Source organism: Nelumbo nucifera, chromosome 3 (assembly GCF_055504915.1).
Source record: "Nelumbo nucifera cultivar China Antique chromosome 3, China Antique-T2T, whole genome shotgun sequence".
Lineage (NCBI taxonomy): Eukaryota > Viridiplantae > Streptophyta > Magnoliopsida > Proteales > Nelumbonaceae > Nelumbo > Nelumbo nucifera.
The window spans coordinates 59,162,680-59,225,658 of NC_142651.1; the positions used below are offsets into that span (position 1 = coordinate 59,162,680).

At 39.5% G+C, this 62,979-nt stretch overlaps 1 protein-coding gene and 1 pseudogene across 1 annotated transcript; both read left to right on the forward strand.

Moving 5' to 3' along the window:
• Positions 1-5,704: 5,704 nt before the first annotated feature.
• Positions 5,705-6,694, forward strand: LOC104602226 (chalcone synthase pseudogene; annotated as a pseudogene).
• Positions 6,695-34,688: 27,994 nt separating this feature from the next.
• LOC104602163 (uncharacterized) lies at positions 34,689-48,029 on the forward strand. Its single transcript, XM_010265756.3, has 2 exons — positions 34,689-37,115; positions 47,264-48,029. The coding sequence occupies exons 1-2, from the start codon at positions 35,496-35,498 to the stop codon at positions 47,600-47,602; spliced, it is 1,959 nt and encodes a 652-aa protein (XP_010264058.1). The 5' UTR covers positions 34,689-35,495; the 3' UTR covers positions 47,603-48,029.
• The last annotated feature ends 14,950 nt before the right edge of the window (positions 48,030-62,979 follow it).

The following is a 62,979-nucleotide window of genomic DNA, read 5'->3' on the forward strand; positions in this document are numbered from 1 at the left end:
TTTTCCCCCTAGCAGTGATGTAGAGTTTTATTCCCCTAGACCACTCAAGGTAGTTCAGACCATCAAAGGGAATAACAGCCATGGGAAAACTCATATCCATTCCTCCAGTCACTCCATTGTGGCTCACTGAAATTTCTGAAGTAGCAAAATTCTCAGGTGACATAGTCAAAACAGATAATTAGTCCCAAACACCGGACTTATGACCCCTCCTTACTCAACAAAAAAAATGCTCCACTCAGTCCACACCAACACACTTGGGTTTGACAATAGCTTGAGCACAAATAGTACTAATATCAGGACAAAACAGAGGCAATATTTGGCAGATTTCAGATCTGTACGGTTTAACAGTCCTAACCTACCAGCCTTCTAGAATGTCTAAAACCATTAATCAGCAGGAGAAATCCTTAACACTTATAATCAAGTCAAATAATTGAGATGACAGGTCATCCTTGACCTACAGTCGCCTTAACACATGAACAGGATCACACGATCACAAAAAAACAGAGGTATAAAAGTTTGACAACATTCAACAGCCCAGATTCATTGGGTTTTTCACTTGGTACACAACCAAGGATAGTAAAGAAAAAAAATGGAAGAACTGTACCAGTTCTAGATCTGTTTTCCACAGTCCAGATTTAGATCTCTATTCCGCTCAGATTCAGCAAGTCTATTCGATCTGTTCTCTCAGTGAAGTTTGTTCGATTTGTTCTCTTAGTCAGTATTCCTGCTCTGATACCATCTTGACAGTATGGCCGGCCAGAAATAGGAGGAAGAGAAGAGAAGAGAAGAAGAAGAAAGAAGAGAGAAGAGAAGAGAAGAAGAAGAAAGAAGAGAGAAGAGAAGAGAAGAAGAAGAAAGAAGAGAGAAGAGAAGAGAAGAGATTTGCAATGTAACAGGGCTGGTGGCGCCAGTTTTAATTATAATATATATAGGGCGGTAGAAATAACAAGAGAAAAAACCCTTGTGCCCCTGCTATAAGTAAGTACATTAACAGTCATAACAGAAGTAAAAAAATAGAAATAAAAAATGCTTTAACAATCCAAACAGACCCTAACACCAACAACTAAATTATTTCAACAAATACTTTACAAAATATTCATGGCATAGATAATTAATTAGGTAGGAATTTTCTTTTTCTTTTTGTAAGTTATATGTGTTCCTTTGTATGGCTCAGTTGAATGAGCCAAGATTCATGGCTTCTGGGTTTGTCTTTAAGGGTGAAGTCTGGGTGCTGGGTGGCAGGCGACTTGGAGGGGCAGGACTAAAGATTGTTTCTTCTGGGGCTAGTATTCATGCCCAAGCTACAGAAGTGGCATCTAGTGCTGGAGATGTGGCCGAAGCACCTGCAACGGACTAGGCCCTCTATGGAGAATGGTGTCAGAAGGAAAATTCTAGGAGTTGGGGAAAACAGTCTTTGGGCCTTGACTGAGGAGCCATTCATGATATTTGAGCTTGAAACCAGTGTAGAGATGGCTCTGAAATGGGCTAGGCCCTCTGAAGAAACTGTATTCAGAGCTTGGCTTGGATGGGTTTCAGCGACTAATAGACAGCACCTTAATACATTGTAGAGGAAAGAAAGTGGGTCCTTTTTTACTTCCCACTCCTGAAGCTAAGTTATTCCACTTTTGATCAGCTCAATTTCTAATTAGTTGAACAGATAGAGAGAAAGGAACTCATAGACTTATGAGTGTTGAGTCTGCTAATTGCTGACTGCTGATGTTTTGGGTACATCTATGGTGAAAAAGACTACTAAACATAGTAGTTATCGTTCATAATCCTAAAAAAAACAGTTAAAAAATGACAATTTACAAATAGGTCAGGAAGATAGACTAAACACTTCTTAGACTACTAAACATAGTGGTCCTATCATTCAAATATATCTTATAAAAACACTTGTGCAAGTTGAACACTCCGGTTCAACCAGAATGTTCTTTCATACCAGATGCTAGAAATATTGTTATCCTGCATTCCATATAACCTATTTCATGCATTCCCTAAACCTTGTTGCTCCACAGATTGGGCAAGGACTTACCCCTTCAAGATGACATGAAAATGATTACAGCATGGAGATTTGAAATTTCTTTTGATACTTGTGAGGATATGAAATTTTCACAAATTATAACTGTGCACCCCCTTCTTGTGCCTGTTTGGAGAATGCAAATATCCAATATAGTGCACTATACCATCAATTTTGGGTCTCTATAACCAACACTAATTGATTAGCACTGTACCATGGACAAAAAATAACAAAAAAGGGGAATTAATGAAATCTGGTTCCAACTATTATTGATCTTGCGAAGGGTGGACTGGTGGAGTTGGTATGGACCTAACCTCTGGCATTTCTTGAGCAAAGTGGCTTCTCTCAGACTCAAACCTGTGTTTCTCCAATTAATGATTCCTCTTTACAAGAACAGGAACATGGAGAGACAGAGTATACACAAAACTCAAATCTACTTGTTTGTTTGCCTAAATGCAACCTCTTTTATTGAACCAATGATCACCAAATGCCAGTAGTTCACTTTGATTTTTTTAGTAGAAGTAAAGTATCCATTCATTCAGTTTTGTTGACTTTTACTTAGTTGTTGTATTTTCATAGGCTCCAACTTGGGATCTACTTCAGCTAAAACCCACTCTAACCTGTTTACCATATTTCATTAGCAAATTTGTTAAATTTTCTATGAAATTCATGAATAATTTGGCCAGTTCCAAACTGGAAGAACTGGGGTACCAAGAGCCATACCAACTGATTTGTTCAAATGTGCACAAGAATGAATTTTTAAGTTAAGAAAATCAGATTGGCCATACTGAACCGACTAGCATTCTTAATAACTTGTCAGGAACAAGGCTGACCCAAATAGGTTGGTATAACAATCCAGGCTTAGTTGGTCAATTTTAAATTGTTAGTTTGGGTTTGATATAGAGAAACCTAGTTGGATTTATTTAATCCTCCAAAACTCCTCACCATGCCAGTTAGCATTTCCATAGCACTCCAATATCATATAGAGCATGTCCATAGCACATTTCATGGCATTCCAATATTAGAAAAGATAGCCAAAAGAATAAACAAATTAAACAATGAAGTTGTTACTTACATCCTTTTCCAAAGCAACCTAGACGTCACAAAACCCACACAAAATGCCTTATGAATATAATCAATCCTATAAATTCACAACAATCATTTAACGGAACCTAGGAGTAGATATCTTAATATCTCTAAATACCAATGCATTCCAGACATTCTAGGTCTGACCCAAATCTATTGAATATAGTTTGGCTTGAAAAAGTTTGAAGACTTGTGCCTTTAAAGCCCAAAAAGCACAAAACCTAGTTTTGAGGCTCTATACATTTGATACTTAAAAGTGTTGATACTTACAAAAGTATCAAGTCCTATCGCAGACCATACACTTACAAATGGCCCAAAAGTACTGTGTAGGCCTACTACCCTAACCTACAATTATCATATTAATAGAGTAGCAGCCCTATGAAACACTATATTTAGAGGACAAGTTAGATAAATGACTTATGTGTGGATGGAAATTAAATGGCCACGAATTTGACACATGAAACTTATGATGGTCTCCCAAATTTTAAAAGGACAAAAAAAATGCATAAATCATTGTTAAATTGTTACATATTTTGGCTCGTACTTCTATGAACATGGTTCTTCAAGGGATCTGCTGGAGAGATTTGAATCATCCACTGGGCCTCCTAATGCAGGTATGCGTTTGTTTCAATTTTCTTTTGAAGGTGGGGGTAGAGGAATGAAAGTAGGGAAGCTATGTTCATATTGGTTATAAATGGTTCTTTAAGGGATCTGTTAAAGAGATTGTTGGTTCTCAAGTCAACAACGCCTTTGTGAGTTGTATCCTTCCCTTTATGCAATTGCTTCAAACAAGGAAGGAGATATCTTTGAGCTCAATCCAGGGGCTGGAGAAATCTGAACAATTTGGAGGTTCCCCAATTATTGATCTATTGGGAAGGTTGCATGAGGCAGAGCTCAATCCAAGGGTTAAAGATGTTTGGTGGTATGCAGGGGAGAAGAATGGGATTTTTTTCAACCAAATCCTGATTTCATGCTTTGGTGGGTCCTTTTCTAAAAGGAAGATGGGGCTTCGTGCTGGACAATGGGTGTGGCCTTTGGAGATGGGATTTAAAGAGGATGCCAAAACTTGTTGCTGCTATTTGGAAAACCATTCCAGCTGCTGTAATCAGTACCATTTGGGCTGAAAGGAATAAAAAGATATTCCATAATATTGCTAGAAGTTAGGACGATCTAATTTCGTATTTAGTTGGAAAATTAATCTCTTGGGTGTCAGCAACAAAGGGATTCAGACTTCACATTTGGAGGCTAGATTGAATTCTAGTAACTTTTGGGAATTGTAATCTGGGGGTTGTAATGTTGGGACCCTATCAAGGTTTTTTCCTTGGGGGATCCCTTTGTATATTATTTCAATATCAATAAAATTTTACCCGACCTTTTCTAAAAAATTTGTTTAGGTCTTAACTTCTTAATTCCTACCAAAAAAAAGAACTTATAATTTTAATTTATCTTGTAAAAATATCTTTTATTAGAATGAATGAATGAACAACAGTAGCAAATAGGGGGTTTTGGAGCTTCAGTGAGTAAAACTAGCAAATCACTGCCAGCTTACCAAAGCTGGTCCACATACTGTTTGATGGGGCCGAACTAGGAAGTTCTTTACAGTAAAAAGTGAATTGGAAGATTTAACAGTTTCTCTTTCCTCCTTTTCTTTCTAGTAACTGACTAGATAAATTTGTTGAAACAATAGAAAAAGAGTACAAAAAATAAAGGAAAACTCAAACTGTAAAGAAACAACTGAGCTAGCCATGGATAATCTATCTCAACTCCCAAAACATAACCACATAAGAGATTAACCCAAGCCTAAAGAACTACCCCAATGAGACCCCAAAAACAAGTCAGATCCATATTCATAAGCCCTTTCTATCCAAAAAACCTACTAGAGTATTTGCTGATCTTTGAATCAGAGAAACTACATCATGATTCATAAGCCCCTTCTATCCAAAAAACTTACTACAGTATTTGCTGATCTTTGAACCTAAGCCTAGAGTTCACTTTAACACTTCCGAATGCAGAGTTGTAATCTGGTCAATCTCAATGTGCTTACCAGAGCACATACCCTGAATACTACTTCCGGATCACCAACAGCGAGCACAAGACAGAGCTTAAAGAGAAATTCAAGCGCATGTGTAAGTATCACTATATTTCTGTCGTGCCGGTGACCCGCAAATGGGTCCGACCGGTCGGAAGCCATTGTCCCTGTGCCATGGCATCTAGTGATGAGCTTGTTTCAACATTACATAACAAAACAATTTGTTGTATCCCAGCATGTCATTATTGGTCAGTTTCCTCCTCATTTTAATGAGTCTGTTGATCATCTTCCCTTACGATTTCACTCCATTATATTTTTGAATTTGACACCGAGGGTCTGGCAGAAAACACATTATAAATAGATTTGACCGTGTTTTCTATGAGTTTGACTGCTTTCAGAGAAGTTGGTCACTGCCAATATAATAGCTTAATCAGAGAGAATTGAATCTTGAAGCAGCAGACTCAATGATCCGGCTGAGTTTTGCACATTAAACTATCATTGTTACGTTTTTTCCCAAGACTCTAATTGTGAAGTGCACTACTGCAGGCGAGAAATCGAGGATCAAGAAGAGCTACATGCACTTGACGGAGGAGATCTCGAAGGAGAACCCGAACGTCTGTGCGTACATGGCGCCCTCGCTGGATGCTAGACAGGACATGGTGGTGGTTGAAGTGCCAAAGCTGGGCGAAGAGGCAGCCGTGAAGGCCATCAAGGAATGGGGACAGCCCAAGTCCAAGATCACCCACCTTGTCTTCTGCACCACCAGTGGCGTCGACATGCCTGGGGCTGACTACCAGCTCACCAAGCTCCTTGGCCTTCGCCCCTCCGTCAAGAGGCTCATGATGTACCAACAAGGATGCTATGGCGGAGGCATGGTGCTTCGCCTGGCTAAGGACCTTGCAGAGAACAACAGAGGCGCCCGTGTCCTTGTCGTCTGCTCAGAGATCACTGCTGTTACCTTCCGTGGCCCAAGTGACACTCACCTCGACAATCTTCTTGGCCAGGCACTCTTTGGGGATGGAGCAGCCGCAGTTATTGTGGGTGCAGACCCGGTGCCCGGTGTAGAAAAGCCTTTGTTTGAGTTGGTGTCGGCAGCCCAGACAATTCTCCCAGACAGCCATGGCGCCATTGACGGGCACCTGAGAGAGGTTGGACTTATCATCCACCTACTCAAGGATGTGCCCAGGCTCATCTCAAAGAACATCGAGAAGAGCCTGGTGGAGGCATTCCAGCCTCTGGGCATCTCCGACTGGAACTCAATTTTCTGGATCGCTCACCCTGGTGGTCCAGCCATCCTAGACCAAGTGGAAGAAAAGCTGGCCCTTAAGTCCGAGAAGCTGCGCGCCACACGACACATCCTGAGTGAGTATGGAAACATGTCAAGTGCTTGTGTTCTGTTCATATTGGATGAGATGCGGAAGAAGTCGATTGAGGACGGGCTCAAGACCACTGGAGAAGGGCTCGAATGGGGTGTGCTGTTTGGGTTTGGACCAGGGCTAACAGTTGAGACTGTGGTGCTTCACAGTATCGCTGTCTAGAGAGAGAGAGATGGAGGCTCCAAAATCTCTCTAACCGAATGAATAATTAAATTTGCATTTTGTACTTCTTTTCTTTCCCCTCTCAGCTCAAATAAGATGTGGGTTGTTTGTGTTTGATTTGGTTTTATAATTGTAGTGATGTTGCACAATCCGCCTACTTCCTGCTGGAGGTGATCTGGCTACCAACAACGATGGGCTTGATGGACCTGCAAAACATGAATCAGGGGACCCAGGGTGGCTTACCCGGCGAGGTCGCTCCGATGCTTAAGTTAGCGCTTGATTGAGAGCTAATAGTAGTCTTAGAATGCAAGAGAGCTAGAGAGCAGAGATTACGCGTACCCCTCACCCCCGGGGGTGGAGCCTTTATATACTAGTATCCTTGCGGGTTCCGTGGAGTAGTTTCGGGATTCTCACTGCAATAGGATCCGTTTCCGTGTTAATTAGGGATAACGCTACCAACCGGTAAGGTTAACCATTTCCGCCTGAATCGGGGAGTGGGGAGATAATATTAGCCGTTACAAGGTATGATCCCGTAAGACGCGAAGTATGGTGACGAGATCCTCGGGGTTGCCATGCAGTGGTCAGTCAGCGTTGCCTGAGCTCATGCTCTTTAGATCCGACCTGATATGAATGCCGAAGTGCCTTAGGACCGAGGTGGTCCTGATGTGACCTTGCACCGAGGTAGACTCGTCCTGAGGTGGATTCCTCTTGAGGTGGTCTGGTTGTACGAGCTCGACCCATCGCGGACATGGCGCATCGGGTTGAGCTGTTATCCTGCTAGTTAGGTGGTGTCCACGTGTCCCCCTATTACTAGATCGGGCCAAATTATCTTTAATTTATATTTATATAGATATACTTGGCTATGTCTCCATATCAAGTATAATCAATTTTAATTTGCATTTCAAATCTAGTCTAGTTCTATGCAAGATCGATTTCACAATTTCAAATTTCACAATCACTAGGAAATTTGTTCCCAAATTGGGTTAGAAAAAATTTAGAAATTTGACCATGTTTAATTTGATTTAAAACCCTTACAAGAGTGGTATCAGAGCACTAGGTTCAATTCTTGGAATGAATAAATCAGATTTGAAAGAAACATCAAATTGGCATGAACTAGTCTAGACAATTTGACCTAATTAGCATATTAACTGGGCCAATGGTCTAAAATTTAATCTTTATATTTTCTAATATTAATTTGAATGATTCTATGGTGAATTCTTGAATTATTAGGCTGAAGGTGTGTGGATATTGAATTCTTTTTTGGTGGCAAGTTCAGTGCACTTCATGCAATTTTGATATTAATGGTTTGTAATTAATTAACTTTTTTTTTAATTTTTCTAGATAAGATGTATTAGGGTTTTTCCTAATGTAATCATTAGGAATTAGGGTTTTCTAAGTTTGTTTACATTGGAGAACAGGTTAGAGATCGAAGAGAATGATAGAGAACAAGATCAAGGTAGAGATAGCAGATTGATGGTGTAAGTACATAGTGATCGGTAAGACCATCAAAGTACAAAGGGTGTCAAACCAACGCTACATGGACCCCTGCGATGAATCTAGAACCCATCGCACAGATTTATGATGAACCTGAACATGCGTAGAGTTGCGATGAACCCAACACCATTATAGAACTGCAGAATCACAATAGGTCGGGAATAAGATTCTCCAATAATGGAGAATCTTTAAATTGTGCATGTGGCTTAATACGCCCACCAAACGATGTCACTCATGCCACATCAATATAATAGGGTCGCATATGGAGAGAATCCAAAGGGGATAAGATTCTCCAATAATGACCCCATTAATAGTCAAACAAAAGGAAATATCTCCTTTCCAAACAGAAACGATTCTCTTTCCTAACAGGAAAGAACTTATTCCTAGATAACTTTAACTTTCTCTCTATAAAAGAGGGAGAACAATTCTTCCCCAGGGGAACACAAGAGAATGATAGCTCTAACTTAGGGTTTTTGAGAGGCAGCCAACTCCCTTCTCTTCTCTCTTCTCCTCTCTTTCCCGTTGCCATATCTGGACCTTCGGAGATTGACTAACCTCCTTCTCACCATGGTGATTACATTAGAATCTCTAGCTAATTGACTAAGTGTACCCTTACTGTTTAAAAATTGACTAACACTACCCCTACTATTTTTGACAATTGACTAATACTTCCCTTCTCGTTAGTTCCCGTTAATTGAAAGATGAAAAGACTATTTTACCCCTATTATTTCTAAGAACCAACGAATGAACCGTCACACCTTTCATCCTCTTTCATCTTCAACAATGGAGTGCTCTGTTGAAAATGCAGAGTGAACCAAATAGGGGTGGCAGTGACGGCAATGGCAACCCCTTGTGAAACCCCTCTCTCAGAATTGTATGCACATTGGGCCTAGGAAACCCGAAAACGGAAGCCCACAGACCGGAGGACCCTTCTCTTCTTCTTCAACAGAGCTTGTAAAACCCCTTATTCGGTTCAATTGTTCTCTCTCTTCATTGCCATTGGTTCACCAGGGGACCCTTCATTTCAATAGCGGCAATACCCAATGAAACCCCTCTCTCGAAACTATATGCATGTTGGGCCTTGGAAACCCAAAAATGAAAGCCCACAAACCAGAGGACCCTTCTTTGCTTCTTCAACAGAACTTGTGAAACCCCCTGTTCGGTTCGCTCATTCTCTCTCTTCATTGCCATTGATTCACCGGAGGACCCTTCATTGCGGCGGCGGCAACACTCTGAACAACAACGACAGGGGATCAATAACTAATTGTTTTTCTTTCCCTTCTTCTATTTTGTTTTAGTCCTGAAAGTGCTAAATCTGTTGATGGAGTAGTGATATTTCCATCCCACTATGGGGCAATAATCAGTTGTGAAAAATCATTATTATTTCTTTAATTAAGAAGTGGCCTTTAATGGTAGAACATTAATTCAAAGTGGTGCACACACATTACATGCAGATCTCTCTGAGATGGGTATACCAGCAAGGGGTGGGTTTGTTGGTGAAAAGTTGCAACAAGGGGAGGTTGAAGAAGAACCTTGATATATTCAATTGGGCATTGAGGGAGGAGGAATCTAAGAAGATTAGTCAGATCCCGCAGCATAGATTATGCACTGCAGATGTTTTTGTCTCGGAGGATGGGCTATTCAAGTCTGTGGAGGAGCTCTGGGATGGCGAGATGTAAGAAAACTAGAGATCAATGTGCGTACATGCATGGTATCGTCAATCTCTACTCAAACCAAAAACAACAATGGCAATCACCGCTGCCGCTGCAATTCATCTGAACATGGGGTAGCATACGAGAAGACTGGTTTTTCATTCAGACATTGAGACCAAAGATAGGAGCGGCAACTAGAGGAGCATTCACATGATAATGATAAGAGTGGTTTTCAGTTGAACACCGAGACCAAAGACGGGCGGAGGGGGAGGTCTGAGAGAGAAGTAGAGGCAGAAGGGGTGGTCTAAGAATGGAGAGAGAGAGAGAGAGAGAAAGTGGGGGTTCAAGGGACGAGGGTAATATTGGGTTTTGAAAAAATCTTATAAGTCACATGGGATTATATGTGTAGAGATCGTAATAGAGATTTAACGGATGTTAACGACAGGGGTATAGTCAGTCAATTGTTAGAAACAGTAAGGGTAGTGTTAATCAATTTCTAAATAGTAAGGGTACACTTAATCAATTAACTAACCATAAGGGTAGTTTAATAGATTTACCAAATCCAAAATCATATGTATGTGTATCCCATAAATCCAAATCCAATGATACCAAGATCACCCAAATTTGACACCATTTACCCCTTCATCCTAAGACACGAAAGCATTGTAATAATTATTCTTGTTAAAAAGCTCCAAATGATCAACACAAATATCAAACTTAAGTTAATTGTTTAAGTTCAAAGTTCAAGTCCTTAAACTATTCTTAGAAATTTTGCATCCACCAAATTTCAATGAGTAATGATGATCCATCTCAACGAATTCCTACAATAAAAAAGGAAATCCTTGGCTTAAAATTCAAATAAAAGTAAATATAAATAAATATAAGTTAATAACGCTACACTTACTAGATCAACTTGTTTTAATTCTAGATTCACATAATCTTTCATCCTTTATTTCTTCCTTAGCAACATTTAAAACATATAAACAAAAATCATTAATAACATGATAGTGTAAACAAGAATGTAAAGAAATCTTTAAATTTGTTTAAATTAACTTATTTACTTTAAAAAAATGTTCTAATCATCTTTTTCCACACATCAAAGCCTCTACAATTTATGGTTGTAAGAGTGCACGATATTTATGAATGAATTTACTAAAAGTACTAAAAGTTGCCTATGATGCCACAATAATCACTAGCTAGAACATCATGGACCATTACTACAAGTTTAAGATGTTTAGTTTGGTGTAACTTGCAATATCATAATATATCAAATTCTTTGAATCGAGGAAATAAGGATTCTTTCAAATATAAATCAAGTTTTAACTTTGTAGGAATTGTATCAGAAGTTAAACCCACATCCACACACCATTTGCAAAAATCGTCATCATCACCATCAATGTTATGAGCCTCAACCTCATTAATACTTGAACCAAGTTGCCACTACCTCTTTTTATGAGGGAAGCCTGTGACTGTGATGACACTAAACTACTTAATGCTCCTCCATTCTCCATGAAGATATCAAACAAATACATTCTAACTTTTAAAATGTATTTGAACGTTTCAAAACCAAAAATCTTATTATAGTAAAACTTAAGATTCTGCATCTAGAATTTAGGATTAAGTACAACTACAACTAGTAAAACCATATTGCAGTCTTTCCAATATTTGTTAAAATTTTTCTTCATTTTAGATGGCCTTGATCTTAAAAGCTAATCCCACTATTTTCCTATTTCCACAACATAAGATTGATTTTATAAACATTCTTGAAAAAAATATTAGCAATTGAGTAAAATGCATTAATAGTGTCATAAAAAATTAATTTTCAAACAATCATAAAGATCTTACCCTATCCTCCACTTCTCTAAGACAAACACATATTATAATCCCTATCAATATTAGGTAAATGAATAAATGCTTCTTTCAACCTAATACACAATCCAACATTTTACATGTAGAGTTTCATCTATGAACTATAAATATTTCATACCTAACACTCTTTCTTAACTTTGCAATGACACTAAAACCTATCCAAACCCCTATTACACAATGAAATTAAAAACATGTGCAATACAACAAACATAAAATAATTCACCAAAAAGAGGAAGAAAGTATTGATCATTAATATGCTTTTTTAAGTTCCCTAACCATAACATCATTATTGGAAACATTATCTATTGTTATGAAAACAACTTCTTATCAAGATTCCATTCTACAAGTGCATCCAAAGTGACTCCGAAAAGGGTCTTTCCATAATGAAGAGATTTCTTAACAATAAAAGAAAGAATCTTATGATTCAATACTCAATCATCATCAATATGATGAATGGTCACAACACAATAACACAACCTTTGAGTTGAAGTCAAGTTAGTAGTGATATTAAACTAACAAGAAAGTGTATCAAAATGCTTATACAAGTTTTCCTTTTCTTTTTGATACACTTTCAAACAACCATTTCTAATAGTGGTCCTTGAAATCATCTTGAAAAGATGGGTTAAGACCGGAAGTGAATGTTTAAAAAATAATTCTCAACAATATTGAAAGGGCAACCATAAGATGTTACAAATTTCACAATGTTCAATCTACTTTTTTCAAGATTGAATTTAAAACGTTCAACAAGAGGCTTCCCACTACATTTTTTGAAACTATCAACATTTATTGGAAGAAATCATTATATCTTTTCACATTACACCTTGAAAGATGGTTTTTCAAATGAGTTGTGCCACTTCTGTTACCCCAGACAAATGCTTGGCAACAATGCTTACAAATAACATCTTCAACACTAAATGATTTTTTTATTAAATCAAATTCCTTTCACACTATAGAAGTCACTTTTTGTTAGAACTTGAGGTAGATTTAGAGGCATCAATTGTATCATCAATATTCATATCCTCAATAGCTACAACAATTTATTCATTTTTAGAGGAAGTTAGCTTGGTCATATTTAGAGAAATCTTGGTGAACAGTTAACAATGGCATAAATAAAGAACCAAAGGTTAAACAAATTGTATATAAAAATCACTTAATATCTAAACACTCTTATAATTAACATGAGATTCAATATAAACACAAACATACCAAACTAGGACATTTTCCTTAAAAGAAAAGGATAAATATAATTTAATTATATAAACCATAATAATAATATCAAAAAATATGTGAGAATTAAATAGCAAATATATTCAATTTAATAGAAACCATAAATCCAAAAAAAATTAACTATCAAAATACTCTAGTTTATATTAATAAGAAAAAAATAACAATCAAGCATGTTTAGTTTTTTTGAGAAAATAGAAACATATTTGAGAAAATAGAGAATAAAAGCATATTCAGACTATAAAAGATGGAACATTAAACATCAAACATCAAAACATTAAGAAAAAAAAATATTAGATTAAAGTAGAACATTAACAAAAATATTAGACAAACTAGTCATTAAACATCAAAAGTATTCAATCTAATAAGAAACAAAACATAACAATAAAACTTAAAGATAGAGATTTAAAACTTTCATAGCAAAACACTATGTTCAACTTGAGAGTTGAGACCTTGTACATCATTTAAACAAGTTAAGAATTTAGGAATAATTTGATAAATGACAATGGTATTCTGTATGCAAACCAAACAATATATAAAATCATAACATATTAAAAATGAGATTGAGGTCTAAAATCTCAAATCTCATGTATCATGACTCTCACTTGACCTTGAACAACCAACAACGGCAAAGATGGGATTGATGTCAATAAGTGAAACACTATAAGTAGGGGAGAAAAATAGTTAGAACATTTGGGGTGATGATGCAAGGAGGACAATGACACCACCAGTGGCCAAAGATGAGTGATTCGATGAAAAGGGAAACAGGAGAGTAGGATAGGGGAGTTGGAGAAGAACAAACCAATGAGGCAATAAAAGATTCAATGAACTGTTGTTAATCAATAATTGTTGTTTCAACAATTCATCGATTGGTGGTGATCTACAATAGCTGGCAACTTGTGGCCAGGGTTTTGGTTGAAAAGAGTAGAAGAAGAAAACCAAAACCTAAGGGGGAGAACCTAAGAACCCTTTATTTTACCAATCTATTGGTTTTTTCTATATTCCAATTATAGGTTTATGCCATTAATTAAACTTACAACCATTTTATCATATATAATTTAAAACACACAGGGCAAGGAGCCCCATGACAATTGATCATTGCCTCTTTTCTTGGACCCCCCTTCTTATATAAACATCAATAACCGAGCCTCAGAGCTCGATTTAGTAGTTTTTTTATGTACAAACTCGCATTTTGAAGTACTGAAATACAACTCTTCTTTTGACCACCTCGCGTACGACAATTTTCCTCATAAAAATATTCCTAGTGTAGGTTCTCCCGAGTAGGGTTGTTCATAAGAAGACCCAACCCGACCAAACCGACCAACCCGGACCGACCCAACCCGAGTCGGCTGGGTTTTCTTCAGCACCGGTCGGTTTCAGGTTGTAAAAAATCATAAACCGACCCGAACCAAACCGACTTAGTAGTTAGTAGTTAGTTCTTAGTTAGTAGTTACAACCTACTTAGTTCCTACTAAACTAAGTTGTCTCTATCATATTTACAACCTAACCTAATTTCTAGTCTTCTAGTTAGGAATGACATTAATGGAAAGTATTGTAAGACAACTAGATAAGGAATTTTTTTGGAAAAGTTTAAAGAAAAGAATCAAAGGATCCTAATTTTTTTGGTCTTTTACACCAAATAAGCAACCAATTACAATTAGAATTAGGTGTCCTTTTTTACATAAATTAGAATGTTTCTTGAAATATACAAATTTCAATCTTCTTTCTCTAAAGAGTTTGACTTTCTATTTTCTTGATAATTTCTATTCTAACTTGGTCCGCCCCTACCAATTCTTTCTCTAATAGAATTAGGTGTCCTTTTTTACATCAAATTTCAGTCTTCTTTCTCCAATCTACCAATTTATTACCATGGTTGAACTTAGAGCCGAAACCGACCCAACCCGACTCAAACCGACTAGGTCAGTTTTGCTTAAAACAGGGTTGGTTTTGGTTTCAATTTCAGGTGACCCAACCAAGTCGGGTCGGTTGGAAAAATCTCAATAAACCAACCCAACCCAACCCGTGAACAACCCTACTCCCGAGGTGCCCAACTTCTAGAACAACTAGGCATGGTTTGGGGTAACCCGAGGCAACTGTGAGCCAAAGCAAACAAGCACAATAAGGTATATGATCCGAACTGCCTATGCGCCATTAAGGCATAAATAAGGTTTACCCGCGCTGCCTATATGCTTAGAAGCGATTGGGTCTTATTTTATCGTGGCACCGAGGTTGTTAATAGCTCGGCATCGTGGCCCTTAGGCTTAGAGTGACTCATCGTCCAATCTTCGATGTATCATTTAATTGACGTGTGGCTTGACCAATTCACCTAAGCGAGTGGTCACTTGTACTTAGAAAATTTTTTATGTGGCAGATGCCTAACTCCTGAGCTCATAAGTAGTACTTCCTTAGATTGTCAATGTTCTAAGCACGGGCACTTGCCACCCTTCCTATGACTTGAACTCGTACATCCCATCACCAAATACCTGTCGTACTTTATAGGGACCCTTCCAATTTGGTTCAAGCTTAACTACACCCGGCTTAGGTACCATTACTTTCCGAAGTATGAGGTCGCTAACTCGGAAGTGGTAGGCCGTAGTTCAGGTATAAGCAAGGTTTACATACTTCTTTGATCAGGTCAAGGTTGGTCCTTAACTCATCGTCAATCACCTCATCATCGTATGACTTTAGCAGCAAGGTCAGTACTTTGATATCAGTTGGGATGGTGGCCTCCGTACCATGCATTAGGTTGAACAAGGTTTCTCCAATTGTAATCTTGATGGTAGTTCAGTAGGCCCATAGGACACTAGGCATCTCGTCGACCCACAAACCCTTTGTTCATGAAAGTCGAGCTTTGAGTTCGTGGAGGATCGCCCTGTTCGTCACCTCGACCTGACCATTCCCTTGTCGATGCGCCACTGACATGAAGTTCTGCTAGATCACCATCTCAACACACCAATTCTAGAACTTGATGTCTTTGAACTGCTTCCCGTTATTGGGTATCAACACCTTCGGGAGTTTGAATCTGCATACAATGTTCCCCTATAAGAAATTCTATACATTCCAGGTTGTGATTTTCACCAATGGCTCAACTTCCACCCACTTCGTGAAATAGTCAACTGCTATGACCAAGAATCTTCTCTGCCCGATTGTAGATGGTAATGCACCGAAGATTTCTATCCCCCATTGTGCAAAGGGCCACGGGCTAGTCCGATACTTCATGTTAGTAGTGGGCTGATGATGGATGGCGTGCCTTTGGCAGTTGTCACACTTCTGAATGAGCACGAATGCATCCGCCTTCATTGTAGGCCAATAATATCCTTGCCTTAGCACTTTTTGGGCGAGCGCCCTATCCCCTATGTGTTCTCCATAGAGACCATCATGGATCTCGTGTAGCACCTAGCTTGTCTCTAAAGGTCACAAGCAGTGTAAGTAGGGGAGCAAAAAGGATCGCCTATATAGCCACCCACCAATGATGACATAGCGAGCTGACTGATGCTCTACCCTCCAAGCTGCACTCCATTCTGCAAGTAGGGTCCCATGGAGAAGATAATCAGCAGGCGGGTCAACCCAACTCGGTTATACTAGCAATACAGGTATGATTCTTTTGCTTTCCTGATAATGCTAGGTCATGGTAGGTCTTCGATGTACACCATCCACATGAAGATATAGCTCGTGCTGGCCAGCTTAGAAAGCGCATTGACCTCAACATTCTCCAATCTTGGTACTTGCTAAATAAACCAAGAGTGGAAGCCGAGCAAGAGTTCCCTTACATTGGCTAGATAAGCCATCATGGCAGGTTCTCGAGCCTCGTACTTACAATTCACCTAGTTCATGACTAATCAAGAGTCACTACATACCATGACATACTTCACACCGACCTCCTTCACCAACGTTAACCTAGCTATCAGTGCCTCGTACTCTGCTTCGTTGTTCGATGCTTCGAATCTAAGTCAGAGAGTGTACTCCAACTTCACCTTGCTCGGTCCATATAGTATAAGTCCAGCTCCACTTCCTCGCTGATTAGACGAGCTGTCGACATGGAGGATCCAGGGCTCCTCGTTCTAAGCTGAGGTTTTCTTGGCCAGAATGGGTGCCGCACTGGTTGACACCTCTGATGGATTGGTCGGCTCAGTCACCTCAAGGGCTGGTGCACTAAACATATATTCAGGGACAAAATCATCCAAGACCTATGCTTTGATCACTAGGTGCAGCTCAAACCAGATGTCATATTCACTTAGCTCAATGGCCCATTTTGTCAATCGCCCTAAGACCTCAGGCTTCTATAGGACGTGCCTCAGTAGTCTATCAATTAGTATGACAATAGTATGGGCTTGGAAGTAGGGGCGTAGCTTCCGAGCTGCAACGACTAGTGTGAAGACCAACTTCTCGATGTCGGGGTACCTAGTCTCAGCTGCCAATAAAACCTTACTGATATTGTAGGTTGCCTTTGGACCTAGTTTACTTCTCTTATTAATACCGAGTTGACTACCTTGTCACTCGCAGAGAGGTAGAGTTTTAGCTCATCTCAAGGTTTATGTCGGGTCAATACTAGGGGTGAACTTCGATACCTTTTGAGATCATCGAACGTGAGCTGGCACTCTTTGAACCACTCAAAGTCTTCATTCTTTTTTATAGCCTTGAGAAAGGGTAAACACCAACCAGTCGACTTAGACATAAATTGGTTTAGGGTAGCAATTCGGCCAATTAACCTTTGTACTTATTTTATAATTTGGGGTGGTCTCAAATCTAAAATAGCTTGAATTTTATCTGGATTGGCTTTGATGCCACGTTGGTTCACTATGTAACTAAGGAATTTGCCCAACCTGACCGTGAAGGCACACTTGTTCACTTTATGTTAAACTTTCTTAGAAATTGAAAAACACAATTTAAATCATCAATCAGAGAAGAGGAAAACTAGGTCTTCACGACCATGTTATCTACATAATATTCAACTTTATTTCCTATTAAAGGCTCAAAAACTTTATTTACAAGTCGCTGGAAGGTTGCTCCTGTGTTTTTCAATCCAAAGGGCATGGCTTTGTAATAGTATAACCCTAGTTCAGTTACAAAAGTGGTTTTTTCTTGGTCGACTAAGTTCATCCTGATTTGGTTGTAGCCCGAATAGGTGTCCATGCAGCTCAGCAACTCGTGCCCCGAGGTCATGTCTACCAGGTGGTCTATTAGAAAAAGGGGGAAGTTGTCCTTTGGGTAGGCTCTGTTGAGGTTGGTGTAGTTGACGCACATGCACCACTTTCCGTTGGTTTTATTCATGAGCACAGGATTTGCTACCCAGTTCGAGTACTAGACCACTCTAACAAAGTTTGCTGCAAGGATCTTCCCGACCTCCTCATCTACAACCCTTCACCTCTTTAGGGCAAGGTTTCTCTTCCTTTGCCTGATTGGCTTGACTAAAGGGTCCACATTAAGCTTATGAGTAATTATGCTAGAGTCAATGTCGGGCATCTCTGTTGTCGACCATGCAAAAACATCTAAATCTTCAAGTAAAAAACTTACTAGTTACAACCGAAGTGGTTTGTTTAGGAAAGCGCCATTCAGGAGAGTCTTCATGGGCTTGGTATTAGAAACCGGAACCTAGACCATATCCTCCATTGGTATAGCTCATTTTTCGATGTGTTCAAGAGGCGACTCCATCTCAATGTCATCTGCTAGTTTCACTTTGCCCTTTAGTACCACAATGCAGCATTTCTACGATTCCAGCTATTTACCCTGTACTACCCCCACTCCGTACCTCGTCAGAAATTCCATCGAGAGGTAATAAGCTGAGGTTTTCCTGGCCAGAATGGGTGCCGCACTGGTTGACGCCTCCGATGGATTGGTCGGCTCAGTCACCTCAAGGGCTGGTGCACTAAACATACATTCAGCGACAAAATCAGCCAAGACCTATGCTTTGATCACAAGGTGCAGCTCAAACCAGATGTCATATTCACTTAGCTCAATGGCCCATTTTGTCAATCGCCCTAAGACCTCAGGCTTCTATAGGACGTGCCTCGGTAGTCTATCAGTTAGTATGACAATAGTATGGGCTTGGAAGTAGGGGCGTAGCTTCCGAGCTGCAACGACTAGTGCGAAGGCCAGCTTCTCGATGTCGGGGTACCTAGTCTCAGCTGCCAACAAAACCTTACTGATATTGTAGGTTGCCTTTGGACCTAGTTTACTTCTCTTATTAGTACCGAGCTGACTACCTTGTCACTCGCAGAGAGGTAGAGTTTTAGCTCATCTCCAAGTTTAAGAAATTGATTCCATCAATTTGTGCAAATGAAATTATTCCCTTTTATTTGTAATTTAAAACTTTATTCCAAATTTCCAATACTTATAACCAATCAATTGGCATCATGAACGTGGTAATAAATCAAGTGGGTATTCTCAAAGTCTTTGCAGTATAAATTCCTATGGTATTTACTAAACACTAGTGAATGATCCCGTACTAAGTATGGGGAATAAGTAATGTTAAATTTATATTATGGAACAATGCTATTAAATTTATATTTATTAATATTGTAATTAATGATTAAAATTTCAAAAAATAGTTTTTCAATAATTATTAGAATATGGATAATTTTATTTTTGTCATGATACATAGAGGATTAATGATTAAGTGAGATTGATAAAATGTAGGCAGAAGTGGTTGTGGATAACCACTTTTGCATTTTTTGCATTTTTTGCATGTTTTTTAGGAATGGATTGAAAATGGTGGTAGTGGATTGTAGGCTTTAGCAACAACTTATCAGAAAGTGCCACATGTCTAGCTTTCTAGAAAAATGAGAAGGCCATGTGTGTGAAAAGTGGGGAGCTATAGTCTAGTAGTGGGTTGTTGGTTTTATTAGGAATCTCTCAAAAATTGTCATCTGTCTAACTTTCTATAAAATGAGAATGCCACTTGTCTGAATGGTGGTAGTAGGTTGTGGGCTTTAACAACAACTTCTTATAAAAAGCCATGTATCTAAATTTAAAAAATTCAGATGTCTGAATGGTATTTTAACAAGTTGGAGTTTCCTAAAAAATCTAAGGGATTAATTGTACACTAACCCTTAAGATTTAGACTTTGATGGTGTTTGGTTCCGTTTACGTTTACTAAGTAAATGCTGCCACATAGGTGCCCCATCAACAAAGGCCTCATTAATTGCATCCATACGTATCGATGTTTGTAAAAGCAAACATCGGTTTCTATGTGCCTCTCCCATTTCAGGAAGCTTCATTTTGGAGCTTTCCCCAACGGGTAAGCGTTTATTGGCACCTTTTTTGATGTGGTGCCTTATGGCGCCTATGTAGAGTCTGGATCTCCTATCCACATTTATCAGATCCACACATGGAGAACATCTCATCCTTTGCATAGTATTATGCAGGGAGAGATGTTCCCAATTCACGGGGATAGTGTATTGTGGGTAGGTGTGGGTAGAATTCTCGTGGACAGGTGATTCGGACTTGCCTATGTGTCATAAACACCCTCATTAATTGTTTTTCTCAGTTTTGCAGCCACATAAGTACAAAACGTTTACTCAATAGATGCAAACGGAATCAAATACATACTTTCTTTGGGAGCACTTATTATTTGAATAAGTACTTATTAAATGTTGGGACCGTATAAAAAGTCCAAAATAAGTAATTATATGCATTTGGAGAATAAGCCCAAAATAAGCACTTATATGGGAAATACGTTTTTTTTTTTAAAATAAGCCAAGATTTCAAGGCTTTTTTTAAAGACTCATTCAATAACTACTTCCCTCTCTCTCTCTCTTTGTGACAAACCAATGTTTTGAATTTTTTTTGGGTATTTCCTCCATTTTGAAAACATGATAGAAGCCCTATTATTTCATTGAGTTTTCCCTCCCATTCGTTATGCATCCCAGCATCAGGTTCATTCTAACACCATCTTACTATTAGAGATATCATTTACATGTGCTCATTTAAAACCATTTTGTATATCAGTACAGTTTTTTTGATTAATAAATTGAGATCTAGATGTTACATGAGATCTAGATGACTCGGTTCCTTGTAAACCTAGAACATTCTAATTAAGGGTGGAGTTGGACAGTTCATTTTATGGTTGGTACGTGGATAGTTAATGCCTTAATGGTGATATCTCAACCATTGGGGTGAGTCTCCAGGCTGCCATACGTGTGTATCTTGTACACACTAATACCAAGGTTCAAAGTATCGAAAATAATTTTCATTTTATTATTTTATATATGATCAATTATATACATTATAATTCATATGAAATAAAATTTTAATTTCTTTTCAATTTATTGTCTATTGTGTTATTTTTTAAAATTTTCATTAAATTTCAGTTAAAAAATGAAAATTGTACCGGCCCATAGCCCAAGCCTGGACTCATTCCATGCATTGGGCTCAGTACAACATGACCCACATTATAGCTCTAAGAAAAATGCACGCTTATATGGAAAATTACACTTCATTTCCAAACATGTTTTTTAAAACCGATCCAGTGATCGAATCGGTCAGGGGTCCGGTTACCGGGTCAAACAGTCCGACCCAAACAGTTGGCCCGTTCTGACAAAAAAATTAAAAAATTAAAAAATTGAAAAATGGTCAAAGCCGTTTGAACGGTTTGAACGGTTTAGTGGTTTGTTGACCAAAATCAACGATTTTGGGGAAAAATGGAACTGGTCAGATGACCGATTCCCAGTTTTTCCTGTCCGGTTTCGAAAACCATATTTCCAAATGCCAAGGAAATGCCAACAAAAAAAAGAGTTCAAAACAATTATTCAAGGATTTAAAATGAAAATCTCAAATGTGATAATTGAAATTGCTACTTTTTTTTAATATTTTGTAGAGAAGCAACTTTAGTCTAAACTATTATATGCAATTTTTTAAAAAAAAAGGTAAAGTATAATTTAATCAGAAGATGGTATACAAGAAACAAAACTATTATAAGCAGGGTTTTAAAAACTGACCCAGAAATAAAACTGCTTAATTTGGCAACCGGTTTCTGGGTCAAATGATTTAACTGTTCGGTCCAAACGATCAGCCTATGACGATTTTAAAAACTTTAAAAATAAAAAATGACTCAGAAACCATTGTTTAGGTCAAACAGATTAATGGATCTACTGTCCAAATCAGCAGTTTGCTGACTGATCCAATGGTTCAACCACTGGGTCAACAACAGTTTTAAAACCATGGTTATATCCACCAAGAGTTTGGATTATGTCTTTATAACCTCAATTAAAAATGGTAAAACCATTCAAACTTAAAATTAAGTTAGAACCCTAAAGAGTGATGGTACTTTAGTTACTAGTAAACTAACTAGGGAATGGGGAATACCAACAAAGTATCCTTTTCTGTAATTCGATCAAGCTTTGCAAAATACTCAGTCTTTACACATAAATTAGAAATCCCTACCATGTACAAATCAAGGAATCTAGGCTAGTATTAGGATTGTGCAGAGTCAACCTTGAATAACTTCTTCAACCCTAAAAATGTCTACTATGGATGCATGTTTGGTACCTAACTTGAAGAATTACACTGCATTGGGCCTGAGCCCACTCAAATTTTAGCAATGCTCAGCTTGAGCCTACCCAAGTGTAAAATGTAAAGTGTAAAGTGCACCTCAAGCATCAATAATTCAATACCCATGTCAAATGTGTATTTGATGCCTTACACAACTCATTATGCCGTCACAAACACATAAAGAAAGTAAGAAGAGAACAATCTTATAAAGAATGCTTTATGATTTTCTAATTTGAGCCTATGGAAACAAGAGAGAATCTTAGAAGTATCTGATTTATCCGATACCCAATACCAATACTTTGATCTTTGGGTATACCCTAGAAAATAAATTTTCCTTGATCCCTACATAAATCTGAAAAAAAAAACATGAATTTCTTGATCAGTGGAAAACAAAATCCCATTAACCAACTTTCCCCCCTCTCAAAATCCAAAAAAAGAACGCCTCCTTAATAGAAACCTCGGGTTACAAGTCAATCCATAGCCTCTCTCTTTTCTTTTCATCTCCACTGTACACTGTGTTTGGTTGGAAGAAAGGAAAACAAAGTAAAAGATCAAAAGAAAAGTAAAAAAGAAAAGAAATTATTATTTTTTTTTCTGTTGCTTATCTTGTAAAAGAAATATCAGAAATAAAATTACAAAAATGATTGCAGCGGAGCTTTAAATTCAATGGTTGGGCTTGCACGAGAAACTCCATCAATCAGTTTGGCACATGTTAAGTATTCCCCTATATGATTGCCATCATCTTCCACACCACCTTACCAACATAATAACTCATCCTACTCCTAAAGGAATAGACTCGATATATAATTATTCCCCTACCTACGTACCCATCATCAATATCGTAGTATTAGTAATAATTCTCACAACAGAGAACAATGAGAGTGAGAACAATTCATGTTCGAAAAACTAAGGCAAACACACACCACGGTTTTATTATTTATAATTAACCAAAGTGCAAGATTTATCATCTAAAATCAATCAAATTAAAAGTCATGTTAGAGAACTGGACCAGACATTGACCCGAAAAAGGGAGAGGTTTATGGATGAGAGGTTCAACTGATCCATGATACACATATATTTAAAATATCTAATTATATTCTCCTATGACATATTTTTAAGTTTTATATTAAAAATTAATATTTGAGGCCAAGCAAAAAATTGTGGGAAAAAGCGTCTTTGGAACATGTAAATATCAAAAAATTAATCCAATATGTAAGAAAAAAAGATAACCCCAATTAAACATCTGAACACAAAGTTATGGGTTCTAGAAGTTTGCATTTATGTTTTAAAAAAACTTACAATAGTCTCCTATATAGCTTCTTGCATGGTTTGTTGGCACTAAAGAATAAATAGCCACGACACTAGAGCCATTGTCAATATAAAAGATGTGCTAATAAAGGACAGAGACCAAGGCAGGTCAGCAAGATAATAGGATACAAGCCCGTTCACAGATGTAGAAGTTTCATGGGCCAGCCAATTAGTAGTATGATTCGCCTCCCGAAATATATGCCTATACTCCAAACCCCTCTCTAATTGTTTCATTTGGAAGGAGTACAAATACAAATATGTAGAGCATAAAACCTTATATTTTATATTATTTTCTATGTATTTATACTGTACATATTTGTATTTGTACTCCTTCCAAACTAAGCTTTCATTTATGTTTAGGTGTTCTATATATTGCTGATGGATGCAAAAGGCAACACCAAAAGTTGCAGCCATTCCAAACATCATGTTAATTTGTTCCCAAGATGAGAGAGAGAGAGAGAGAGATGGAAGAAGATAACATCCAGATGGAAAGAAGAATGAAGAAGATTAGGTGCAATGGTTGTTTGAAAATGGTTAAAAGAATTGTATATAATATGACAAAAGTATTATATGAAAAATAGTATGTGTATACTGAGCTTCAAGAATAGAAAATAAGTAAAATTTTAAATTAAAATGAAAGTGTAGTTAATGCATTGAAAATATAGAATGGAAGTTCAGCATATGTTGCATGCATCAACTATTAAAACGTGATTTGCATATTATATGAATTTTATGAAAAAAATCCTACATTTTTCTACTAGTAAAAGGGAATGTATTGACAATTTCAAAATAATAATAATAATAATAATAATAATAATAAATCCTGATTAGTACACTATACTTTGGACCTAGTTCCACTTTGATTTTCGAACTTTAAAATTTAACAATTCAGTACCCAAAATTTTAAAATGTATCAATCCAGTACTTGCCATTAACCAGTCCGTTAATCAGCCGTTAAGTGGCATTTGAAAAGACGCAAATGCCCTTTGAGTGTCCTCTAATTTTCTTTATCAACTATCCAAACGCTGATAAAAAATGAAAGTCCCAAATCCTTGCTTCTTCTATTCAAGAAAGTTGGGGTTACATCTTAATGGGCATTCTGGTGACCCCAACTTTCCTAAATAGAAGAGGCAAGGATTTGGGACTGTTCATTTTTTATCAACATTTGGAGGGTTGATAAAGAGAATAAGATGACACTCGAAGGGCATTTGTGTCTTTTCAAATGCTGCTTAACGACTGGTTAATGACAAATGCCGGATTGACACGTTTTGAAGGTTTGAATATTGAATTGTCACGTTTTAAAGTTCAGGAACCAAAGTGGCACTAGGCCCAAATTATAGGGTACTGATCAGAAATTTTCTCTAATAATAATAATTTGAAGACTGGAAAGTGTAGCTTTTTGAAAGACAAAATTTTATTTGTCTTGTGCCATACCTCAAGAATTTAGTCCAGCTTCCTTGTAACACTAAATTTTCATTAAAACAAAAATGAATTTATTTTGTCTTATGGTAGAATTTACATCAATGAGTTTGTAATCTTTGTTTAATTTGGTTTTAACCAAGATCATTAATATGCCAGAAAAAGATAATTTTGATATTGACGATTAATGAAATTAACAAATGTGTAATTCATATAAAGAGGTGTTGCCATGGATATTCAATTTCAAGTTATAAAAGTAACTCTATAAAGACTGGAAAACATATTTGACTAACTTCAAATGTTATGCATTTTAGTTTAAGTGTAAACCAACATATTAAAAAATTAAATTACAGGATACCATTGCCGTTTCCTTGTTGTTTTCCATGCTATATCGTTGTCTAAACAAACAGTCATGTACCTTGTTTGGTGGTGGTGTTGCTACCACCTAAACAGAAACAATTACACTAAATAACATTTTTGTTTGGTTAAGGCATTAGAGAATGACTGCCATGTCTACGCCACTTTACCACACCATTGTTAGCAACAGTGTGTTGCATCAAAAACTTAACGTCAAGTAGGACATTTTCACACAGGAGGCAAGTTTTACATTTTTCCAGCTGGCAAGGCATTTTCCCGGTGTTTCTTTTCTGAAAAAACATAACGCCCAACCAAACAAGCGTTTTGACTGTTAAAATCGAAACACTTACTAGCGCCGATGTGGCACCGTTTTTTGAGAAAAAACCCAAGTGCATTTGTGTTGACTTAGCTGAACTTGATAGCTGTTTTATGTAGGGGGTATTCATTATACGTAGGGTGTGGTGTTCACTATTAAATTCCATTTTAAAAATCAGACCAAACAGTAAATTGCATTATTAATAATATATTTATTGATGTATATAATATATAAGACAAATTTCTTAAAGTATCCTTACTGTTTAGCTAATTGACAAACTATACCCTTATTGTTTAACTATTATCTTAAACCACTCTTACTATTTCTAACAATTAACTAACTCTAACCCTGTCGTTAGCATCCATTAATGTTCCATCAAAATCCGTATGCATGTGACACTGTGTGACGTATATATATATTTTTTTTAAATCAAATATTACCCTTTTCCTGAAGCTCGCCTGAAACCAATATGCTCACCTAAAACAATGTTCCAAAGCTCACATGAAACTTGCTTAAAACCAGAGCTCGCCTAAAATAGGGTTGGCTGCATGCATCTTGGACCAAAATGGAAATATTGTTTGCTAGTGATGGCTTCGATGACTCAAGCGAACCACACATTCTCTTTGCAAATTCGTCTTGGATTGAGAATGGATAGATAACGGCCATCCAAACCTGATGGTGCGCGATCTGGTAGCTCCCTGCTAATGGACAACTCGGACGTCAGATTATGTAAGTTGCTTGGTTGAGCTGCAAAGAAAGAAGAAGATTAGAATACCCAAGCTACTTTTACTCAGTGTGAGCACTCTGATACTTAAGTCAGCGAGTTGGAGTTTTTGAGAGCTAGAAAGTAAGAGAAAAAGAGCTTGAGAGCTTGAGAGTTAAGTTGCACATACCTCATGAAATTGGAGGTGAGGCCTTTATATAGGCAACTAGCCGTGAGCCTCATAAAACGCGTCCGAGATCTCCGGCCCATCTGATACGAAGGTGTTCCCACAGCTGGAAGTGGATTTTGTGTAAACAGGTAATGTTTATCCAATCCCGTCCAAAACAGGTGGGATGATAACCAACTCTTCCAATGTGATGTCATGATCCCAGGGAATTTGGAGGCGATTGAGGTCCTGCTTAGCTATTCGCAAGATTGGGGCATGCCGCTAACTGGGGCCAAGGGAGTTTGGTGGAAGTAGGTTGCCTCTTACACCGACCTGAGGTCCTACCTAATTGTTCGCAGTTCGGCCTATCGAGGTAGTGCCAAGATCACTGATGCAATTGCAAAATATCCAAAATGGTCTGCTTACGAGATACCGAGGTATAACCCAACTGTTATGTAATGCCACGTATTATAATATTATTGGAGAATCAAATTACCCTTCATCAAAACCTTCTCTCTTTCCATTTGGAGACCTGTTAAGAAAGACAAAATAGCTTTCTTCACCTCAACCTTAAGGCAATTAATATTTGTCCCCCCATGCAATGAAGACAAATTACCAAATACAGGTAGTCTAATCACAAAAACAACCAAAAACATTGACAAAACTTTGCAATATAAATTAATTATTATTTATTTATTTATTTATTTATAGTGTATAATAAATACATTATCAAATCAAACACCTTTTTTACAAGTTCGCCCTTACAATTAAAAGGAGCAAATTAACAAAAGCCCAGAAATATGCAAAAGTAGGCCTCTCTCAAACCAAAATAATAATAATAATAATAAAGAAAAAAAGAAGAAAAATGAAAGGTGAGTTGAGTTGAATTAATAAACGCCTAGACAAGGGACCAAGGCATAAAGTTGAAGCGGTCAAAGAATATGTATCATCGACTTTGGAAAAAAAAGTTCACATCTCCTACTGCAACCATGGTCTTAGCAAAATTCAGGGCTTCCCAATGAAACAGCAGGCAGTCCAATCATTTTAAATTATATATTTTTGCTGAGACGGAACTTGCTTGAGGAAACTCCCTAGTGATTTGCCATTTAACTTTTATGTTGGATCTGTCCGTGTCTTATTGTGAGCAGCAAGATTTTGCTACGACCTTGGTCACAGCAAATATGGACCCTCTTGAGGAAACTCCGTAGTGATTTGCCATGTAACTTCTATGTTGGATCTGTCCGTGTCTTATTGTGAGCAGCAAGATTTTGCTACGACCTTGGTCACAGCAATTATGGACCCTAGGGACTAGGCTCTAAGGAGCTGGTTATTTTACTTAGTCCAACCGTGCAGGACACATATTTCAAACATAAATGATATTATATTATTGTTCATCCTAAGATGATATTTGTGATCGTCTGACCAAGTTATTAACCGTTCAAATGGAATCAATGGTTAGAGTCGTTGACGATAGGAGTTTTGACTTTTGTAATCCACCACCTTTTCTTCCACAGTTGTTGATCTAATGGTCACAACCATCCGGTTCGGGTGGGTGAGGTGAACCCATTTTCAGAAGCCAGATTTGACTCATGACACGAACCTTTTATCCTCCTTTTCTGATTCCGATTCTGTCCGATCGTTTTATAAAGGACAAAGAGGCGTTTTTCGCCGGCCCCACTGGCTCACTTTTCCGGGTTAGGTCGGTAAGGCCAACTGACGACAGCTTTTATCCGGACCCGGGCTAGGATTAGCCCCACTGGACCCACTGTTAGTGGTCATCATAGTTGGTTGAAGTTGACCACATTAATTGTCTGTGCCCTACATGTTCTAACAGTGATTATAGATAGTAAGTGCGCTCTATAATAATTGTACCGTACCCAATAAATAAAGTTATCAGAGCGACTGGAGATGGGCCAGTCGGTTCAACCAACATGAGTCAAAGCAGAATACTGGCAGGCAAGTCAATTAAGGTCCGATCTAGATAAGTGACGATACCAATTGGACGCACAGGATGGACCAGTTCGGCCGATCCGGTTTAAAAATTTTCCTCTCTAACCCATTCCCTTTTGCTTTTCACTCCTTGCTTCGATCATTCTCATTCATAATTCAACTTCGATGACTCTTCTCAAATTTTTATAATATCTGCGATAGAGGTTTAAGGTTGTGTTTGGCATTATTGTCATTTCTATTTTAATATTAAAATATAAATTTTAATATTGAAATATCAAATTTAGTATTTCTATTATAAATTTTAATACTTGGTAAATATTTGGTATCAATGTGTTTTCTCAAAAAACTGCGCCACATTAACACCACATCAGAAATTTAATTCGAAGAAGTACTGAAACATCCAAGGCAGAATTCTGAATTCCAGCCCCCTTACTACTAGCCCTTTCCCCCTATAAACCACATCCTGCCCGTGAATTTGGTATTAATTCACGGTCAGGATGCATTTCCCCTATAGGGCTATAAAATTTTAATCTGGGCTGATTAGTCATTCTCCTAATTTAATTTTGGAAAAATGTCTATTATTTGTGATGAAGGGAGATTTGGCCCGACCTCGCAATCACTCCACATGGAAAAATTAAACAGCTCGGGACAAATAGCGCACCCAAGGCACGGGTGTCAAAGGAACCAGCAGTCCGAGCTCCCTACTAGGAGACTCGAGCTCCTTACAAAGAGCTCGAGCCTCACCAGGCAGTGACCCGAACTGGCCCACCTCGTGGCAGTTCGAGGCACTCCCCTATCCGAACTCAAGACTTCACCTCGCCTCGCCACTCCAGCACTTCGCCTCCCAAACGCCAAGCTGACCGAATGTACCACACCTGACACCGAGGGTGTCCGTATCCAAGGGCGGCGCACCTGACTGACTTGGGATCTGACGCTTGACAGTCGCACTTCAAACGGCCTCCTGCCACCACCACCTGCCACCATCGTCACCAGTCGCAGAGACGGCTCTGACAAAGGGAGCAGTGGCGATTCTGCCCAGCCAGAAGGGATGACATCCGAACTGGCAGGAACTCAGAAATAATCATGCCCGATCTGACAGAGCTTGGAAGTGAGTGCGCGAGGTGGTTATAAAAGGCTCCCGACCCCCCAAGAACAAGGTATGCAAACTCTGCGCTATCTGGTTTCATCTTGCCTTTGAAGGATTCTAACTTAAGCTTCGGAGCCTCCACACCGGGTCTCCCCCGGAGCTTTTTCACCCTCTTGGTTTCAGGCTCCCGTAGCTCCGTTCAGAGGCCAGGTCATTGACAACTAGGACCAGCCGGATCGCGCACCATCAATTGGCGCCGTCTGTGGGAACATCGCTTCTAAAAGCCTCCCTCTAAAACTCTCATAACCTCCTTCCAGAAACCCCAACACTCATAGCTTCCTCCAGCAACGCCGGACGTGGCACAGAGACAAACACCACCGGGGAACGACCCCAAGCCCCCGTAGTATGCATCGGACAGTTCACCATCCCCCTTCCTGTGGATGGGATCCCCAGCTTGGATGCGCCTCAAACAGTGGCGCCCGTGAACCCTCCTACCATGAACATCCCTCCTTCATTCCCTATCGAAACAACTTTTGCTGAACCAACTGCTGTCCCCCTGGCGACCCGCCCAAACCAGTTGGACGACCTGATGCAATGCATGCAGGCGATGCAGGCCCAAATGCAGCAATTCCAGCAACATCAACTCCAACAGCACCAAGTACTGCACCATCTCTCCCAACATCATTATCAACAGCAGTTCCCCCAACTACCCTTGAACCAGTCACTGCTTCCACCTAGGCACCCAGCCCCGAAGCAGGTTAAGGCCTCCCCTCAAGGTGGACGCCCTCACCGGGGAGAAATCTCCCAGCTCCAAAACCCCCCTAACAGTCAAGCCTCATCTCCAGGCCGAAGGGAAAGGAAAATCACCCCCGCCTCGCAGCTCGCAGGCGGAATAGGAACCTCGCCCGCGAGGTCAGCACCTCGGCGCTCCAGGCCCGAGTTCCCGCTCACGGAGAACCGGTTCAGTGCCTTAGTAGCAGACTACCCCAATTCCGGGCCCATCGAGCTCGGGAACACAGAGGCCAGCAGCGCTAGTACTAGGCCCACTCAACGAAGGTGCCGGCAAAGTCGCCGAACTGCCACCCGCATCTTGCCCAAGCTCAGAGGAAAGGAAGAGACGAGCTCGGACGAGGTAAGAGCTGCCCCGATTCTCTCAGTTCCTTCTCTCCTCACATCAGAACTCCTGGCAGTCCCCATGCCCAGAGACTTTAAGCTCCCACCTTTGGACAAGTATGATGGGTCCTTTGACCCCAACGACCACGTCGATGCTTTCCAGTCCCAAATGCACCTCGCTAGGGCCAGTGAATCATGCATGTGCGTAGCCTTCACCACCACCTTCAGGGGGGTGGCCCGCACCTGGTATAGGAACCTAGCCCCAGGGTCAATAAGAAGCTGGACCCAGTTCGTGCAAGTCTTCACAGCACACTTTGTCACCAGCAAGCGGTGCCCCAGAACGGAGGAAAGCATCTTCGGGGTAGTCCAGAGAGAAGGAGAATCCATCCGGGGCTACATCAAGCGGTTCAATGAAGCATGCTTACAAATACCGCGATTAGACCCCGCAGTACAGCTCACCGCGGCCAAGAGAGGAGTAATGCACAAAGAATTCAAATGGCACATGGTAGCCAGCCAGCCCGCGACCATGGCCGAATTCCTCAAACTCGCGGACAAGTTCATGAGAACAGAGGAAGAAATCACCAAAGGACCAAAGCCGGGGTCGATAAAAGGAAAAGAGAAGGTGAGCCCACCAACCCAAGTGACAGGAGAAACCCAGCCCGAGAGGCGAAGCCGAGACAGTCGTCCCGAGCTCCCTCAGCAGTTTGGACGGATTACACGTCATTAAACACGAGGCGGACTGAGATCTTGATGACGATCAAGGACGCCCCATACGTGAAGTGGCCACCTCGTCTAAAGGGGAATCCAAACGAGAGGAATAAAAATCTATATTGTAGTTTTCACAAACATCACGGTCATAGCACCGAACAGTGTAATAATCTCTGAGACGAGATAAAGGGACTCATCCGTCGCGGATACTTGAGAAATTTTGTACAGTATGATAATAATAATAAGACAGGTCGACATGGGAGCACGGAAAGGATATCCCTGAATCCAGCGGCAAACCAGTCGAAGCGTTGCTACGACAGCCTCCGGAAGAAAGGCCAGTCCAAGGAACCATCCATGTGATAGTGGGAGGTTCGGTGGTGGCAGGATGTACTTCGGCAACAGCCCAGACGTCAGTTCGTGAGGCAGCCCGAGAATAACAGAACCCTCCAAAGAGGCCAAAAACGGAAGAACCGATCTTCTTCACGGAAGACGATGTGCGAGGTGTCCACTACCCTCACGATGACGTGCTCGTCATAAAACTAAGGATCAGCGACTTCGAAGTCAAGCGCGTGCTTGTGGATTCGGAAAGCTCAGCAGACATCCTCTTCAAGTCAGCATTTGAGCAGCTACAGTTGCAGAGACACGAGCTAAAGCCCTCAAATACCCCTCTAGTAGGCTTCAGCGGAGAGGAAGTCAGGCCCCTCGGGAAGATAACAGTACCTGTGGAAGTCGGCACATGGCCCTGTGCAGTCAGATTCAACCACGATTTCCTGGTAGTCGCGACCCCCTCCCCATACAATGCCATAATAGGACGGCCATTTATGCATATTCTGTGAGCAGTGGTCTCCACCTACTATCTGGCGATGAAGTTCCCTACCGACTTCGGTGTGGGGGTAGCGCGGGGCGACCAGCTTGAGTCCCGCAAGTGTTATGTTGCCGCCCTTAAGGGAAAGAACAAGGCGGCCGACGACCTCGAACTGGAGCGGCCTACGGAGCAGGGCGAGGAGCGAGCTTCGCCCACAGAGGAGACTGTCGCAATACCAACCTCGGCTACGGATCCGGCTCGAACAATACAGATCGGTGCTTCCGTCGAGGAACCTCTACGAACTGAATTGGTGAGCTTCTTACTCCAAAATTTAGATATTTTTGCATGGTCCGCAGCCGACATGCCCGGTATTGACCCTGGCCTTATAACTCACAAACTTAACACTGACCCTGTAGTCAGACCCGTTAGACAGAAGAAACGCAACTTAGCCCCAGAGCGCTGGAGACCGGTCGACGAGGAGGTCGAAAAGCTCCTCGCAACAGACTTCATAAGAGAAGTTCATTACCCGAGCTGGGTGGCCAACCCAGTGTTGGTGAAAAAGGCAAACGGCAGGTGGCGCATGTGCGTCGACTACACCAACCTGAACCGAGCTTGCCCAAAAGACTGCTTCCCCCTCCCCAGGATCGACCGCCTAGTGGATGCGACCTCGGGATATGAGCTGCTAAGCTTCTTGGACGCCTACTCGGGTTATAACCAAATCAAGATGGACCAGTCCGATGAGGAAAAAACCAGCTTCATAACCGAGTTTGGCCAATACTGTTACAAGGTCATGCCCTTCGGACTGAAGAACGCTGGAGCGACCTTCCAAAGACTTGTAAATAAACTGTTTCGACCCTTAATTGGCACGAAAGTAGAGTGTTATGTAGACGACATGGTCGTCAAGACGCAATTCTCACGGGAATTAATACAAGACTTAGATTCAGTTTTCCAAATTGTGCGTCGATTTAGCATGAAGCTAAACCCCAACAAGTGTGTCTTCGGTGTCACCTCGAGTAAGTTCCTAGGGTACATTGTCAACTGACACGGTATTGAGGCCAACCCGGACAAAGTAAAGGCTATCCTAGACATGAGACCACCTCGAAAAGTAAAAGAAGTTCAGAGGCTAAACGGCTGCATAGCCGCCTTGAGCCGCTTCATGTCCAAATCAGCAGATCGCTGTTTACCTTTCTTTATGGCAATCAAAGGCAAAGGGTTCGAATGGACCCAAGACTGCCAGCTGGCGTTCGACCAGCTAAAAAATTACCTCGCTACTATACCAACCCTGGCCAGGCCCGAGGAGGGCGAAGTCTTAGAACTGTACCTCTCAGCAAGCGACGAGGTGGCCAGTTCGGTACTTATAAAAGAAGCAGGTCGGGTCCAGCGACCTGTCTATTATGTTAGTAAAATTAAACAGCTCGGGACAAACAGCGCACCCAAGGCACGGGTGTCAAAGGAACCAGCAGTCCGAGCTCCCTACTAGGAGACCCGAGCTCCTTACAAAGAGCTCAAGCCTCACCAGGCAGTGACCCGAACTAGCCCACCTCGTGGCAGTTCGGGGCACTCCCCTATCCGAACTCAAGACTTCACCTTGCCTCGCCACTCCTGCACCCTGCCTCTCAAACGCCAGGCTGACCGAATGTACCATACCTGACACCGAGGGTGTCCGTATCCAAGGGTAGCGCACCTGACTGACTTGGGATCTGACGCTTGACAGCCGCACTTCAAACGGCTTCCTGCCACCGCCACCTGCCACCATCGTCACCAGTCGCAGAGACGGCTCCGACAAAGGGAGCAATGGCGGTTCTGCCCAGCCAGAAGGGATGACATCCGAACTGGCAAGAACTCAGAAATAACCATGCCCGATCTGACAGAGCTTGGAAGTGAGTGCGCGAGGTGGTTATAAAAGGCTCCCGACCCCCCAAGAACAAGGTATGCAAACTCTGCGTTATCTGGTTTCATCTTGCCTTTGAAGGATTTTAACTTGAGCTTCGGAGCCTCCACACCGGGTCTCCCCCGGAGCTTTTTCACCCTCTTGGTTTCAAGCTCCCCGCAGCTCCGTTCAGAGGCCAGGTCATTGACAACTAGGACCAGCTGGATCGCGCACCATCAATTTGATTAATTGTTTTTCAGAAAAAAATTCTTAAATCATGTATTAGAAATTATAAAAAGAATAATGAGAAAAAAAGCTATGGTATCAAATACAAAATAGCATATTTACGCAATACCATTTTCTGAAAAACGCTTATCAGAAAACCGTATTGATTTTAAACACCACCTTAATAATGCCTATATTTTTTTCAGAATTCTGTTTTCACCAACAAAAAACGTTATCTGTAGAAGTGGGAACGGTAGTACGGTACCACACACATCGTGGAGTAGAGAAATCCTCTCTCTCTCTCTAGCGGTTTATATTTCACTTTCTTTCTGTTATCCTTTTGTTCATCTTATGTTACACAAGTAATTTTTTTCCTCCCTTTGCTTGGGTGGGGTTCTCTCTTTGCATTCCTTTCTTGTTTCTTGATTCTACCTCTTTTTCATTTCTTTATCGGATTATCAGATTCCCCACCAGCATTTCTTGCTCCTTTCTTCAACCTATATTCCATGTTATTGGGTTTGTCTGGTCTGGTTGGATCACAAGGATCTCTCGTTGTCTTTCTATTATCTGAGGAGACAGACAGAGAGAGAGGAGGGGAGAGGTGGGGCTTACTTTCTGAACCTTTTCTTTTGGGGCTCGAAAGTCGAATCTTGGGACACGGTGGAAGAAGGTGAGATTTCGGAGGCTCGTTTCCGTAGGTTCAGATCGGCTCGGGTGCCTGGCATAGTGGGTTTCTTGTTGATTTCGGCGTTTCTTCTGGTAATCCTGAACTAAGTTTGGTTCATCTCGGTGGAAGGTTGTGAGTTGGGATAGATTTTTCATTTCTTTTGGTTACTGAAATTGGCCTTATATGTTCTTTGTTTCTGTTCGATTTGGGGCGTTGTGTGGATAATTGGATGCTGGGTTGTCACTTCTGGTTGTTGGCCTGTATCTTCGGAGTTGATTTTGGCTGCTCTTTAAGTTTATTCATCATATTCAATTGCTTTCTTTGCTATCGTTGGGTGAATTTAGATGATTTGAATTGGGCTTGATTCTACCGGAATTCTGTAGTGATCTCAATATCTTCAAACATGGCGGGAATAGATATTTCTAAATACGCTCACAGTCCTGTTCATAAGGCTGTAGCTACGAGGGATTACACTGCTCTTAAGAGGATACTTTCCGGTCTCCCCCGTCTGTGCAACCCCGATGAGATTCGAACTGAGGCAGCTTCATTTGCAGAGGAAGCGAAGGCCGATGCCATCTCTGCTGTTATTGACCGTAGGGATGTCCCTAACCGAGAGACCCCACTCCACCTGGCTGTTAAACTCGGAGATGAAACTACGATTGAAATGCTTATGGTTGCGGGAGCAGACTGGAGCTTACAGAACGAACAGGGCTGGAGTGCGCTACAGGAAGCGATCTGCAGAAGGGAAGAAGGAATCGCCAGGATTATAGTTAGGCACTACCAGCCGTTAGCATGGGCAAAATGGTGTCGTAGGCTTCCCCGCCTTATAGGGACTATGAGGAGGATGAAGGATTTTTACATGGAGATCACGTTCAACTTTGAGAGCTCGGTAATTCCTTTCATAGCAAGGATTGCACCTTCAGACACCTACAAGATTTGGAAGAGGGGGGCCAATTTGAGAGCAGATATGACTTTGGCTGGTTTTGATGGCTTCAAGATCCAGCGTTCGGATCAGAGTATTCTGTTCCTTGGAGATGGCTCTGAGGATGGGAAGGTCCCTCCTGGGACTCTCTGCATGATTTCACACAAGGATAAGGAGGTAATGAATGCTTTGGATGGTGCCGGTTCTCAGGCAAGTGAAGAAGAGGTTCAACAGGAAGTGGCTGCAATGTCTCGGACTAATATTTTCAGGCCTGGAATTGATGTGACTCAGGCAGTGTTACTGCCACAGTTGACATGGAGAAGGCAGGAGAAGACAGATATGGTTGGCCCTTGGAAGTGTAAGGTGTACGATATGCACAATGTAGTGGTAAGCATCAAGTCCAGACAGGTTCCTGGAGCAATGACAGATGATGAATTTTTCAGTTCTTGTAATGAAAATGACACAGAGAGCGAAGAGTTTGAGGACCTCTTGACAGAGGATGAAAAAAGGCAATTAGAAGTTGCCCTAAAAATGGATTCATCAGATATAACAATTGAAGATGGTCTTTCTGATGGGATCATTGCCCATCGGCACAGTTGCTATGAACCACGTGAGATCCCTATTGAAGATTCTCATAGTTGTGGCAATGGTGAGGTTAAGCAGGAGAAGAAAGGGTGGTTTGGTGGCTGGAGAAAGCGGGATGCCAAACATGAAGGGCCAAAGAAGATGACACCACAAAGAAGTTCCCTCTGTGTGGATGACAAGGTAGGAGATCTCCTTGGGGATTCTCCCCCAGGGTATCAGAACAAACAGGGAAGACACTCCATAGAGGTTCCTGTAAGGGGGGATGAACTCCAGAGAGGGAGAGAGACAAAAAGGTCTTCTTCGAGTTCTGATCATGGACATCGACGCAAGGATAACAACCATGAGAGTGAGTACAAGAAAGGATTGCGACCTACTTTGTGGCTTTCTCCCAATTTCCCACTCCAAACTGAAGAACTGCTACCTTTGCTTGACATTCTTGCTAACAAGGTCAAGGCAATCCGTCGTTTAAGAGAATTACTTACAACAAAACTTCCTCCGGGAACTTTTCCAGTCAAGGTTGGTGACATTCTTAACTATTTTAGTTGATTACTTACAATAAAGCTTTCTTTTTCCTGAACTGCTTGAATTCCATTTCATTTGTTTACAAAGATCTCTTTTCTTTAAACTTTAATCTATTATTTTACCTCATAGCTTTTGTGCACGACTTAGATACCATTAAATTAGCATTTAAAAAAGGAATCTCCAACCCACTATTTTATTCTTTCTTGTCATTGTTGTTTGTTTTAATTCTTATGATTCTATCTATGTTACATCTTTAAAGAACACTATTGACTTACTATAGGTCGCATGTTCAATTGAATAAATAAGATGAGAGAGTTGGTAAAAATTCTCTTTCATCATAAGTAATTAATTCCAGTATGTTATTATAAACCTTCAACCTGATTAAAGCTTATGAGCTTGAATTCTTTTTGCAATAACCTTGAATAAAATATTCTCAATGAACATTATTTTTCAATGTTTCTTCTCTAACCATTAAGCTTTTGTTCATAACTACTTTGAAATGTGAATATTGAGCAAATTGAACCATGATAGATCATAGCAGCAGAATGCAGATATTGTTCATTAACTTTGTAATTTATCTATGATAAGGATAGAAGTATAGAACCCATGTAAGAGGTTCTATTGATAATTTGATATATATATATATATATATATAAAGATGTAGGATGCTCTATTTGTGAAATTGGAGGATTACATGGTTTGTGTATGAGTATTGTTTCCTCCTCCCTTATAGATCATTGAAGTTATTCTTAAACTATGAGGCCATTTATCAGACCAAATTCCATGTGTCTGGGTATTCCTTCTTTTAGGAACTTAAACCATGGTTGAGGGAGGTGCTAAGGCAGTCTAAGAACACAAAGCATTGATTGTAAAATCCATTTTCATCCATAAAACTCCAGTTGAAGATTCATGTGCAATTGCATGTCATAGAAATATTTATTTATGAATATGTTCCATCCTGTTTTTTAGCTTTAAGATAATCGGCAAGGTTGCTAGAAAGGGATACATTTGCAGGGATGGAATGACCTTAAGGAAGAAATTTGTTCATTGTGGAGTGCTTTATGAAAGGTGACTTCCAGATGAAAAACTTGTCAATCATGTCCAATTAAATTGCAAATGTTTGTCAGATAAAGCTTGTCTTAGACCGTCAGTTTCCTTACTGTTGAATTTATTATAAAATTGAAATTAACCTCTCCTAGGACCTTTCTATTGTAGATGAACCACTTATACCTGGTATACATATTAATTAATGCATAGTGTCCAAGGGTCAATAGAAGCTATCAGGGAACCCAAGTGACCTACAGAACTTGGGATGATAAGACTAGTCTATTCTGTCACTTTATCTTGTTCTCCATTTCTGCTTCAATCTTTCAAGTCTCATCAGAAGGGAGCAGTATGAGAAAGTAACCATCTACAAAAGTGTGAACCTTTTTATTACATGTCATCATCATCCATGCCTTATCCCAACTATATGGGGTTGGCTACATGGATCCTGTTTCACCATTCCGTTCTATTTAAAACTATATCCACTTTTAAATTATTAGTGCTTAAATAATTTCTTACTACGTCTGCCCATGACCTTTTTGGTCTAAACCTAGTTCTTCTAGCCCCTTCCACAAACAGGTCCCTGTTATGTTAAGATAGTTTACCTCTCCCTATCTTGTAATTTTTAATATTTCTATTTGCTATTTGAAGTTCTGTTATTGATAAAAAACAGTCTTGTAATTTTTCCATTTTCTACAAACTTCATTTTTTTCCATTCTTATTTTTCTAAAAAATGTTGCAAGGATGAAATCCATAAGGAAGCATTGAAAAAAGCTTTCAAAGAAAATGCTTGATGTGATTATATAATCCTGAGCAGTTTACCTGAGCAACATTTTATTACTTATTTCAAATTGTTTTGGTAGTGTATCTAAAATTGGACAAATTTGTCAAAAATAGTTGGTGTTGACAATACTAATCGTTTCTGAGACGCTATTAAATTTTGTTTTCATCATTCCTATTTTGTTATTTTTTGGTTTTACTTACTCTTGAGTTTTGAAAATAGAAGAACTTTTGACAATCAATTGATCAGCCAAGAGAGTGATCGGCAGAATTATTACCGACATGAGATTTGAGAAGGGAGACAAATATGTGAAAATTGTTTTTGAAAATGCTTAGCATAACAGGGACCTGTTTGTGGGGCTGGGTTCTAGAAGAGCTGAGTATGATAGGTTATTGCCTATCTCATGAGCCAATTAGAGGTGACTTGGTCCTCCAGAAAAAAGTGAAGAGGGAGAGAGGGAGAAATGAGAGGGAAAATTGGTTAACTACTGTTTGCCTTTGTAGGGACACCCCCACGATTTATATAGGGAGCTCATTCCAGAAGATTCTAGTAGCTTTGATTGATTAGTTGGTCTTGGGCTTCAGGTGTCGCAGCTTCCTTACATACACCTTCCTGATGATGGGCCTGGAAGCAGAATTCTCACTTGGAATTGGCTTGACTGAGCTGGTCTTTGGCTGGGCTCTAACATCCCCCCCCCCCCACCTCAAGAGGGCTAATTGAAATAACTGCTGTGCCAGGGCTGAGCAGGACTCCCATGTAGCATCTTCCTTTGGAAGCCTTGCCCAAACCACCAAGGCTTCTTTGAAAATTTTTCTTCCAATCTTCACCCTTCATAGCCAAGTATCTGTTCAGGATGAAGGTCCAGCTTACAATCTTTCAGATTTGGTAGAGTGGTGCCACATACCACTTGAGGACCTAAATGCTTCTTCAATAGAGAAATGTGGAACGCAGGATGTAGTCTTGCAAAGTCAGGGAGGTTGAGCCGATAAGTTACTGTGCTGACCTTTTCAAGAATCTTAAAGGGGTCGCAAAATCAAGGGGAGAGTTTGTGCCAAATTGCTTAGCTATAGAAGCTTGTCTGTAAGGGTACAATTTAAGTTACACCCAATCTCCACTGTTGAACTCTTGTGATCTGTGTTTCTTGTCATACTGTTACTTCATCTGCGGTTGTGCTTTAAGCAGGTTCCTCTTGAGGGACGCAAGACCTCATGACCTGTGAGGTAGTGGTAACTAGTGGAGTGGTGCAGCTTAGAGTTTTGAAGCTTAAAATACTTTGTCCAAAATCTGCTAAGAAAAGTGGGGTCTCTATCTGAAACTATTGCTCGTGGGGTTCCATGCAATCTGGTAACTTCTTGTATGAAAGCTTCAACATCCATGGCTGTTCTATAAGGATGCGACAAGGGAATGAAATGAGAGTACTTTGAATGACTACTACCACTATCACAGACTTTCAAACTGGAAGCCCTGATATGAAGTCATTGAAACTGCATCCCAGACTTGCTCTGGAATCTTCAATGGCTGAAGTAAATATGCCGGTGCTTGCACTTCATATTTCTGCTACTGGCATTCCTGGCATGGGGATACAAACTGTTTGATAGTCTTCTTCATTCCCACCCAGAAGTAATGAGAGGATATGCATTTGTAAGTCCTGAGAATCCCAGAGTGACCTGCTTCAAGAGAGCAATGAAATAGGTGGAGCAATTTGGGCATATGCTGAGAGGAAGCTGGAATCACTAGGTGGCCTTTATTAGAGGTGTAAAACGGGCCATGCCGGCCCGTGGGCGGCCTGCACAAAGTGCAGGACGTGCCACCCTCCCCTGGGATAACTTGGGGGGTCGCGGCCTGGCAAGGCCCACGGCCCAGGCCTGTGCGGGCCCGTGCCATGCCATGCCATGCTGTGGGCCAGGCTGGCCCATGGGCCGAGCCTTGGGCAAGGTCAGGCCGTGCACCGGGCCAAAGCTATTTATTTAAAAAAATTGACAAAAAACTTAAAATTTTAATTTTATATGAATTTTGATGTATATAATTGCTTATATATACAATAATTAAATAAATTAGTATAATAAAATAAAAAAAAAAAAATTATTTCATTAATATATTATATAATTATAATTTATATAATATTATATATAATATAATATATATATTATTATATAATATTCATGGGCTGGTTAGAATTGTTGCTGAAGTCCATGCACTGAGGTGGGTTTTGAGAATTGGGCTTTGATCCCTATTAGTCCTGAGTCTGTTCAACTTTCCTCTTGTAGATGGGCTAGGCCCACTAATGCCATAACCAGCATTGGGTGCATGGATTTTACTCCTATCCTTATTTCTTCTCTAAGACCTCCAATGAAATAGCCCAAGAGGGCCTTCTACAGCCCAGCCATGAACTCGCGTGGAAAGTTTCTCAAATTCAATCTAGTATTCCCTGATTGAACCAAGTTGCTTAGTCTTTGATAAAGACTCGTAATAATCTTCATAACCAGTAGGTTCAAATCTTATGTAAAGGGCTTCTGTAAACTCAGACCAGGAGACCTGGGGATGAGATCTGTGGTACCACTGTTACCACAATATCGCCTCTCCTTCAAGATGAAACAAGGGAATAGAGACTCTTTGATGACTGGGAATTTCATGGTATTTGAAGTACCTTTTGCTTTGAACATCCATGGCTTGGGATCGCCTCCAATGTATATAGGGAAGTCTAACTTAGCAAGTCTTCTGATCACCACTGCACTCTGTCTGTCTGCACTTCTTGAACTTGAGCCCTCCAGATCTACTTCTCGTCCTCCAGCAGAGTTTGCTTTCTCCATCTGCACCATCACGATCGACAGAGTTTCCTTTAATTATTGCAGATCTCCAGACACCTTATGCAGGTGGACCTCCATTTGATCTACTCGGTCTTCCACAGTTCCCGATTTGGTGGTGTTAGGCATTGTTGTGTTGGGGCTCTGATACCAATTTGATAGGTTATTGCCTATCTCAGGAGCCAATTCGAGGTGACTTGGTCCTTCAGAAACAGAGCAAAGAGGGTGAGAGAGAGAGAGAGAGGAGAGGGAAAATTGGTTAACTATTGCTTGCCTTTCTGGGGACACCCCCAAGACTTGTATAGGGAGCTAATACATGCCCCTATGCTTTTTGATCAATAACTTAGCATCAATTTTATTAAGTAGTGGTAAATAGAATTTATTACATTACAAAGGGAACATGCAGTACCAAGCCCATCATCATATTCACATGGTTCCCTGTCTTAATTTTTACAAGATTCTGTTTAAGTACATAAATCCCTATCACTGTCTATGACGCCCTAAAAAATTGCCTCTACTAGTTCCATGTCTTGCTAAAGTGTTGATCTCCATACCCAGAAAAAGATGTGCTCAACTCTGTTGCTATGCTTCTTCCTTCTCTCACCATATTTCTGTGTTTCCATGGAATTGAACAATTTTATTTCAGCAAACCTATTATTGTCCTTGAATCACCTTCCACCTTCATGTCTTTAAAACCCATTGATCTTCCCATTTTTCAATCCTTGAATTAAATCCAACAGCTCTGCCTCTATCGAATTCTTTTGTCCAATTTGAGTTGAAAAAAATAGTTTGCACTACTCCTCCATGGTTTCTAAAATCTCCCCTCCATTCCTAAAGCTCCCAGGTTATCTAAACTACACCCATTGAAATTCAGCCTTAACATATTCCTTAGGGGTGGAGGCCACACTACTTGTTTAATTGTTCTAACAAAAGATAATAAAGCCACTTATTGCCAGCTTCTAATAATATCCTCAATAGAGTAGGCATCAAAGATGGGTATGGGTTTAACCCAATGTACCACCTTTGTTTTTATGATTTCATCAGTGCTTCCTTTGTGGAACATGATAGTTGCTTTTGTAAATCTCCTTATTATCCTTCTTCTTTTCTTACTTGGATAGAAGAAAGTATCCTTAAAATTACCTTCCATTCCTGGGAAGCTACCTACCTGCTGTTATGGCCCGCGAATAGGATCTCGTCACGGGTCGGTCCACGGGAAAAACCCCCCGTTTTCCCTTGTTCCTCCCTTTTCTTGAGCTATCTTGGCGCCTTAATGGTGATTTGTTCAAGAGATCACCAACTCTCCTCTGCTCTTTTTCTTGACTGAAATTTTCGATGCCTTTATTCAATATTCTCAGCTTAAATAGGAGATTACAAGAGATAAGAGTCCTACTTTTAGGAAGACTCCCTACTAATCTATCCTACTGAACTGATAAGATAAGATAAGATAAGACTCCCTTAATCTATCCTACTGAACTGATAAGATAAGACAAGACTCCCTACTAATCCATACTACTGAACTGATAAGATAAGAACACTGAATAGATAAGACTCCTACTAATCCCTACTACTGAAAGCAGATAAGGCAAGAATACTGAATAGATAAGATAGGATGAGAACACTAAATTGCTGCTGCTGAGAACACTAAATTACTGCTGCTGTTGCTGCACTAAATTACTGCTGCTGCTGCCGGCGTCCACATCATTACTCCCCTCCTGGACTACGAGCTTGTCCTCAAGCTCGAATTCAGGATGGGTGTCTTGAAACATAGTCAAAGGAATCCCGGATAGGTGGAATGATTTTGCCCTCCTGGATCGGGTTCCAATGAAGAGGGTTCATCCTCAGACAGCTACAGTGATATACCAAGATTTGACCATGCGTAGCTGCATTCTTTGTCGCGGGCAACTACAGCCTTAAGGTACTTCTGAGATGTCTTGAACTGTAGAGTACAAAGATTGTGAACGCCAGGCTGGTGCCACTGAACTGCATCATCTGGATCCTCTTCTATTGCCTGTTTTAGTGTGTACAGAGCTTGCTCTTCCACTTCCGTCAAATCATTATGTCCAGTTTCAAACGTTGCTGCAGTTTCATGCTAAGCCTTGTGAACCATGGCAAGTCCTGCCCATGCTATCCGAAGATCAACTGTTGCAGAGTCCCCTTCTCTGAGTATTGAAGCCATTTCATTCGCAGCCCATGAAAGTTGTTCAGTGGGATCTTGAGACCTTTCTGCATCCTTGATACGATGAAGCGCAACAGCATATCGAGTTGACATGCAATTAGGCTCCAGCTTTTCTGCCTTCTCCAGGCACTTTCCAGCACTTCTATGATCACCAGCCAAATAGTATGCATTAGCAAGATTCACCTAGATATGTGCAGCCCTAGGATCTGATCTGGCTGCAGCTAACAAACACTCTTTTGCAACATTTGCAGCCGCAACATGAGGCATACAAGCTCCTTCACCAGCGATGATGACCTTGGAGTAGTTGCTCTTATTCTTCTTTGAACTCTCGTCGATGGAATCCTCGACGACACCGGATTCCAGCTTAATCGGAACATTTTGGGTGTTGCTAACCTATGCTAGGGCAACAACCTACTGCTCGCCGGACGATTCTTCCATGTCTAGCCGGCGGCTAGTTGTGGTTGCAGCCCCTTCCGGGTTCCTTTCCTTGCTGGAAAAGTGCAACTCCATCAAGCGCCTTAATTCTCGGACATCGTCCTTGATCTCGCGCACCTCCGTGCTGTTTTTCACGAGCTTGTGCTCCAGTTCATGCACCCTAGTCGTCAACTGCTCAAGGTCACCCATGACGCCTTGCTCTGATACCAAATTGTTATGGCCCGCGAATAGGATCTTGTCACGGGTCGGTCCACGGGAAAACCCCCTGTTTTCCCTTGTTCCTCCCTTTTCTTGAGGAACCTATCTTGGCACCTTAATGGTGATTTGTTCAAGAGATCACCAACTCTCCTCTGCTCTCTTTCTTGACTGAAATTTTCGATGCCTTTATTCAATATTCTCAGCTCCTTAAATAGGAGATTACAAGAGATAAGAATCCTACTTTTAGGAAGACTCCTTGCTAATTAGGAAGACTCCCTACTAATCTATCCTACTGAACTGATAAGATAAGATAAGATAAGACTCCCTTAATCTATCCTACTGAACTGATAAGATAAGATAAGACTCCCTACTAATCCATACTACTGAACTGATAAGATAAGAACATTGAATAGATAAGACTCCTACTAATCCCTACTAGACCTGTTCATGGGCCGGGCCGGGCCGGGCTCGGGCCGGGCTCAGGCCGGGCTTTCACTTGTCATTAAGGGAAATATGCTAGGCCCGAGCCTGGCCCGACCAACGGACCTATAACTTGGGCCCGAGCCCGGCTCTGATAAAAAGCCTGAAGCTCGACCTAATAAAAAAAAAACAAATTTCCCTATTCAAATTAGAATTAAAAATTCAGATAGTTTTTTTTTTCCTATTTAAATGAACAATGGGCCTACAAGATGGTGTTTTCCCCTTTCTTTTATATTTTAAAACACAGTTTTACATTCTTAAATCAAAAAATTTATTCAAATGGACATAATCACATTACTCACTTTAAGTCTAATATTAGGTCGGGCCAGGCCGGGCTATTTTGACAAAACCGAGCCCGGCTCGAATTTGTTGTGGGCCGGGCTTTTTGGCCCGAATTTAAGCCCGCGGGCCTATAACCATGTTCAAGCCCGTTCGGGGGCCGGGCCGGGGCGGCCCGTCGGGCCACCCGGCCCGTCGGGCCACCCGGCCCATGAACAGGTCTAATCCCTACTACTGAAAGCAGATAAGGCAAGAATACTGAATAGATAAGATAGGATGAGAACACTAAATTGCTGCTACTGAGAACACTAAATTACTGCTGCTGCTGCCGGCGTCCACATTACCTGCATCTGAAAAGATCAAGATAATTCCTCCAAATAATACAAGTAAAAGGGTAGGAGAATGACAGATGACAGGTAGTTTCACCACTTGTCATACACAACAAAAAAATATGGGAAGAAATGCATTAGTTGGGCCTTCTTTCTTGAATAACCTCAAAAGTACTAATCTTTTGGTGAAATATCTCCCAACAAAATGCCATAATCTTTGGTGGAGTTGGTCCTTCCAAAGATAGGTATACCCTTTTTTGCAGTTGTATTGGTAAAGATGTCTAGCTTATGAGTGAATTACAATAATGGAGCTCGGTCTTAATGACCATTATCCAATTATTTACACCTTAAATCTAAAGGATTATGTCTAATTTTTCTGGACTTCTTGTTGCTGAAGATATCGCTTGTTGATGAACCCATGTGATGCATGGGGTTGAATAGAAATTAGTAAGAGATTCTGGAAAAAGAGTTTATGTGCATACCAACTAATATAAAAATGTTTGAGGACTAGGGAAAATTTTATTAAATAAGTCATAAAATATCATTTATTGATTGTTTTATAGTGTTAAAGAATTATGAGATATAAGAAGCAAAACCAATGATGATTGTCACACTTTTTGGAGATGTTGAGAGTATGCTGGTGTTTACTGGCAATAATAGGGGCTATATTCCACTCTCAGCAGATAAGGACTTGGCAAGAAAGGGTAGGTAGCACAGGAATAGTCTCTCATACAATAATTTGGCTTATATGTTTAGAGAAAAATGATAATGTATGAAGACGAGGGCAGAACATTTGATGTGATTCCTAGAAAAGCTGTCTACAAGGAATTGAGGGGAGTTCAAACTATAAATATTCTTAATTACACATTTATGTACAGATAGCACAGCATAGTTTTTTTAAGTTTTAAAAGTGCCCTGATGTATATTCTCTGGTATACATAGGCATCTTGTATTTACAGGTACTATTTTTATTGAAATTCATCATACTTTTACCTGTTCAAAAACATAAATAACAAGGGGCAGCGTTTTAACCACCAGTATCTTACTATGGGAGTGCTTTATTTATTTTCAGACATTTTCTGTTGGCCAAGGATTTTATTTTGGCTACTAACCTGATAAATTAAACCCCCTCCTTTTTGTGGGCTCAGAATTGGCAGTAATGCAAACTATACTGGTGAAGTTTTACACAGAAATTACAACTCAAAACCTCCTGCCTCTTGAATAAAGTTACCATCTTTTTCAAAAAAAAAAAAAATACTGGTGGAGTTTTGGCCAAGCATCCTTTTTTCTTTTCTTTGGTATATGCTTACTGTTGCAAGCATTTCTCTTCATATTCCAATGTCTTTGACAACTTGAAACTTTTAACCTGGGAATATTTTCCCTGTATATTTGCTCAGTTCTCCTTTTTATGAGCAAAAATATTTGTTATCTATGAACAAAAGAGTTCTTTCACAACCTTCTCTACTGCCTCTGGGTGCTTATATGATCTGCGAAACTCCTAATCTAATAATTTGTGTTCTGTTTGAATGCTCCACCTTGGCTGATGATTTTTACTTTAAATCATTCTAAATGGCTACAATATATTTTCTAAGAAAATCACCTTTAATTGTATCCAGGTCTCAATTCCAGTAATTCCGACAATCAGAGTGTTGGTCACTTTTACAAAATTTGAGGAGTTGCAGCCCTTGGATGAGTTCTGTACACCTCCTTCAAGTCCAAGTGCTGCAGGGCGAGAAAGTCCTGCAACAATGCAGTCCTCAAGTTCATCATGGCTTCAATGGTTATACCACCGTAATAATTCTTCCATGAGTTCTGGCCCCAGTAGTCGGGTAGAGGATATTCAAGACCCATTTGTGATACCTACAGATTATACTTGGACCACAGTTGAAGAAAAGAAAAAGAAAATGCAGGCAAAGAAGAGCAAGTCCAAGAAGGGTAAAGGTCAAAAGCAATGAAGTTTATGATGGAAATGAATTAGTAGTGGTTATACAGTTTGTTGTTAAGCTGGGGTCCTGGAGACTGCCCACAAAGAGACACCAACGAAAATATTATTCCATAAGGCCATGATACTGGGTGCAAAAACAAACGGAGCCTGTGCTTGAGATTTAGCAAATGATTCTTCAAATTAGCAATCTGGGGAAGAGCCTCGGAGAACTGTAATCCATCTCCCCCAAATGCTTGTAACCAACACGAAACATTTGTTTGACCCTTTTTTATACATTCTTCTGGTGGCTGTGTATATCATTTGTATCACTTCAATCTTTATCACATGATTCACATCACACCTTGGAGTACTGTAATCCATCTCCCCCAAATGCTTGTCAACGTTTCATTTCCTGCGTCAGTAATCCACTTTTCAGTCACAATCTTTGGTTCTTTATATGCATGTTTGTGGCTTGATTCAGTAGCTTCAACCTCTTGTCTTGGTTTCTCTGTTCCACTTTCCTCGTGGAAAACCTGCCAACCTGGTGGTGGTCTGTTGTGTCGGCAGTCAACTTGTTTTAAGGTTGATCATATATGAAGTTCGACCATAAAGAGGGGTGCAGGCCCTCCAGAAAGAAGGTTACATAAGGCAGGCCGGGCCGGGCCAGGCTTGGCCCTTATATAGAAGACTTCATGGGAACCTGGTCCCAGACTGGCCCACTTGTGATCACCTCTACTTGCCAAACCCTGTCCTCAGGATGGAGAACTAGACATGTATTTCATCCCACCATCTATGCAGTAAGCTTAGGATTGGGTATTTTAGTTGATTAGGGAAATTAAATTAGTCCATGATTAAGCAATAGTAGTTGTTTTATTTATTTATTCATTTATTTATTTATTCATTTATTTATTTTTTTAACATGTAGTTGTTTTATTAAAGTCTTTATGGGACGCTGTCACTTTATAGTTTATATGAGATTCAATTTATTTAATCTCTATTTTTTAGAGAAATGCCTAACAACGTGTTTCAAGGATCCTATTGTTTAAGGGCCTTGTTTTTATTCAACAAAATACAAGTGGGAAGCAAGGTTTAAAATTTCAATACGATACGCCCGATACGCGGGCATATCGTATCGTATCTTTGAAAAATAGATACGGGATATTTATTCCTAGAGTGTTAGATTTGCAAAAATTCGTAAGAAACAAGTGTGAATTGTTAATTTTTTTTGAAAAATTTTCAAATTTTGAAAAAAATATGGTAAAAATAGGTAAGTATTTTTTTAATTTTTTATAATATCTTGTGATTTCTTTTTTTTCTTGAATGTTTAAATTTATGTTGATCTACATTTCTTACATTCAAAATCATAATTTATTGTGTTATTAATAAATTTATGGAAATTTCATGAAGATATTTGGGGAAACATAGATTAATAAAAATTTTGAAAATGTAATTTTTCTCTGCCTATAAGGACTAAATATGTTTTAGATCTATGGATTTATCTATCATATCCATAGAGCAATTGAAATTTCTTCTTTAGTATTTTTTTTATTTTTTATATTTTAAGAATTAAAAATAATTAATAATTAATTATATTTTATCATTTGATCACAACAATTGAATATATTATAATTCTATGGATGATCTATCATATCCACAGACCAATTGAAATTTCTTATTTAATAATTATTTTTTATTTTTATATTTTTATAAATAAAAAAATAATTAATTATATTTTATCATTTGATCCCAATGATTAAATATATTATAATTCTATGGATGATCTATCATATCCACAAAGCAATTGAAATTTCTTCTTTAATAACTATTTTTTGAATATATTATATAATGTTTATTTATTTTTATAATTTTTGAAAATAAATAATAAATAATTATTGATTATATTTTCACTTAGCAGTGCCAATGCATGTTTTATGGTTGGATAGGAAAGTTGGGTTTTACCATCCCATAACACATTAAAACTTAAGAATTGTAATTTATAAATGATAGTTAAGCATAAGATTTTTAATGAAATTATAATTAACTATAATATATTTCTCCACAAAATCATTAAAATATATTAATTTAATGTATATACATCTCATTGAAGTCTTATATTTAATATTATTAATATATTTTTATAATTTATTAAAACATTTATAGTATTTCTAAGCATATTTATATCTATCTTAATTTTTCTCCCAGCATGCGTATCCAAGTCTATCCCGATACAAATATTTAAAATTGCCTTTCCATGCAGTTAGGTTCCCATATTTGAACCTTGGCGGAAGGCCCTATATGTTGGCATATTTTTTCTACAGTCAATAATGTGTTACACTTGTACTAATAGTGTTTAATTTTTTCCGAGCTGCTTCATATAGTAATTCCTCTCGTTTCTGTGAAAGATGACGGAGATTGAGGTGGATGTGCGAGGGCTAGGGAAGATGGCCGAGAGAATGCAGGTTCTGGAAGCGAGTCTAGTGGGTAGATTCGTGGGTTTGGAGTATGAGGTGGAAGTCTGGGCGAAGGTAGAGTAGGGGAAGGAGAAGTTATTGGGAGTGAGGAAACTAAATGTGGGACTAATCTTGTTTATGTTTCATAGCAAGGAGATGGCGGAGACTGTTGAATCAAGAGATTGCGGAGGAGAGGGGTTTCAATCTCAGGCTCGACTGGTGGTTTCCGACGGCTGGTACCCTGTCTCACCAAAGAAAGAGAAGGGCCATATGGATCGACATGATTGGAATCCCCTTGCATGCTTGGAATATAGCGACTTTCGAGGCTGATAGAAACCATTGCGGCGAGTTCCTACATTTTGATGATAGGAACAGATCCTGGGACAAGTTGGATTTCGCAAGGACTAGTAGCGGTGGAGGAAGTTTTAGAAGTTCCAAACCTGGCAAATCTGAAGTTTGCAGGCGAAGTTTATGAATTCAAGATTCTAATTGAAGGCGACGACTTCACCTTTTTAGGTTGGAGAAATTCCGACTAGACTAGATCGACAGAAAAATAGTGGAAGGGCCCGCAAGTTCAGACGATGTGGGGGAAGGAGAAAGAAACGAGGGAGAGGAATCAATAGGAGGGGAAGGAGGAAGGAGGCGAAAAGAATCCCCTTAAAGGGTAAAAGAGGAAATTCACGGAGAAACGAATTTTAGTCCTCTAATGTAATGTAGCAAACAAAGAAGAAGACGGGAAGGGAGATGAAGAGTCGCACGATCGAGAGGGCAGTGACGACCTATGCTCAAAAAAGGGTGGGGGAACATAGACTTTAATGAGTGGGGCCCACAATGGCTCGAGGAACAAAATTTTCTATATCTTGGGGATTAGGCATAAAAAATGGAATGGGGTAATTGGAAAAAAGAAAAAAAAGAAACCAAAATTTAAGAGGATCGAAAAGTAAAAAGAAGGGGGAGTGGATGTGGGTAATAATAAGATTTGGCAAGGAATGGTAATGGTGTAAAGTGCGCCGCGGGCTGTCACGGGCCGTGCCTAGAGGTGTAAATCGGACCGGGCCGGGCCGATATGATTTTGGACCGGCCTGGTAAGGCACGATGGCTAATGGGTTGTGCTAGGCCCGGTATGGAAGTTCGTGTCGTGCTAGGTTGGGGGTTCGAGGCTTATGGGCTGGCATGGCATGGCACCATGCCGCTCGTGGCATGACACGAAACACAGTCTACCACGGGCTGGCACAGCATGGCCCCCCAGGCCTGTAATAGGCCGCGCTCGCCCCCCCCTCCTCCCCCCAGAAGGGGCCCAATGGCTAGTTTCAGCTTTTTGGGATACCCCCCCCAACAACTATAAACTGCCATATTAGGGGGGTATTTGTGTGTTTTTCTTATGGGGGTTGAAAAATGACATTAATGCCCCCCAATAGCTATATAATAACTTAGTTTAGGGGGCATTTTGGGTAAAGTTATAAGTAACTTTACAATGACCAAAATACCCCTTCCAACAACTAAATAACAGATAGTTTTTTGGGTATTTTGGGTAATTGAATTATGTTCAATTCCTATAAATAGCCCTATCCTCCACCATTCTCATCACACCAATTCAACAATCAACATTCAATTCTCCTATTAAGTTATTCTCTTAATATCTTCGGTCTTTCCTCTCTAAGTCTCTTTCAGTCTCTCATACATTCTCTGCCATCTAAGTGAACTCTGATAGTCTCATAGTCTGATTGGTTGATTGTCTGATTCTCCAAATTAGTAATTTGGGAGGCTTGGAGCCTTGGACGTTGTCACGTTGAAAGGCTTTAATCGTTGAAATCAAGTTGGGATTATGAACCGACAATTCAGGGTTTCGGGGTAAGTCCAATTAAATTAATTTTATTTTTTTTTAGAATTTGAAAAAAAAAATGGCTAGCTCTTCCCAAAACCCCAAGTTTAGTAGCCTGATTTGGAGAATATTTAAAATAGAGGATGTTGAGGGGAAGGAGAAAAGAGCAATTTGCTAAAAATGTAGAAAAGACTTTAGCTATTGTAGCAAGGGTGGTACTAGCCATTTGACTAGACATTTTCAAACACATGTGAAGAAAGAAGAAATAACCCACAATTTAAATGAATTTTTGAAATAATCGAAAATAAATTTTAAAAATATTGGGAGAAGTCAGAGTCTTGGAGAACATTTCTTGCCACCAATCCCGCCATGGCACGTGATCCGTGATCTACTAACCCCTCCGGTGTCTACAAGCTATAGTTCCATTGGAGTTTTGTTTCATTGTTTTAGTGCAGGACCTGCAAGTACCACACTACGACACAACCACTGTACCAGCCTACCAGGGTTGGCTAGATGCAGTTATGAATTATAATGCAGAATATAGATTACAACTTTACAATTACAAGACAAAGGAGGGCATGATACTACAGACTACTACAGTACTACTGTACTACATACACCGGATATTTGGTTTTTCACTTGAAGGAGATGATGAAAGTGTGTGTGAATGTTTTCATCATAATGTATATGTAAATTTTAACAAATAACCCATAATTTTTTATTTTGTCAAATTATTATTAATTTTGTTTTAATTTTATTTAATTTATTTGCTATTAATGTAATTTTGTATTTTCAACTTGTAACTATATAGTCTATAATTCTATATTGTATTTTTTATATTTTATTAATTTATTCCATTTTCATACTTCATTCATCCAACTATCCAAGTATGAAGTTTATGAAGTATCCAACCATTGTATATTTCATAATTTCAATATTTGTATAATTGTATGTTTTGTAATTTGTATCATTATTCATTCAAATTTAAATGAAATAAAAAATTTAAATTCCTATTTGAATTGTTTTATACTTTTATTTATTTATTCTTTGGGTTATTGGGTAATCATAAATTTGTTATTAATTTATTATTTGTTTCCTGTCCTGATTCTTGAATCCTAATCCAGTTATCCTAAATCCCTGATATGACATTTGATTTGATCAATTCAGATTCAGTGAGTCTATCCCGATTCGGCCCAGGCCCAAGGCCCGCCCAATGGCCCAGCCCGACACAGCCCAAGCCCACGACACGGTTTGCAGCTAGGCTCGACCCAGGCCCAAGCGGGCCTGGGCCGTGGGCCGTGCCGGGCCGACCCCCAAAATTTCCATTGGGGAGAATGGCACGGCCCGTGGCGGCCCGCAGGCCAGCATGACACGGCTCGCCTTTAGAGCGTGCTGCCCACAGGTCATGTCGTGCCAGCCCAACATGGCCCACTTTACACCTTTAGTCATGCCGCCCTCTCTCGTGAAAATTTTGGTGGTCGGCCCGGCATGGCCCATGGCCCAGGCCTGTGTCGTGTCGTGGGCTTGTACTGGGCCAGACTGCAAGCCAAGCCGTGGTCTTGGGCCATGCCGGGCTGGGCTACAGGGCGGGCCTTGGGCCTGGGCCGAATCGGGCTAGACTGAATGGATTACCCAAAAGTTAAAGAAATAAAACAATTTAAATAGGAATTTAATTTTATTTTATTTAAATTTCAATGATACAAATTACAAAGCATACAAATATACAATGGTTGGATACTTCATACTTGGATGAATAAAATATGAAAATGGAATAAATTAATAAAATATAAAAAATACAATATAGTTACAAATTGAAAATACAAAATTACATTAATATCAAATAAATTAAATAAAATTAAAACAAAATTTACAATAATTTGAAAAAAAATAAAAAATTCTATACAACTAGTCAACTATTGTTCATGAATCATGACTTTCATCATCTGCTTCAAGTGAAATATCCGATGTATGTAGTAGTATCATGCCCCCCTTTGTCTTGTAAAGTTGTAATCTATCTTTTGCATGCATCTAACCAACCTTGGTACAGTGGTACATGCTGACCTACACTAAAATAAGACTGCGATAGAACTGTAGCCTGTAGACACCGGAGGGGTTAGTAGATCACGTGCCATAGCGGTGAGAACTGAATAATTTTTTGAATGTTCACTCCATCAGGCTAAAATATCGAAATTATTTGTTCCCTCACCTAAACTATAAAAATTTGCTTATAAATAAATTAAGTTCTGCAAACGAACTTGTTGTAGAAGTAGCAGATTTATGCCTTCTACTTACTATTTCCTACTACTTTAGATAATCAGATTCATATAAACTATACATTTTAAATAATAAATTATTAATTTATTCTTTTTTATTTCCAATTTCAATATTCATATTTTCACAATATGTTTCAAGTGAAATATCAAAACCATCTTTCCTAATCTTAGGATCTAATATTGTAGCTAAGCAATAAAGAGGAGAAATGTTCTCCCAATATTTTTAAAATTTATTTTTCATTATTTTAACAATTCATTTAAATTGTGGGTTATTTCTTCTTCTTTCTCATGTGTGAGAAAATGTTTGCTCAAATGGCCAATACCACCCTTGCTACAATAGCTAAAGTCTTTTCTACATTTTTGGCAAACTGCTATTTTCCCCTTCCCCTCAACATCCTCTATTTTAAATATTTTCCAAATCAGGCTACTAAACTTGGGGTTTTGGGAAGAGCCGACCATTCTTTTTTAAATTCTAAAAACATAAAATTATTTAATTGTACTTACCCGGATTGCTGGTTCAGAATCCCAATTTGATTTCAACAATTAAAGCCTTTCAATGTCCAAGGTTCCAAGCCTCACAAATTGCTAACTTGGAGAATCAGACAATCAACTAATTAGACTATCAGAGTTCACTCAGATTGCAGAGAATGTATGAGAGAGAGGGAAGAGATTAAGAGAATTGTTAAATTGGTGTGATGAGAAGAATGGTGGAGATCTGGAGGATAGGGCTATTTATAGGAATTGAAAATAATTCAATTACCCAAAATACCCTAAAAACTAACTGTTTTTTAGTTATTATGAGGGGTATTTTGGTCATCGTAAAGTTATTTATAACTTTACCCCAAAAAGTCCCCATAAAACAATTGTTATATAACTGTTGGGGGGCATTTGTGTCATTTTTCTCCCCTCCATAAGCAAAATACATAAATAGCCCCCCATATAGTTGTTTATAGCTGTTTATAGCTGTTAGGGGGTATTTATGTAAAAAAACCCCAAAAAGCTAAAACTACTCAAACTAGCCATTGGGGGGAGGGGGCCACCGGGCCAGACGACTAGTTTTCGGACGGGCCGAGCATGGCCCGCTACGAGCCGTGCCGGCACGTGGGTCGCGGGCGGCACGACATGCACAATCGAGCCATGTTGTGTCGGTCTGTGGACTACAAACCCCCGGCCCAGCATAGAACGGACCACTATGTCGGGCCTAACACGGCCCACGGGCTGTCGTGCCGGGCAGGGCCAGGTGGCACAGCCTGATTTACACCTCTAAGGATGGGTAGAAATCAATAGAGTGGGGAGGAAGATGGAGAAAGGAGAAACTTAGAGGTGGTGCATAGGCAATAGAGCCAAAATCGCAACAGCGAACCCTTCAAGTTGAGAAGAAGGGATAAGGCACGATATACCAGGGGAGAAAGGTATCAGCTAATTGGTACAAATTCTGATATCAACACAAGAAACCGAAGACCAGCCAGAAAGAGAATTTCCTCTAGTAGAAGTGGTGGATGCAACATTGCAAAGAAGTGAGAAACAGATAGAAAAATCAGGGACTACGCCTCAGTCAATCGAAGTGGTAGAAAAGGATGTTGAGGTAAGTCCCTCTCTCTCTTCTTCTGTGATTTTTGTTGGGATAAGAAGGCTAATTGGAGAGGTAGGGGAGGTGGAAGCAGAGGTTGTTGGGAGCAGGGGATACGAGGGGAAAAGGAAAAGGCAGAGGGAGGTGGAGGAATCCAAGGAACAAAAGAGGGTGTATAATAGAAAGAAAACATTGGAAGGGGGGCAGAAGGAATTGGTAGAACGGGTAAGAAGGCCAAAAGAGGCACCAAAGTTGGGGAACAGTGAGGTTATTGAAGAAGGGGAAGCTGAAAAAGAGGGTGGAGAGAATGCCGAAGGAAAAAGGTTAGAGTTGAATAGGATAGTTGACAGAGAGGTAATGATAGGAAAGCCTCTTGGATGTTTTTGGGGAGGTGAAGGCTTTGTTAAAATTCTTTTGACCATTTAAAAATCAAGAAAATAGAGAAGACTAAGAAGAGAGAAGAAAGCCCAACAATAATATTAATATAATATTATATGCTATCTTCTTTAACATTAAGAATTATGAATTGTGAACATAATCACATAACCACAAATTGTATCATTGATAATGTTACCATCAATAGACCTTATTAATTAGAAATCACAATCAGAAAATGTTTAAACTTGATTTTTAATAATAATAATAATAATAATAATAATAATAATAATAATAATAATAATAATAATAAGTTTAAATTTCCAAAACCTCCCCTAAAATTTTAAATAGTTGTTTAAACCTTCCCTGAAGTTTGGTAATTGCAATCATCTTCCCTAAACTTTTTAACATACTTGCAAGTAGACCTCCTCTATTGGAATCTTCTAAAAAGAGGCTTAGAAATGTCCAAAATACCCATACAATAATAATTGAGGCTAGTTCTCAAGAAAAAAAATGATACATACTTTATTAAAAAAAAAGACAATTTAAAATTGTAGTTTTACCTTTGAGTGATTGATACGAAGGACAAGTTTGAAAAATAAATCAATTTCCAAAAAGGGATTGGAAGGATTTGGGGTAGTGATTCATATGTAGAAAAAATGTAGAAAATAAACATTTTGGTTAAAGTAACTGCATGGGTAATTTGGACATTTTCATGCCTCATTTTAGAGGATTCTAACAGAAGGGGTCTACTTGCAACTATGTCAGAAAGTTCAGGGGAAGTGATTGCAATTACCAAACTTTAGGGGAGGTTTTAGCAATGGTCCAAAACTTAAAGGAAGCTTTCAGTAATTTACCCTAACAACAACAATAGCAACTTATCATTGTAATTTAAATTTTATAAATATTACCTTTTACATTAATTATTATACATATTCAAATATTAAATTGAAGAAAATTATCAACTCACTTAAGTTTTCATTAATCATGGTCTTTGTAAATCTGAACGTTTGGGTTTAAGTCTTCACATCTTTAAAAAGCATTTTAGTATTTATTTTAAGGCAAGTTCAGTTCCTCCAAGGTCATCCAAGGCCAATCAAGGCCAGCTTGGGTAAGGTAAACCCCTAAACCCAAGCAGCCTAGGTGGGGTTTGGCTCCAAGAATTTGGAACTGGGCCCTATTTAATAATAAATTGGGTAAGGTTAGTTTGAGGCAGTTCGAAGTCAATTCGATTCGGTTTTAGGTAGAACCTATCCATTTGCTCACCCCTACTTCCAACCCTATTGAAGACAGACTTGATCCTAGGTCTTTGCTACAACCAACTAGAGACTTTAACAGCAAGATACCTAGCACCTTCTTTCAAACTAGGACTTATCTATTTCCTGGATTTTTTTAGCAGATTTACATGGATCTCCGATCTTTCCATTATTTTGGAAATTTGAAGCCTTGGATATTTTTATCAAATTCAAAAACAAATGTATTGGATACCAAGATCAAGTATTTCCAATTGGATAGTGATGAATTCATCAAATTCAAAGGTCATTTGGAAATCTCAAGACATATTCCCAAAGGTTTTCTTATCCAATTGCCCATCAACAAAATGACACTAGAAAAAAAAAAAAACACCAACAAATTGTTGAATTGTGAATCATACCATTATTGGATATTTGGTTTGAAGCTTTCCAAACAGCTAAGTTCCTAATCGAAGACCACCTACAAAAGTCTTGGCATTCAAAATCACCATGAGAGTGTCTTTTTCATAAAAGACCTCTCTATACCCATCCTTTGAATATTTGGCAACTCCTCTATGTGACGAGAGCTCTCTTTCAGTATTCCAATTTATGCATTGACCTAACCTACACTTAAATGAATCTTACGCCACCTAATTTCATGCCTAGTTTAGTGCTGATTGATCAATGTGTCCCTAAGATTGCTAAAGGGATTTTTGTGTCTTAAACTCTTAATGGGTCCGAACTTTGTATCCTATATCATACATAAGGCTCAGTTTGGAAGGAGTACAAATGCAAATTTGTAGAGTGCAGAACTTTGTATTTCGTATTATTTTGTATATATTTGTAGTGTTGTCGATATAAATTTTGTGTTAAATTAGGAGCGCAAAATTAATGCAGACAAATTAAAAAAAAATATATATTTTTTTTTGCAGAAATTTAAGTAGGACACAAATTCCTTTTTTTTTGCAAAGCAAATCCTCTGATTCTCTTGTCTTGGACGAAAGCCGAAACCACGACTAGAACATGCAATTATGAGAATAAAGTAACGCCCAACCTTGTGTTAATGAAGATTTACTCACGCTCAATCAATGATTAGAACGTGAAGATCGAAATTATGAGAAGCAAGTAACGCCCAACCTCTGATTCTCTGGTTTGAGATCTCCAATTACCAAATTGGTGATCTTTGTATAAATAAGGTTGATTGGAAGAGGTTTGCCACTTGTCAAGAAATTAGGGCCCACATAAGGATGGAAATCCATTAATTGAATTAAGTTAATCCTCCTTGAATCAACCAACAAAATTTTCCTTTTAACCAAATTGTTAATGGTTGTCAATCAATTGGGCTCCACTAAAATTGATTAGAGAAAATCTCTCTAATTGATTTGAGATCTGTTTAAGAAAATCTTTCTAATTGCCATTAATGGTGGGCTTTGTATCAAAATTCAAGCCTCTATGTGGTAGGTATTCACTGCTCTTATTCAATTTGACTTGTAGTGGGCCCTACCCAACACACTCTTGGATTTGGATTTAATGGTACCTCTTCACTCAATTCTTTTTGTAGGAATACATTAGGGGGCTCATTTTCTAATTATACTTCACATTGGGTCCCATTCAAATCTTTCTTGGGCCCAAATTTTGTTATTCAATTCCATTTCATATTGGGCCCAAAATTTACATATCAACAAATTTGTCGACACAAATTTCGTGCTAAATTTGGAGCACAAAATTAATGCGGACAAATTCAAAGGAATTTAATTTTTTTTTTTGTAGAAATTTAAGTGGGATACAAACTCTTGTTTTTTTTTGAAGAATACCCTCTGATTCTCTTGTCATGAACATGATTGAACTTGCATTTGTAGCTTGTCATGGACACGACTCGTAAAGCTTGACGACTTTAATAGTAGGAGGTCCCTTGTAATGATTCAACGAAGATCTTCTTGACTACAACAATTTAATAGAAGATTTCTTGTTTGCAGTAATTTGATGGGAGTTTTCTTTGAGTACAACAACTCAAAGGACCAAATTCTTCAATTCGCGTGACACAGGACTAGGTAGTTTTGAAGCTTCAACAGTTGAGAAGCTGAATTTCTGGTTGGGAATTGCTGGAAAGAGCTGAAGAGGAGATAATGATTTCTGTTGAAAATCTCTCAGCATGCACGTGGCTAACAGCATTTAATTTGGAACTTCAACAGTTCAGCATCGACTCATGAGCTAGACTTCTTCCAAATTCTTCTGTCTTCTCCCTTCTTTCTCTTATTATTTTTTTATCTTCCCTTTTCTGTAGACAAACCAGCTCTCTTCATCCTCCCAGTGCCCTCTCCTAAAGGGAGTTTCCTTGCTCTCCTCTCCATTTTATAGTAGACGTCTACATTTGAAAAGCCCTCCCTATTTCAAATTTGAAATCCTCATTATAAAAGGGAATGCCATTAGTGATCTTCAAGAGATTTGTTAGCCAACCTTAATTTTCTCTTACCAAATCATCAATTAGGCAATTGCACATCAATCTCCATTAAATAGGTCCCACTAGATCCTCTAGCTATTAACGTGATTCTTTCTTATCAATCCTAATCAATAATCGACTATCTATTAATGGAGACATCTTACTAAGATGTAATTGGACCCCACAAGTTAGGCCATAGGATCAATTTTTTATGATTTGGTGGAGGGCCCACAGAAGATAAAAGGAAATGCCATATCAATTAGCCAGTTAGTGATTCTTCATATCATATCAATTAGCCAACTATCATTTCTCCTTTTATTTTACCACTTAAGAACATTTAAATGTCAATACAATTTAATCCAAACCCGCCACATGAATTTGAGAAGATTTCTCCTTGATTTGCCACTTTGCTACCACCTAAAGGTTGGGGTTTGGAATGACAATTGGGTGATTATGCACCATGTGTAGCTTTACCATATGGGATTGGCATGCCAAGAGATTAAATCCACTTACAAAGAAATATATCTTGGCCATCCTTCTTTCAATATTAATTGCCACTTAAATGTGGGTCCCACCAAGTTGATTAGAGGGGATCTCTCTAACAAGATTTGAGAGTTTAAGAAAACCTCTGTAATTGCCACTCAACGGTGGAATTTGTCTCAAAATTCAAGCCTCCACGTGGTAGATGCTCATTGCTATTCACCTTGATTTGTAGTGGGCCCTATCCAACATCTATTTTGGGCCCAAATTCTGTTATCCTTTTCTTAGTGGGCGAATAATTCATTTTCATTCAATTTCATGTTGGGCCCAAAATTTACCTATCAACAACTGTACATGTTTGTATTAACCAACCTTTTCTCATTTCAGCTTGAACTTACAATGCAAGAACTCTATAGTCATTATTTTTTAATTGATTATACTTCAATCACTTTTATATGCTACCAGTCCTATAACCTAAACGACCTATTATTAGGGGTGCAATCGGGCTGAATCGAGTTGAGTATTGGGCTACTCGTGCTCAATTTGGACTCAAAAGTTCAAAGCTTGACTCTAGTTCAATCGAGTTTCAAGTTTCCTACTCAAATTCGACTCAGGTCCATAGTTACTGAGTTTGAGAAAAATTCATCCACGAATCGAGTTTGAACTCGAATAGCTTGTGAGTAGTCTCAGTTCACTTACACCCCTATATATTATCATGCGACCATATTCATACAACTTGCCTCACAACCAATCAAAATTTTCATGCAAGGACAATACATGTAAAAAAATTGATTTTCAGTTTGCCCATGAACAAGTTGCCAAGAACTCCCTTGTTAGGCTGTGTTAAGCTTGATAGTAAATAAGAGAGAAACATAAATTTGAGGGAATTTTCTCAAGAAATTTCACAAATTATGTAAAGAATTTCCCCCAACTTTATATTTCTGTGAAACCAAACATAGCCTTGCGTTTGATACATCTCAACAGTTGATCGTAATGTCGACATAACGACAAAAGGGTTGTCTTCTAGTCAGTTTGCCTCACTGAAATCCAAATTAAGTTGAATGGTGGTCCTCCTACGTTGTAACTATTGTGGGCGACGTTAAATGAAAATTGAGATAAATTCATACTCATACTTCTTCTCTACTCAAATGTCACAATTAATTTTGTTGTACAACCTGTAGTCATGTGAACCATAGAAGGATAGCTAGCTGTACTATTCAAATATAAATACAATTCTAATTAGTCCTATCTGAAGTGACTGAAGTCATATTTTTCACAAGAATTACAACTACTCTTTGTTGACTCCTCACCCCACCCTCTATCTCTCCTATCTTCTCATTAGGGGTGCAAGTTGGGCCAGGTTCGGTCGAGACTCAACCCGAGTTCTTGAATTCTTGATCCTTATTTAATCCATCATTTTTTTTTTGGTTGAGTTCAGGTTGGCCTGATTTCTTCTTTTAATTTTTTTAAAATGTTCTTATTTCTTTGCAAAGTTCCATCTATTGTAGTGTATTGCATGATATGTATCAATTTCAGGGTCATTGATGTTCGGGTGGTTGCTAAGTTGGCCCAGGGTGCCATGAAGCTGACTCCATAGCCACCCTCTCAGGACCACGTTGGCATCGTCACCCAAAATCGCGTGAAGGACAGGTGCGGGTAGGAAGGAGTGTCCCATACGAACAGGGAAGTAGATTCCACCTGGGAAGGGGGAATCCCCCAAAGACCTTGGCGGACAACCTGATCTTGACAACCCCGGAAGCCCTATCCGATCCAAACACGGACGTCCAACTATAAATAGGTATGCAACGTTCAAGGTAAGGGACTTTTGGAACTACATTCTTTGAATACTTTTTTGCACTATCTCTTCAGCTTGGGCCAGTACTACCTCAACTTGCTTGTCCCAGCCACATCTCTCTTTATCCTTCTGACTTGAGCATCGGAGTGCCTAGTCGGGGAACAACTCCTTAAGCCTCTGATCCTTCTCCTGGTTGCAGATCCCAATGTGCAACTTCATCCTTCCGCCTCGGCCTTGTCCAGTTGGCAGGACTATCTAATCGTGTCATCGATTTAGAATACCTCAAATCGAACAACATCATATTGGCGCCGTTTGTGGGAAATGTACAAAAGGTCATTTCCCAAATCCCTTTCTCTACTCTAAGAGCAACCATGCCTAAGAACATTGATTGCTCTGGAGCCCCTTCCCCATCTCGAGGATCCCACTTACTTCGCAACTCCCCACCTCAAAAGCTCTAGCATCAGGTAGTAGTTGACCCCGCGCAGTGCCAAACCATGCAACAAAAGGTCAACCGTATTCTAGCAATGATGGAAACACTAGGGCAACCAGCATGCCCAAGCTACTCGCCCTGTCACGTAGGTGCCTACTATAGTCGATCCTCACATTGAAGACCTTAAAAGGTGCCACGCAGATAGGCACAAGGCCCAATCCAATCGCAAATGACCAAAGCCATCCAGAAGATCTGACTCCCCAGCCCGGCCGCACGCACACAACGCCCACACTAGATCCCATCACTCCAGCGCTTAGGTATTAGCGAAAGAACGGCTTGGCCAACATTTGTAGTAGTCGTTGATCTTGATAGTCGAATCTAGCTCAATTCGAGACTAGCATGTGATCCCAAAAGGGGAAAGGTCCATAAATGTGGTCCTAGTCGCCAAAGATGCTAAAATCAGAGAACTAAGAGAGTGGTTAGCCAAACTAGAATGCAGCCAAGTGGATAGAAGTGTAGCTCCTCCGACAGCTCCGCCCTC

Coding starts and splice junctions, on each gene's coding strand:
- LOC104602163 (XM_010265756.3), top strand. CDS start 35,496: ATGGCGGGAATAGATATTTCTAAATACGCTCACAGTCCTGTTCATAAG. Junction 37,116..47,263: donor CGGGAACTTTTCCAGTCAAG/GTTGGTGACATT, acceptor AATTGTATCCAG/GTCTCAATTCCAGTAATTCC.